We start from the raw sequence: 71,628 nt of genomic DNA, 5'->3' as shown, positions 1-71,628 counted from the left end.
AAGAAGCTTCTCTTGGTGTGGCCTTTCTTATTTGGGAAGAGCTTGGTCTTCTTGTCATGGCTCTTCTTCTTCCCAAGTTTCTTGTTCTTGTTCTTCTTTTCATCTTCATCATCATCGCTTGAATCATGGCGATGCTTGCTCTTGTTGTCCTTATTTCTCTTGTCCGACTTGGGGCAATCGGGAGAGATGTGACCTTTTTCTCCACAATTATAGCATGTTTTGTTCTTGACATCTTCCCTTGGTCGGAACATTCTTCTTTTAGGGTCAAAGTTGTAACCCTTCTTGTTTATCTTGTCACTCAAGCGTGTGAACTTTCTCATCATGAGAGCAAGTTCTCCATCTTCTTCATCATCGGATGAGCTTTCATGAGTGACCATAGTGTGCATCCATTTTTGATTGACCATGTCCATGCTCAAGTTACTTTAGCCTTAACCCCTCTTAATAGTGCGACCTCTACAAAACTATAAAACCTATACTAACCTAAGTGTCCTTCTCAACCTTACGACACTTAGGACTAGAAAGATCCTTAGTCTTGTTAAATATTTGAGTTGAAAACCGAGATCGCCTTTTTGAATAATCAAATTGAGGGGCCTCTTTAACGTATGAACAAATGAGCGATAATGTTTCATTAAGCTGCACAAACTCATTAGTCACAATAATGGTTATCATTAATCATCGAAACATACCTAGAGGGCCTAGATGCTTACAAGTATGCATGAACTATGGTTACTAAGTTCATGGTGAAATATGGAATACTCCAGAAATTAGATATTTGTATGGTTGGATAAGCATGAGAGAAATTCTAGAATTAAATATTTTATAAAGGAATGTGTAGAAGATGGATAGATGATAAAACCATATGAGCCATGGAGTCCTATAAATAGGGGTGATCCCCTCCCCTCTTGACATACCATGGCATAAGAGGTCTCAAGTAGGATATGACAAGGTTTTCATGTAGTGTAGTAGTGTCATGGTAGGGTAGCCAGGGTAGCCACATAAAGAGTGCAAGAGTCTTGTGTAGTACTAAGTTATTTATGAATAAAGAGTTGAGTTGCCATATAGAGTTGGTCTCTTGTATTAGTGTCTAAGTGAAAGTCTTCTTGGTGTAGTATGGCTATAGGGTCCACTGAGCCCGCTTTTTCAAAACCGCGTGCACACAAACTATAGCCCACCACAGCTAGCTATGCCACGCCTCGGCCACATCGAGTACACCACTTCCTTGACTCACCGCGCGCAATGTTCCAAGCTGCATCCGCGACGCAGCGATCAATCACCACTCGCCATGGACACCACCATTCACGTGCAATGCTCTCGTGCGGCCACTCACCCTGTTGCTAACCACGCTCAATCAATAGCAAAATCTCCACAATTATTCTAGTCCCTGAACCGTGAAAATTCTAATCCAAACGTGCAGCTAAGATCACACCCACTGCTTGGATGTCACAATTTGCCACTCGCCGCACACCCGTCAAGCGTGCAGTGCCCGCTCACTTGTTGCTGAATATGCCCAATTAACAGCGACACCTCCCAATTTTGGACTCCAAAACCGCGAGAGTCCAAACCCAAATGCATAGCGATGATCACATCCACCCCTTGGAGGCCGTGGTTTGCCACCCCTGCCCGCACACCCATGGCCAATGGCACTACCAAGACCTCGCGGATTTGACCCTAAATCCGCCCAAAACCTAGCGAAATCCCCATCAAATCCTAACCAGCGATGTAAAGTTACCACTGCGGCACTGCATGCAGACCACTTTGATCATCCAATGAGCACGACTTCAGGAGGGTTGTACCTCGGTCCGGTGGAGTGACGGCTCGTCGTCGTCCTCCCCTTGTCATCAGCGCAGTAGCCGTTGGAGAGGGTGTGGGTGCTACAACGAGGCTGTTATCGTCATAAATTAATAGGGTTAATTTATGGGCCGAAAGCAAGATGGGCTTAAAGCATAAGATCAAGAAGACTTGTAAATCGGCTCCTGCGTGAGCATCTGGGCCACGTGGGCCGTGTATCCTTAGATTTAGTTTAAGATTAGAGATAGAGTCCGATCGGGACAAGATTAGTTTAGATTGTTTCCCAAGTCTCCGGACTATAAATATGTATCCTTTGTTATTCGTAAAAGAGAGCGTCATCACGACTCGTAAACAACAACTCTCGGCGCATCGCCACCCCTAATCCTAGGGTTTTCATCCAAGTAAGCGCCATGCTGCCCTGATCGCTTCTTGCGATCAGGGCAGTATTGTTCTTGCTTTTACCTTGGTATTACTCGTACTGAAGCGTTTTTGATGGCGAGTAGTACTAGTTATCTTGATGTTCGTAGCATGTCTTTTAGTAGATTCATCATGCTTTCGTTGCTTATCATCTACGAATATCACGTTGTCTCTGTGCAGTCACGTTTCAATCTCATGCTAGTTCTTGTCGCATAGAATTAGTCGCACAGAGGCAACACCCTGCTTCTTTTATGTCTAGTAGATCTGATCTGTTCTGGTTTGCTCTTACCTTAAGAGTTTGCGTAATATCTGCTAGGTTAGGCCTTGCAAATGGATTGGATGATCCGGTGGCGTAGTAGATGCTTTATCTTAGCCTTGATAGGGATTGTTCCGGGAATCGGCTCTTGCTAGTTCTTAGGCCTCTGTTTTGGGTTACGGTTTAGTTGTCTGTTACGTTCATTAGGCCTAGTCACGTGTAGGATGTTCCGATCTAGCAGTGAAGCTTCTACCATCGTGGATTAGATTAGTTAGATTTAATTGAAGCAGCTTTACAGTCATTTGCTTTATTTACCATATCTGGATACAATCAGATCCCATCTGACACCAGGACTCGATCGGCTCTTCAAAGCCGATGCAAGAGTCGTCCCGGGGAGCCGACCACGGCTCGGACTTACGTTTACACGTGTCTTTGTATGCAGGAAACTGTTCGGAGCACGTCTACACCCTCCTGATCGGGTATAGGTCAGGTGGCATGCCCGGTTTTCCACAAAACCTCCGGGCGCGTGACGGAATTGCGGGCCGTCGACGAGGGAGCAGTGCCTGCCAGCGCCCCAGCAACCTCCCGGCTCTTCGTGTTGCCCGTCGCTGCTCGCCGGTGGGTTTCGACTGATAACAGAGGCGACCCGGCAAACTGAGCTCGAACGGGAGGAATGAGCCTGCGCAAAGCGAAACCATGTGGGGATTTTAAATGGGTTAATTGGATCTATGCGATTATAATTTTTTGAGTTTAGTCATCCGCCATTATAATTCGTCTATTTCAAACCGTGCCATTATAATTTTCCAATTCTACAAGATATACTATTACTTAACCTTTCGATGTGTTTATGAAAACTTATGGATCAAAATACCCTTATCTTCTTCCTTCTCTCATCACCTCTCCCCTTCCTGCCTCTCTCTCTCTCTCTCCATGGACACCTCGGCCGCCGGGCACCAGCCGCCCCACAACGCTCACGCTCCTCACCGAGGGAGACGTGCTAGCACCCTCCCCAGTCGCCAAGGTGGAGGTAGAGGTAGAGGTGGCGGCGTTGTGGTGCGAAGACGGGGATGTGAAGGTGTGGAGGGGCGCGCGGCGCACGGCCTGGATGCGGCAGCGGTTGGAGGCGAGCATGGCGTAGCTCTAGTGCGTGCGCCCGCGAGCCGTGAGGGTCGGCCACCTCGCGCACAACCCTGCCGCGAGGCGGGCCCGCCGCACCTGTAGTTGACGGCCTGGCACGCACGAGGCGGATGGCCTCGAGGAGCTTGGATGAGTAGATCTTGTGCTCGCATCACGTACGTGAAGCGTCCCCTCATAAGAGAAGACTTAAATGTGTTACAAACATCAGTCCCAGGAGGCAATCCATGTGCGCCCTCTTCCTTCAGTCGGCGGGAAAAATCCCATAGGAGTCCGCTGAAGGTGATGCCTGTAGATCACGCGTAGGCGTCGCAGGGCTTTATGGGCGGCTTTTCGATAGGTGTCCGGGAAGCGGAAACCAGTGGTGGAGATGAACCAAGGGTCCACATCTGGGTAGCGGGTGCTCTTTCCCACAAAGATCATCAGGTCGCATCGAAGAGTGCCCTTGGAGTCGTACTCCCGGTAGATAAATTCTGGTGGGTCCACAACTCCAATGCGTTCCAGGCTGAGTATCAGTAACTTGGGAAGGCCGGGCTCTGCGTGGCAGATTCCGCCAATCCATCCATTGTCAGCCATCTGGAACAGGGCAAGAACCAGTGGTGAGTGTTTGTGTGAAAGAAGGATTAAGGAAAGAAAAGTCCTAGTGAAAAAAGGATAGAAAAAGGGTTTTCGCTCCTAGGGTCATGTCCTACGGCCAACCTACGGCTCTGATACCACCTGAAGCGTCCCCTCATAAGAGAAGACTTAAATGTGTTACAAACATCAGTCCCAGGAGGCTGATGACACATTTTTTACATCAGATGGTTCATTACCGTACAACTCTACGCGGTAGTGAGCAGAGGAGCGCCACTATCGCGAGGATTACAATCCATACACACGCAACGATATTAAATATAAAACGAAAATCATCAGAGTCTTGCGCCATGCGGTATCTCCTGCGGGTGACCCAAATCCACAGGCAAGGCTGGGTGCAAGACGGTATCCCTACTCAACGTCGTTGGGTACAAAGTTTGGATCTTCTTCTGTAAAAATAAAGAATGGGGTGAGTACAAACGTACTCAGCAAGTCCAACTACACCCACGGAGGGGGTATAAACAGAGTATAATGCACAGGGTAAATCAAGAATAAGGCTAGGGTTCGATTTGCGGAAAGCAACATTTTATGCAGGGGTTCGTTTGAAAGAAAGCATTTTTAAAATCAGTTTTCTTATACCGAGTAACACCAAGGGTTGATTCTCACAGGATCCAAATTTTAAGACTGCTACCGAACTCCTCGTCCACCGTAGCACATGGCACAACTGCCGGACACATTTCCAAAACAACTCACGCCAAACCATCCCAACGTAAACACTAGTTGTGAGACCACACCGTAACTCGCCCAGTACCGTGGGCACGGACTATTCGAATAGGTTTTTAACTCTGCAGAGGTGTGCAACTTTACCCACAAGTGGGGTACTGCTTACATCTGGCTGCTTTCTAAGACATAGACTGTCCTCACAGACCAACACCAGTCTTTTCTGCACACTTTGTCCTCACTCGTGCGCACCCGGGAAGAACTTCTCGGTCGGTCACCCATCCCCAAATTTCTCCGGGCCAAGCACGCTTAACCTCGGAGTTCTTTGGAGACCGGCTTCTGGAAAAGAAGTTGCAACTTGTTGGTATGAGTATCATATTAATCCTATTAAGCCCTGGGCCGGGGTGTCACAGGTACCACAACATGATCACCTTAGTGTCGGTGCAGATCCCAGCAAAGCCATTACCCACCTTAGCTAGACCTGACTAGCCATCACGGGATGCACCAAGGGGTCATCGACCGTCCACCTAGGTTTAACCGGGGCATAAGTCACTCGGGGCTTATCCCTTCTCCTTAGTCACCCGTTGCTCTCAGCTCTCCTGATGGCTATCAGACTAACTAGTGGGATTTATGCTAAGCCGTTGCCCATACAACGGTCGAGTGGTTTGCACAAAAGTGGAGTTAGGTGAGATGTAACACCAACTCGGTCCTTAGGGGTGACAAGATGGATATCTCCCTTCCTTGCCCTGCCACACCGGCACGAGCACACCAAACGGCAAATCACACTAAAATGCCATCCATCCCGTCTAGTCTCATCTTTCGAAAATCCACTTTTATCCCTTCCCACACACACACCTTTTCTTTATAAAACAAGTTGAATAAAGTAGCAGGTCCTAAGTGTTCTACTATCGATTAACGTCCAAGCAAAATCAGACATTAATCTAGGTGGTCAAGGAATGGTTATCACAAATCAAGGGGTGGCTATCCAACCGTGTTTTCATGCAAGCAAAACATATGCAATTTTGTAAAACAGGCCAATAGGTTGTGTTTATAAAAACTAGGACAAAAACATGCATCAAAGGATGGTATTGAACTTGCCGTCTTCAAAGCCTTTGGGGAGATCCTGGTCGAAGCACTGTCCTTCGGGTTCGGGGTCGCGGAGCTGGTCCTCGTTCACGGGCTCGCAGTACTGCTCGTCAACAGGCTCCCCTTCGTTCACACCGTGGTCTACGACACGTACAAACAAACACACAATCAAGAAAAAGAAATAAAAGTTTTATCGTTGAGCTCGAATCGGAAATGATTAAGGTACGGAGTTCGGAGTAATGTTTTCGGGCGGTTTCCTAATGGCATGGACAAAATTATGTTATGAGAGGCGTGGTAAAGTTTTGGGTAGATCCGAGGTCGTTTGGCGCATGGAATGATAGGTCAATAGGGTATTTAGGGTCTAAATAGGGGTCTAGGGACCTGTCTGTAATTATATTTGAGAGGGCAGGGGCTTGGTTTGTATTTTAGAAACTATTTGGGTTATTCTAAAAATGGTTAGGGGTTTATTTATAAATAAGTTTATACAGTGGGGGGTTTGTTTGCAAATATAATAAATGTTGGGGCTTTATTTGTAAAAAGGCCACCAGGTGGAAGGTTTCTTAATTAAATTGAAATAAGAGGAGGGGTTTTGGACAAAATGCCCCGCCCCCTTCCTCTACCCCCCGATGGGGCAAAACAGGGGAGGACCCCAGGGCGCCGGCGGCCCTGGGGGCATGGCGGCGCCCGAGAATAGGGGGGAAAGGGGCAGGGCGACGCCGGGATTCGATTCCCCCCCTCAATTTCAGAGGGGGCCCGCGGGAAGGAGCGCAGTGGCCATGGCCGTGGTGGGTCGATGGCGGCCGTGGGCGGCGCGGTAGAGGCGGCTAGAGGCGGTGTCGGTCCCGTGCGCGCGTGTTGGCACCAGGCGAACGGCGAGTGGCACGGCGGTGATGGCGGCCGCGTGCGAGCGTGGCGTGGGCGACCGTGGCGTGGCGTGGCATGCTCTACCAGGGAGGGGAGGCCGAGGTGGAACGCGCGGGCGTGCGCGGGTGGAAGCAGGGAGGGGCGGGGTGCGCGCGGCAGAGGCAAAGAGAAAGAGAGAGAGAGGGAAGGGGAGAGAAAAAGAAAAGAAGAAAAAGAAAAGAAAATAAAATGGAAAATGGGAAAAGGGAAAAAAAGAAAAGGGGAGAGGACAAAGGGAAAAGGGGGAGACGCGTCAACGCCGACCGCGGCGATCGGTCGTGCGTGACCGACCGGCGGTCGAGTGGCGCGGGATGGGACAGCGGCGAGGAAAAGAGAAGTACGGTCAGCGGAAAAAGGGTGGCACGATGAATGAAGTCGGGTGGCGGAAAACTCTAGGGAGGAATTAGGGTTTGAGCTCAACGATGAAAAATAAATTTTGAAAATAACTTAGCGCGTGATTTAATTAGTAAATTTTTCCGGGATGTCACAAACCTACCCCACTTAATATGAATCTCATCCTCGAGATTCGGCCGGCTCCTAAACAGATGGGGGAACTCCTTCTTCAGAGCGTCTTCGCGTTCCCATGTAGCTTCCTCCAGTCCGTGTCTGCTCCACTGGACTCTACAAATCCGTACCTCGGAGTTTCTTGTCCTCCTTGTGACAGTGTCCAGAATCTTGACCGGTATCTCCTGGTATCGCAGGTCTGGCTGCAAATCTATTGCTTCTATTGGCACGTGTTCTGCCTCGGGTACTCTTAAACACCTTCTCAACTGCGAGACATGAAATACTGGGTGTATGTCCGACATTTCTTCTGGTAGCTCCAGGCGGTATGCTACTGCTCCGACTTTCTTCAGAACTCGGTACGGTCCAATGTACCGAGGGGCCAGCTTTCCTTGCACTTGAAATCTCCGAGTTCCCCAGATGGGTGAAACCTTGAGATAAACGAAATCTCCTGGGTTGAAACTTATTTCCCGTCTTCTTTTGTCCGCGTAGATCTTCTGCCTAGACTGGGCGGCCTTCAACTTCTCGCGGATTTCTGCTACTCTTTCCTCGGCTTCCTTTATGAGTGCAGGCCCGACTAGGGCACGTTCTCCAACTTCGGACCACATCAGCGGTGTTCTGCACTTCCTTCCGTAGAGAGCTTCGAACGGTGACATGCCCAAGCTTGCTTGGTACCCGTTGTTGTATGAGAACTCGGCACAGGGTAAACTCTGCTCCCAATCCTTGCCATAGGTAAGGACACAGGCCCTCAACATATCCTCCATAATCTGATTCACCCTTTCCGTCTGGCCATCCGTTTGCGAGTGATAAGCGGAGCTGAAATCCAACTTGGTGCCCATGGCTTTATGCAAACTTTTCCAGAACCTAGAGGTGAACTGGGTCCCTCTATCTGAAACAATTCTGCTAGGCACACCATGCAACTTCACTATGTTTTCCACATAGAGCTTGGCTAGCTTTTCTCCGCCGTAATTGGTCCGTACGGCGATGAAGTGAGCCGCTTTAGTGAGTCGGTCCACTATTACCCATATGGAGTCATGTCCTTTCTGGGTTCTGGGTAAACCCACTACAAAATCCATTCCTATTTCATCCCATTTCCAAACCGGGATGGGTAGGGGTTGTAACAGTCCTGCTGGCTTCTGATGTTCGGCCTTGATCCTTTGACAAGTATCACAACGGGCGACAAACCGTGCAATATCCGCCTTCATCCCATTCCACCAGTATTTTTGTTTTAAGTCCATATACATTTTGGTGGATCCTGGGTGAATGGAATATGCCGAGTTGTGAGCTTCATCCATGATTATTTGACTGAAGTCTCCTTTCTGGGGTACACAAATTCTATCTTTGTACCATAAGGTTCCCTTATTATCCACTCTAAAATCTGGTGCCTTATTTTCTCCAGTCTGCTTCCGGATTTCCATCAGTCCCTTGTCCGAACTTTGTGCCTTTCGAATTCTGTCTTCTTGTGTGGATTGGACGTTCAGCACTTGGCTGGAACCTCGAGGGACAATGTGCACATTTAATCGTGCCATTTCCTCTCGCAAATGATCATCCTTGGGTCCATAGGATTTCCGGCTTAGGGCATCGGCTACTACGTTTGCTTTCCCCGGGTGGTAATGGATTTCCAAGTTATAATCCTTGACCAATTCCAGCCATCTTCTCTGCCTTAGGTTCAGATCCGGCTGGGTGAAGATGTACTTCAGGCTCTTATGGTCAGTATAAATCTCACACTTATTTCCAATCAAATAATGCCTCCAAATTTTAAGAGCGTGCACTACGGCTGCAAGTTCTAAATCATGGGTTGGGTAGTTCTGCTCATGAGGCCTGAGCTGGCGGGAAGCATATGCTATGACTTTCCCGTCTTGCATCAGCACACAAACCAATCCTTGTCGGGATGCATCACAATAGATGACAAAATACCGATGAATATCCGGTAGGGTCAGTACTGGGGCGGTCGTCAGTCTTTGCTTCAATTCCTGGAAACTCTTTTCACACGACTCCGTCCAAGTGAATTTCTTCTCCTTCTTGAGTAGCTCTGTCATGGGTTGGGCTATCTTGGAAAATCCTTCAATGAATCTCCGATAATACCCAGCTAATCCGAGAAAACTTCTGATCTCACTGACGTTGGTCGGTTGCTGCCAGTTGGAGACTGCTTCGACTTTCTCGGGATCCACTGCTACTCCTTCTGCGGTCAGAATATGACCAAGGAAGGCTACTTTCTCCAGCCAGAACTCACACTTGCTGAATTTGGCGTATAGCCTATGCACTCTCAGTTTTTCCAAAACTACCCTCTGGTGCTGCTCGTGCTCCTGAATACTTTTCGAGTAAATAAGTATGTCATCGATGAAGACTACGACAAACTTATCTAACTCGTCCATAAACACCTTGTTCATGAGATTCATGATATAAGCAGGTGCATTTGTCAGTCCAAAAGACATCACTGTGAACTCAAACTGCCCGTAACGGGTGACAAAGGCTGTCTTCGGAATATCGCTCTCCCTAATCTTGAGCTGAAAATATCCGGACCTCAAATCGATCTTTGAGAAGTACTTGACCCCTTTTAACTGATCAAAAAGGTCATCGATCCTAGGAAGGGGGTACTTGTTCTTGATAGTGACTTCGTTTAGTGCCCGGTAATCTACACACAACCTCATACTTCCGTCCTTCTTCTTGACAAATAGAACCGGGGCTCCCCAAGGAGACAAACTTGGCCTGATGAAGCCAATTCGTTGTAGTTCTTCTAGCTGATTCTTTAGTTCTGTTAACTCAAAGGCTGCCATCCTATAGGGTCTCTTGGCTATAGGGGCGGTTCTAGGGATAAGGTCAATAACAAACTCTACATCCCTATCTGGTGGCATGCTGGGAAATTCTTCAGGAAAGACATCTGGGTATTCATTCACTACTGGGACTTCTTCCAAGGACTTGGCTTCCATGCTAAACACCATCGGGTTCGATCCAGTCTCCCGGGTATGACAGGTCACTTGGACTCCTTCCGGGTTCGTGAGGTGTACCACCTTGTCGGTACATCCTATGAGGCCATTGTGTCGACTTAACCAGTCCATTCCAAGGATCACGTCTATTCCCTTAGACTTTAGTACTACTAAGTCTGCTAAAAACTCTACCCCACTTAAATTGATCCTTACCCGTAGACAACCTAGTTGACACTTGATGTCACCTCCAGGCGTCCGGGTTAATAGGGGTGTTTTTAGTAGTACTGTAGGTATTTTGTGCTTTTCGACAAAACTCGAGGATATGAATGAGTGTGATGCTCCAGAATCAAATAATACTGTTTCAAGGGCTGAGCTGACTAGGTACTCACCGAGCACTACGCCCTGAGCTCCTTGAGCCTCCTATGCGTTGATATGGTTGACGCGGGCTCGTCGAAATGACTGCTGGGGCTGCCTCATCTGCTGACTGTTGTTGTTGGTGTTGCTGTTGTTGCGGATGGGCACTCGGTTGGCACCTGACAGGACTGGCCTTGGTCCATTCACTGTATTGGAGAAGGCTGACGTAGCTGGCTTGTTCTTGGCATAAGGGCAGTTGGCGATGAAGTGTCCCGTCTCTCGGCAGTTGAAGCAGGCCCTCACATTGTTGTTGTTGGTGGTGACCTGGCTTGCATTACTCTGCGGGGCCCTCATGGTGCTCTGGCTTCTGGGCTGGGTGTTAGGGGCCCGTGGTCCTGTCACTTGAGACTGAGTTCTGTACTGCATTGGGGCTTGGAACCTTGGTGCGTTGTAGCTGAAGCTTCTGGTCTTCTGGAAATGATCTTGCTGGCTAGACTTGCTCTCCAGGAACATGCGCTTGTTATCTTTCCTTTCATCAATTTTGGCCCTCTCTTTAAGGATAGCCTTGTTCATCAGGGTGTTGAAATCCGGGTAGATCTGTGGAGTAAGCAGGGTCCGGAGTTCTGGGTTTAATCCTTTCATAAACATATCCTGCTTCTTCTCATCGTCATTCACCTCTTCCGGGGCATATCGGGCTAACTCCATGAACTGATGGGTGTACTCCTCAACCGACATGCTTCCCTGCTACAGAACGCGGAAATCATCCGCCTTGCGCTTCATGGTGGCTGAGGGGATATGATATCAGTGAAATTCCTTCACAAATTCCCCACAAGTGATGGTGGAGGCATCTTTGGTAGCAGCGCAGTAATTCTCCCACCAGGCTAAGGCAAACCCGGTGAGTTGGTGGGCTGCTAGAAGAACCTTGTCCCGATCCTGGCACTCGAATGGCTTGAGCTTTCTCTGAATCACACGAAGCCTGTCGTCTGCATCCAGGGGGTTGCTGGATCCAGCAAAGGTGGGCGGCTTGGTCCTCAGAAAAGCTGTCAGCTTGTCATTCATGGTTTGTCCTCGTGGCTGCCTGTTGACAAGGGCATTGGCCAGTGTTTCTAGGATGAGGGTCTGATTGTGGATTATTTGTGCCAGGTCTCCGAGGGGTGGAGGTGGTGGCAGTGGCACTTCTCATTGATTCTCTCCTCGGTTTTGACTCACTTCCTGTTCATCCTGGGGAGGGTTCTGCCCATTCGGCTGCACTCCCATGTCAGCGACTGCAGGGTTCCGAATGCGGGAGGCCCTCGTAATGCTTCGGGAAGCCATCTTTACATTGAGTAGGGTTTTTGTGAGATTGGGATTAAGTGATGTTTAAGTTGTTAATTCATACTTTTGAAAAGGCAGAATCTATCTTCTGTCGATAAACACACAACCAACAAGCACACAAACATAGCAAACAACAAGCACAAACAACTTCATTACTGCAAGGGGGGTACAACACGGGGCAAGACTAAACAAGTACTACACGTCCGGGTACAGGTTCACACTAAGGGTACAACATAAGCCAGTAGGGCTGGGAGGTACAATATTAGGGTGACGTCGGGTATTTTACTCGCGGGGCGAGCCTCCTCCTGGGGCGGAGTTTGTGAGCAGTCCTTGCTCGCCGTCCTCTAAGTTTCCATTTGCCAAGGGTTGCGTAGCAGTTCCTCCTTCGTCGGCGGCAGTAGTCCCTTCAGGGTTGTCGGGTGGGGCTTGTGAGGCTATCACGAGTGGTCCCCATCCTATGACAGGTGTCCCGAGTAGAATTTGGTCTTCTCCAATTGCCGGGACTGGTGTTCCACTTCTGGTCCATTCTTGCATACGCCGGTCTCGGGCTTGCCTGAGGCTCTCCTGAGCAACTGCTTCACTGCTGACCGCGGCTGCGGCTCTTGCCTCGGCTTGGGCTGCTCGTACTTGTTGCAGTCTGTTGTCGGTCGAAACCCACCGGCGAGCAACGACAGGCAACACGAAGAGCCAGGAGGTCGCCGGGGTGCTGGTAAGCACTGCTCCCTCGTCGACGGCCCGCAATTCCGTCACGCGCCCGGAGAATGTATGGAAAGCTGGGCGTGCCACCTGACCTATACCCGATTAGGAGGGTGCGAATGTGCTCCAAATAGTTTCCTGCATAAAAAGACACGTGTAAATGTAAGTCCGAGCCGTGGTCGGCTCCCCGGGACGACTCTTACATCGGCTTTAAAGAGCCGATCGAGTCCCGGTGTCAGATGGGATCTATATTTATCCGGATATTGATGAATAAAGCGAATAACTGTAAAGCTGCTTCAATTAAAACTAATTGATCTAATCCACAACGGTAAAGGCTTCACTGCTAGATCGGAACATCCTACACGTGACTGGGCCTAATAAACGTAACAGATAACTAAACCATAACCAAAACAGAGGCCTAAGAACTAGCAAGAGCCGATTCCCGGATCAATTCCCTGTTAAGACTAAAGCAAAGCATCTAACACGCCACCGGATCATCCAACCCGTTTGCAAGGCCTAACCTAGTAGATATTACGCCAACTCTTAAGAACAAGAGCAACCCGTAATAGATCAGATCTACTAAACATAAAAGAAGCAGGGTGTTGCCTCTGTGCAACTAATTCTATGCGACAAGAACTAGCATAAGATCGAAACGTGACTGCACAAAGACAACATGATATTCGTAGATGATAAGCAACGAAGCACAACGGGTCTACTAAAAGCCATGCTACGAACATCGAGATAACTAGTATTACTTGCCATCAAAAACGCTTCAGTACAAGTAATACCAAGGTAAAAGCAAGAACAACGCTGCCCTGATCGCGAGAAGCGATCAGGGCAACATGGCACTTACTTGGATGAAACCCTAGGATTAGGGGTGGCGATGCGCCGAGAGTTGTTGTTTGCGAGACGTGATGACGCTCTCTTTTACGAATAACAAAGGGTACATATTTATAGTCCGGAGACTTGGGAAACAATCTAAACTAATTTTGTCCCGATCGGACTCTAATCTTAAACTAAATCTAAGATACATGGCCCATGTGGCCCAGATGCTCATGCAGGAGCCGATTTACAAGTCTTCTTAAATCTTCTGCTTTAAGCCCATCTTGCTTTCGGCCCATAAATTAATCCTGTTAATTTATGGCGATAGCAAGTCTCACCGCGAGCTCTGCTTGCTCGGCTCGATGGGTGTGTTCCCTCAGAATGTTGGCTTGCTCGTCAAAGAGCTGATCCAAGGCGGCTAGGTAGGTAGCCACTTGGTACAGAGGGTCTTCTTCATGGCGGCGCCGTTCCAGACTTCTCATGCGTGCTTCCCAAACTGGGGTTCTGATGGCCGGCGGAAAGAACCTCATTGGCGTGGGGGTTAGGTGTTCTTCGAAAATCCGGCACAGGTAGCGGAGCGTCTTTCTGATGGCCAAGGGATAGGTGTCTTGGTGCCTAAACCCTGTAGCGGTCACTCGCCACGGCTGGATGTCGGGGTAGCGATCACTCCTGGCGATGACCAGGATCACCCTGCAGCGGAGGGTACCACGGTGCTCGTACTCTCTGTTGTAGTACCTTGGGCGTTCTGTAACGCCAAGGCTCTCCAGGGCGTTGATCAAGAGGCTGGGGAAGCCAGGTGCAGCTTGGCAGTCGCCCTGGGTCCATCCTTCCTCAGCCATCTGAAAACAAAGATAGGGTGAATAAACTTGCACAATTATTTAGGATATAGACTTCATGGATACACAATTATTAGAGCAGAGGTTCTAGCTTAGGGGGCTACTCCTTTCATGGGGACTCTTCCTTAACCCTAAGAGGGCGCTTTTTCAGTGGAAGATATTGATCCATCGCGTCATCTTCGGTCTGAGTACCTTTATCCTAGTGGGTTTCTTCGGGTTCTTCTTCTTCTGTCTGAGTATCTACATCCCAATGGGTTTCCATGGGTTCTTTCTCTTCTTCTTCTTCCTCTATCCATCCACCTATTCCTCTGCGAGCCTCGTACTCTCGCATTCGGGCTTGGAGAGCGGCTAGGGAATTCTCGACGCGTGTGGCTCTTGCCTGTTGTTCTTCCAGTTCCGCCTCTCTTTCTTGCATTTGGACATGGAGAGCGGCTAGGGAATATTCGGCATGTACGGCTCTTGTCCGTTGTTCATCCAGCTCTTGGGTTGCCTTCTCTGCTCTGTGGACTTGTTTAGTTGTGCCGCTTGTTCGCGGTAGAGCTCATCCAGGCCGGTGAGATAGATGGATAGGTGAGAGACCGTGTCTTCTAGGTCTTCTTCTTCTCTTCCAAGTCCTCTTATTCGGGCAATCCATGTGCGCCCTCTTCCTTCAGTCGGCGGGAAAAATCCCATAGGAGTCCGCTGAAGGTGATGCCTGTAGATCATGCGTAGGCGTCGCAGGGCTTTATGGGCGGCTTTTCGATAGGTGCCCAGGAAGCGGAAACCAGTGGTGGAGATGAACCAAGGGTCCACATCTGGGTAGTGGGTGCTCTTTCCCACGAAGATCATCAGGTCGCATCGAAGAGTGCCCTTGGAGTCGTACTCCCAGTAGATAAATTCTGGTGGGTCCACAACTCCAATGCGTTCCAGGCTGAGTATCAGTAACTTGGGAAGGCCGGGCTCTGCGTGGCAGATTCCGCCAATCCATCCATTGTCAGCCATCTGGAACAGGGCAAGAACCAGTGGTGAGTGTTTGTGTGAAAGAAGGATTAAGGAAAGAAAAGTCCTAGTGAAAAAGGGACAGAAAAAGGGTTTTCGCTCCTAGGGTCATGTCCTACGGCCAACCTATGGCTCTGATACCACCTGAAGCGTCCCCTCATAAGAGAAGACTTAAGTGTGTTACAAACTTCAGTCCCATGAGGCTGATGACACATTTATTACATCAGATGGTTCAATACCGTACAACTCTACGCGGTCGTGAGCAGAGGAGCACCACTATCGCGAGGATTACAATCCATACACACAAAACGATATTAAATATAAAAAGAAAATCATCAGAGTCTTGCGCCATGCGGTATCTCCTGCGGGTGACCCAAATCCACAGGCAAGGCTGGGTGCAGGGCGGTATCCCTACTCAACGTCGTCGGGTACAAAGTCTAGATCTTCTTCTGTAAAAATAAAGAATGGGGTGAGTACAAACGTACTCAGCAAGTTCAACCACACCCACGGAGGGGGTATAAACAGAGTATAATGCACAGGGTAAATCAAGAATAAGGCTAGGGTTCGATTTGCAAAAAGCAACATTTTATGCAGGGGTTCGTTTGAAAGAAAGCATTTTTAAAATTAGTTTTCTTTTACCGAGTAACACCAAGGGTTGATTCTCACAGGATCCAAATTTTAAGACTGCTACCGGACTCCTCGTCCGCCGTAGCACATGACACAACTGCCGGACACATTTCCAAAACAACTCACGCCAAACCATCCCAAAGTAAACACTAGTTGTGAGACCACACCGTAACTCGCCCAGTACCGTGGGCACGGACTATTCGAATAGGTTTTTAACTCTACAGAGGTGTGCAACTTTACCCACAAGTGGGGTACCACAACATGATCACCTTAGTGTCGGTGCAGATCCCAGCAAAGCCATTACCCACCTTAGCTAGACCTGACTAGCCATCACGGGATGCACCAAGGGGTCATCGACCGTCCACCTAGGTTTAACCGGGGCATAAGTCACTCGGGGCTTATCCCTTCTCCTTAGTCACCCGTTGCTCTCAGCTCTCCTGATGGCTATCAGACTAACTAGTGGGATTTATGCTAAGCCGTTGCCCATACAACGGTCGAGTGGTTTGCACAAAAGTGGAGTTAGGTGAGATGTAACACCAACTCGGTCCTTAGGGGTGACAAGATGGATATCTCCCTTCCTTGCCCTGCCACACCGGCACGAGCACACCAAACGGCAAATCACACTAAAATGCCATCCATCTCGTCTAGTCTCATCTTTCGAAAATCCACTTTTATCCCTTCCCACACACACACCTTTTCTTTATAAAACAAGTTGAATAAAGTAGCAGGTCCTAAGTGTTCTACTATCGATTAACGTCCAAGCAAAATCAGACATTAATCTAGGTGGTCAAGGAATGGTTATCACAAATCAAGGGGTGGCTATCCAACCGTGTTTTCATGCAAGCAAAACATATGCAATTTTGTAAAACAGGCCAATAGGTTGTGTTTATAAAAACTAGGGCAAAAACATGCATCAAAGGATGGTATTGAACTTGCCGTCTTCAAAGCCTTTGGGGAGATCCTGGTCGAAGCACTGTCCTTCGGGTTCGGGGTCGCGGAGCTGGTCCTCGTTCACGGGCTCGCAGTACTGCTCGTCAACAGGCTCCCCTTCGTTCACACTGTGGTCTACGACACGTACAAACAAACACACAATCAAGAAAAAGAAATAAAAGTTTTATCGTTGAGCTCGAATCAGAAATGATTAAGGTACGGAGTTCGGAGTAATGTTTTCGGGCAGTTTCCTAATGGCATGGACAAAATTATGTTATGAGAGGCATGGTAAAGTTTTGGGTAGATCCGAGGTCGTTTGGCGCATGGAATGATAGGTCAATGGGGTATTTAGGGTCTAAATAGGGGTCTAGGGACCTGTCTGTAATTATATTTGAGAGGGCAGGGGCATGGTTTGTATTTTAGAAACTATTTGGGTTATTCTAAAAATGGTCAGGGGTTTATTTATAAATAAGTTTATACAGTGGGGGTTTGTTTGCAAATATAATAAAGGTTGGGGCTTTATTTGTAAAAAGGCCACCAGGTGGAAGGTTTCTTAATTAAATTGAAATAAGAGGAGGGGGTTTTGGACAAAATGCCCCCCTTCTTCTACCCCCCGACGGGGCAAAACAGGGGAGGACCCCAGGGCGCCGGCGGCCATGGGCTCGCTGCCCTAGGGGCATGGCGGCGGCCGGGAATAGGGGGAAAGGGGCAGGGCGACACCGGGATTCGATTCCCCCCCTCAATTTCAGAGGAGGGGGCCCGCGGGAAGGAGCACGGCGGCCATGGCCGTGGCGGGTCGGCGGCGGCCGTGGGCGGCGCGGTAGAGGCGGCCAGAGGCGGTGTCGGTGAGGGAAAAAAGGAAGGAGGAGGAGAAGGTCTATCTCCCCTACCTAGCGCGAGCTGGGGTTCAGTGGGGCGGCTTGGCCACGGTGACCGTTGGCGACGGCGGAGGTGCGCGTGAGGCGGCGGCGCTGGGGCTCGGGAGGAGGTGGGCAGTGGCTGTGGTGGCTTGTGGTGCGGAGGAGTGGTGTGGGGTCCTTTTATAGGTCGGGTAAGGCGGTGGAGGGGCGGAGTGTGGCAGTGGCTGGCCGGCAGGCGGTGCGGGGCGGAGTAATGGCGCTCCGGCCGCTTGCTCGTGTCGGGAAGCAGCGGCGCGGCCGGCAAGGGCGGGACAGGGTGATGCGACGGCACGGGCAGGCTGCGAGCGGCGCAGGCAGTGCTGCGCGTGCACAGGGCGGCGGCGGCGCTGTTGCTTGGCGACGCGCGGCGCGACGGGTGCACGTGGAGCAGGGGCTTGGCGAGCGCGGGCGGGCCCGGGAGCGGGGCGAGCGGGACCGGAGGCGACCGGTGTTGAGCCACAGCGGTGAGCGGCTCGGCGGGCGGTGCGCGTCGCGTGGCGCGTGCGCGCGTGTTGGCACCAGTCGAACGGCGGGCGTCGCGGCGAGCGGCACGGTGGTGATGGCGGCCGCGTGCGAGCGTGGCGTGGGCAACCGTGGTGTGGCATGGCGTGCTCTGCCAGGGAGGGGAGGCCGAGGTGGAACGCGCGCGCGTGCGCGGGTGGAAGCAGGGAGGGGCGGGGTGGCGCGTGGGGCAGGCGAGCGGGGGGAGGTCAGGCCAGTGCGCGTGCGGCAGAGGGAAAGAGAAAGAGAGAGAGGGAAGGGGAGAGAAAAAGAAAAGAAGAAAAAGAAAAGAAAAGAAAATGGAAAATGGGAAAAGGAAAAAAAGGAAAAATAAAAGGGGAGAGGAAAAAGGGAAAAGGGGGAGACGCGTCGGCGCCGACCGCGGCGATCGGTCGTGCGTGGGCGACCGGCGGTCGAGTGGCGCGGGATGGGACAGCGGCGAGGAAAAGAGAAGTACGGTCAGCAGAAAAAGGGTGGCACGATGAATGAAGCCGGGTGGCGGAAAACTCTGGGGAGGAATTAGGTTTTGAGCTCAACGATGAAAAAATAAATTTTGAAAATAACTTAGCGCGTGATTTAATTAGTAAATTTTTCCGGGATGTCACAGTACGCCACTTGGGTGGCCGCACCTCCGCCCTCGCCGCGGGCTCCGGCACTTCCATGTGCTTTCGCTTTCGCCCCCTCTCCATCACCTCCACCGTGGGTGTCGAGCTCAATGTGAACGCCAGTGCTAGTGCCTGCGTGTGACATTACTCGGTTGTAAATGAACATGATCAATCAAGGATGGCACGAACAAAGTGTGTGTGATCCAAGGAGCTGGTTTTGCGGTCGGCTGAGGATAGGGGGTGGGAGGAAGCTGGCGGTCGCGTTACCGTGGATGATGGGGACCGCACGGTTCATGTCCCACTTGAGCCTGCTACCTCCGGCTGCGTGGAGCTGCCAGATCTTGGCCTAGCTCTAGTGCTCGTCATCGTCATGATTCGGAACCTCGAGTGGGGGCAGCGGCTGCATATCTGGTCGCACCATGAAGGGAGAGAGCCTAGAAGGAGAGGAGGTGACAAGAGGAGGAAGATGGGTTATTTTGGTCCATACAGTTTTAGAAACACACCAAAATGGTATGTTTTGAAGAGCTAGAAAATTGTGACGGCACGGTTCGAAATAGACGAATTGTAATGGGAGATTAGTGAACTTGGAAAATTTAAATGGCCTTGACGGTGGGTGAGTACCACTATGTTTTGAACGGCTGGAAAATTGTGACGGCACGGTTCAAAATAGACGAATTGTAATGGGAGATCAGTGAACTTGAAAAATTGTAATGCATTGATAGTGGGTGAGTACCGCTAGCAGGAATTCGTAGGAACCCCCGTTTAGAGATTTAGCCTAGGGTGTAACACGCACTAGGATTACACTTGAAAAAGGAGGGTGGATGACATATGGATTTAGACAGGCTCAGGCGGCCCGGGTGCGTAACACTTTACGTCCTGTGTAAGATGGATTAGTGAGCTCCTCAGGATCTGATTGTGGTGATCGGACTCGATTTCCTTATACGTTGGGATCCTATCCTATTTATACTACTTACCCCCTAAGTGGATTTTCACTATCCTCCACATGAATGCGGCGCTTGATATTGTGTGTCGTCCATGGTGGCAGATCCCACGCCTGGGAGGGATGTAGGGCCAACCCTGTCCTTCCCCGGGATCACCCCGCAAGCGACCCCCGGGAGCCTTCTAAGGCTGGCTCCAACGGTGCCCCCCATCCCTCCCCCCACCCCATATTCGGGGAGCTATAGGGGGAAATCCGATCCAACATTTCCCCCTATAGCTCCCCCTATATACGGGGGAGTTGAAACTCCCCCTACATATAGAGTGAGTTTCAACTCCTCCTATATTTCTAATCACACCGTTTCTTCGTGATATTAATCCCGTTTGAGCTCATAACATGATGATAATACGTATTATGACAGTACAAATACTGTATGATTTTTTTAAATTCAAAAACGTTAAATAAATAGTTAGTTAATGAGTGATAGTATATAGGGGGAATAGATATGGGGGAATGGTTGGAGAGGAGTTATAGGGGGAGAAATCTTTTGGAAGAAAGTAGTAAAATATAGTAAATAGTATATTTGAGGGGAGTTGGATGGGGAGAATGGTTGGAGCAAGCCCCAGGATCTCGGGATCCCTCCTTGGCTCACCTCGGGGGTGGCAATGCCATCCCGTAGTAAAAACAGTGGGTTCAAGCGCCACTACCCTGGTCAGATGATACGACGCGTCCCACCCATTACTTCGCCTATAAGCACGTCTTCCCCGTAATGATGATGTCCTTATGGGATGGCGAACCGGTCTTGGGTTTGGCACTATAGCAGTATGACGCGGTAAGTGGTCGCTGCCGTTGTGTCGGTGGCACGGTAAAAATCTTTGCCGACCGGTGCCTTCGCCCCAAAAGGAGCTTGCTCTCCAGGCCATGCCTGCGTCCCCCTGCCGCGCGGCCCCACTGGAGTCCACCTTTGTTGGGCTGCATTGCTCCTTTTGGGTCCAATAGGCTCATTTTCTCTAGGCTCCATGTGCCCGCAGCGCTGATAGATGTACTCCCTCCGTCTTGGACCTCGAACGTAGGGTATTTTGGAATTTTTAGGACAGATTATGATTGTGTAAAAAACACTCATATTTCTAATTATTATGCATTGGGACTCTATCTGAGTCACTAAGTATGTGCTAATTAAAGTAGCATGTCCTTTTCTCATATACCTCGCCAACATGCACCGCCTCTACATGGTTGCATGCACGTCTTTCTATTAGGAAAAAACTCGAAAACAATGCACAATTAAGATAGTTGAGTCCACTTTCAACCTAGAATGTTTTATATTTGAGGATAAATTTTGTATCCTAGAATGCCTTACATTTGAGAAGGAATGGAGTAGATCCAATAAACCCATTTTAAATCTTCCTTCGGCTGGCAGATTGGACCCAGTAAGTGACCCGACGTGTCAGTTTGCATTCCTCCGTTCCGGTGGCGTGGCGGTGGGTGCGGGCCGGCCGGGCTCTGCCCTGCGATTGTCACCGTGCGCCCGAGCACCCAGCTCAAACGTCACTGACTAGTGGGGTCGATACCCTCGTGGTCCCACCAGACAACGAGTGTTTTTCGATGGGACTTGTCTAGTTACTTCACTTTTTGTCCAGGTGGGCTCGACTGGGCTGTGAGCCCATAAGGGCACTCCCAATTGATCATTTCTATTGTATTAATAGGCTGTTATATTAATGCTTTGCTGATGTGTCAAGAGATTAATTGAAGGGAGAGAAGAAAAAACAAAGAAACCGTTTCCTGGTGGAGAAACGGAGTCCACACGCGGAATGAGATGCTAGAAAACAAGGAAAATCGAATTGGGGAGACCTGGGTCGTGTCTTCCTTTCTCACCCCGGATCGATTGCTCCGCCCCAGATCCTCTCCTCGCGCGCTCGCTCTGTTGTTTGTGCACATACAATTCAAAAATGAGAGAGAAGAAGATGGTGTATGATTGATCGATCTTTTACATAGACACTAGGATAAAATTTTGCATTGGAAAGGATGGTTTCTTGCTACACTATCCTATGCTGTAGAAACTGCCGCTAGTTTCTTGCGTTGGGACTGCCCTAACCCTACTCGGCGGCTACTTGGCGGAGCGGCGGCGGCGAGACTGCTGCGGGCCTGCGTCCATCGCAGGATGCTCCTTCCTGCGCCGCTCTCACCCGCCTCCCGCCCGCTCATTGGCTGTCGAGGAATGGCGTGACGGCCACCAGATGAGACGGGGAGGTTGGTGGCCAGCAGGCGGCGGCGGTGGTCGTCCGTCCAGGCTTGCCCATCACCCAATTTCGACGCCGACATATGAGCCCTGCGGCCTGCAGCCCGCTGGGTCACCTTCACTCCGGTGCCCGATGCCGCCGCCGCGGGTCCTTCCTCTTGCGGCCTGTCACCATTGCCACTGCTGGGCGTGTCGTCGCGCGCTCGCTGCTGGGCGGAGAGCTTCGCGTTCGCCCGCGCGGCTACCACCCCCATGCCGCCCAGGCCCCCACCCACCCACACAATCGAAGAGATTAGAGATCGGCTACAAGCTGCGTCCACCGCCCCATCCCCTCGATGACGACCACTGAAGCAATTGATGAGGTATCAGCAAGCTCCGGGTGTACGCAAGGAAGTGCAGTCCTTGTCCCACGATGCTCGCAATGTGTTCGACGGAATGGCAGGTAAGCATGGCAGTGAGTCAAGCCTTTGTTAGATTCAAAGTTTCTGAGTCTCTACACAAGATCTTTTCTAGGCATATGAATCGAGTACGGGTTTACATTCTGAGTAGGAAACAAGGGTTCATCTAGGATCTATAACAGAGAAAGAGAAAGAGTAGGGCGGAGGCGACCACGGGGACAACTTTGCACAGGGATGGCGGTGCTTCGGTGAAGACGGCCACGGTGTGGTGCAGGAGCGATGGTGGCGGAGCTTCCCGTCGGCCTCGTGCTCACCCTAGATTGGTAGGGATGTGAGAGAGGGTTGTGGCGGCAGTGAACCTTGTGTTTTGTGCCCCGGCCCCTCTCCCGTTCTATATAGCATGGTCGACAAGGGCCCACCAGTCATTTGGGCTGGAAGCCCCCGATCAATGCGTCTTCAAGGGGGTCCGGCCTGATCTTTGGATTGGGCCCGTGGATATTAACTCCAACATTCTCCCCCTTGATCTCTCATTGTTCTTATTCTTGTTCTGTATATGAATTTGGTCCATCCCATCACAGATCAGTGTATAGGGCGTGCCTCGTCATGACAGTTATTACTGTCAGATTAACAGCCACAATCACCTTTCTGATCTGAGACAGAGTCTTATTTTAGGGCCCTCTTTGTCCAGGAATCATAGGGTTTCTCTTAAACCCATGCTGGCTAAGTGTTCTCTGAACACTTTGGGTGGTAGTCCTTTTGTAAGCGGATCTGCTAACATCTTACTTGTTCTAACATGTTCTAGACAAATCGTTTGATCCTGGACCTGCTCCTTAACAACATAAAACTTATTGTCGATGTGTTTGGCAGCACCACTCGACTTGTTATGAGCACAAAATGTTGCTGGCTCGTTGCCGCAGTATAATTTCAGTAGTTTTTCTACACTGTCGACCACTTTCTATCTGGGTACTAATTTCTTAAGCCATGTGACATGCCCTGAGGCCTCATAACATGCTACCAATTCAGCATACGTTGTGGACGATGCTGTGACTGACTGCTTGGAGCTTTTCCACGATATTGCTCCCTTTTGTAAGAGTGAAGATATATCCAGATGATTTTCTATCATCCGCATCTCCTGCAAAGTCTGATTCTGAATATCCTTCTATTTCTAAAAATTCTAATTTTCTATATGTCAGCATGAGGCCTGTTGTGCCCTTCACATAACGTAAAGCTTTCTTTACCATTTTTCAATGCTCTACGCCTGGATCACTCTGGTATCTACCAAGTATCCCAATAACAAAACTCTAGTCAGGGCGTGTGCACACTTATGCATACTGTAAGCTTCCGACAGCTGAAGCATAAGGCACAGCCTTCATTTGTTCGAGCTCGTACTTGTTCTTGGGATACTAATGTTTCCCGAAACTGTCACCCTTGACTATTGGAGCAGGTGTGGGTTTGCTCATATGCATACCATATTTTTTTAATATCTTTTCTAGGTTTGCCTTCTATGATAATGTTAACACCCCATTTCTTCTGTCTCGGTGAATCTCAATTCCTAAAATGAATGAAGCTTCACCGAGATCTTTCATATCAAACTTCGAGGACAAGAATTTCTTTGTTTCCAGTAGTAGATCGACATCACTGCTATCTAGCAGAATGTCATCCACATACAAGATGAGGAAAATGAATTTTCCGTTCTTGAACTTTGCATAAATGACATTGTCCTCTTCATTTTCTTTAAATCCAAACTTTTTTATTGTTTCATCAATTTTCAAATACCACTGCCTTGAGGTTTGCTTCAAGCCATAAATCGATTTCTTCAGGCGGCACCCTAATTTTTTTTTGCCTTCCATGACAAAACCTTTCGGCTGTGCCATGTAGAAATTTTCATATAAATCCCCATTCAGAAATGTCATCTTCACATCCATCTGATGTAATTCTAGATCATGATGTGCCACTAAGGCCCTGATTATTCTGAAAGAATCTTTACAAGAGACCGGGGAAAATGTCTCATTGTAATCTATCCCTTCTCCTTGCGTAAAGCCTTTCACCACAAGTTGTGGTTTAAATCTTTGTACGTTCCCTTTGGAGTCACATTTCGTCTTGTAGACCCATTTGCAGTCTACTATTTTGGCTCCTTTAGGAATTTTTTGTAAGTCCCAAACTTTATTGGCACTCATAGATTTCATTTCATCTTCCATGGCTGCAATCCACTTGGATGAATTCACGCTTCTCATAGCTTCTTCAAAAGAGGTGGGATCATCCTCCATTTGAATTTCTTCGCTATTATAGACTTCACAGTCATCAGAAATAGCTGATTTTCTAATTTTTTGTGGCCTACTCGGGGCCACTGCAACTGGCATTTCTTGAACAGGAGGCTGCTGCTGCTCCCCCTCATCCATGGCAATGGGTTCTATTGGATCTTGAGGAACAAGTTCCTCATTTCCATTTGCTGCCATGTCAGGAGAACCGACAACGGGCGTTGGCACTGCAGTTTCCTGCGCTATCGGTGCCACAACAGCATGCGACGAGAAATAATGCTCTTGAGTCATCGGAGTGGGAACAAATACCCGCTTCCCTTAAAGATCAATTTTTCTAGTTACCATGCTCCCCCTGATCATCTGATCTTTTAAGAAGGCAGCGTGTCATTTTTCTATAAACTTAGTGTGTCTGTCGGGACAGTAGAAGCGATATCCCTTAGACTTTTTTGGATAGCCAATAAAATGGCAACTGACTATCTTGGGATCTGATTTTTCAGTGTTTGGATTAAATACCTTAACCTCAACTGGATAGCCCCACACGCGAAAATGATTAAGCAAGGGTTCTCTTTCTGTCCATAATTCATACTTCTGCCTATATCCATCAGGGTACAGTTTCTTCTTTCTACTACTCCGTTTTGCTGAGGCTCGCCGGGTGTCGAATACTGGGCAACTATGCCATTTTCATAAGTAATCTCACAAAAGGTCCAAGAACTTGGCCATAAGGGGTGTGCCGACCGTAGAAAGGGTCCACATATATCTGTGTGGATTATTTCTAAAATTCCCGCACTACGTTTGGCATCTTTCTTTGTTTTCTTAGCAAATTTTCTTTTAATGCAATCGATACATTTTTCTAATTCTGAAGATTCTAATGGCAGAAGAATTGATGCTTTCACTAAGCGCTCTATTCTCCCCCTCGAAATATGGGCTAAATGTCAGTACCATAATTTCGACGAGATTGCATCAATTCGTTTGCGTTTCTTAGTAACATTCTCTTATGAGGAGGCATTCTTATCATATTCCTTCTTATTTGTACTAGGTGGGAAAAGTTTCTTATTGTTCTGATAGTTCTTGTTTTTCTACTGAACATGGAAGACAAGCTCACCTCCATTGGTGGCATTGAGTCTATCCTCTTTTTAACTGCACATGGTAAACAGTTTCTCAACATTCCTATTTTCTGGCTGAGTGTTCTAATTGACATGAAAAGTCGAAAAGTCCCTGGGAATAGACTTGAACACCAGTTGAACAATGAAGGGATCTGGAAGAGGCATGTTCATTGTCTTAGTCCACCGCCAGCATATTTCATGGTTATATGCTGCTCAGCCAAAGTAGCAACATAAGCTTGGAAGAATCAGTCAACTGACTCTTCACCATTGCTAGATACTCAGTAGCGGTGGCTCATTCTGGAATTGCCATTCTTATACCATCTGAAAGGGAACCTCAGATGACCATCAGGCACTTGCGATTTGAAATATTCCAACGTGCCTGCTGAATTTCCTATTTGGTCCAAGCAATGTAATGGGCTTTCTGTTGAATAGCCCATGCATCGTCTGCTTCGTTCTCATCCCTTACGGGATTTTCTGGCTCTTCTGGAGCTGGCATTATGATGACTAAATCTATATTAGTCATCGCCAGAGCAATTTGTAACTTCTAAAAACCATTTCCCATAGTTCTGGATTCCCAAAATTTGAGTACAAATTCAAGATAACAATAATGACATATTTAAATTTAACTTTGGTCAAAATTCAAACATACAATATTCTATTCATTAATTCTAAATCACCTTCGGGCAGAGATAGAAAAATTGCATAAAATTTCTAGACAAGATTATAATATTGTAACATCAACTTTGGTCAGAAATTACAATATCATAATTCACAAAAATTCTGTGTTCAAGTCAAAATTCTATATTCAAAATTCAAATATACAATATTCTGTGCATTAAGTCTAAATCACATTTTGGCAGAGATAAAAAAATGCATAAAATTTTCTGGTCAAAATTATGATATTGTAATATCAACTTTGGTCAGAAATTATAATATCATAATTCTCAAAATTATGTATTCAAGTCAAAGTTCTATATCCCTTGTATTAATTATCCCGTTGGTTCAAATTAACAAAGAGGGAAATTCACAATTCTTCGCAACGGAAACATGTAAAGTTCTAAATGTTCATAAATATTTCTGTAATTTTGTGCTCCTTAAATAATACACTTTGGTGTATTTATTTATAGACAACAAATTCTAAACAAAAACATTCAAAATTCGTATTCAAAAATTCTTTCTAGAAATGAAAAGGAAATATTCATTTCTTCACTTTTCATTGAGCCCAAAACCACTTACGGCCCGCGGCCCATAGTTCAAAAAAGCTTCTGAAAAAAAACAAAAGGAAAAAGGAATTCTTAGTTTTCTTCGCAGCCCACAGAGAAAATCGGCCCAAAAACCAGGCTGCACAGCCGCCCTCCGCGCCCAGGCCGCAGCCTAGGCCTGGGCCAGGAATCTTGCCCATGCGCGGCTCCCTCATGGGCCGTTTTTGGCCCGTCGGCCTGCCGGCCGCCCCTGACCGTCGGATCGAATCCGACGGCTGGGCGCCGATCGCGGCGGCACAAAAGCCGGCGGGGCGCCAGGATCCCCGAAACCCTAACAGGATTCCACTCTACCCTCCCCCTTTCCTTTCCGGGTCCGGCGGTGCCACCACCGCCAGCGACTCTCGCCGGCGCGCAGCCGGGTCTGGACGGCGGGCGGCTTTCTTCCATCTTTCTTGCTCCTCCTGTCCTCCCCCTCTTCTGGATCTAGCCCGAGCGGAAGGCGGCGTCGCCGGCGGTGGCCGGCGCGGGGAAGGTGGCGGCGCTGTTGAGGCTGCCTCGCCGACGTGCGCGCTCGCCTGAGGGTGAGCGTGCGGCCGTCGATGTGGCCGCGGGCGGCACCACCGGTTCTGCACGGCCGTGCCCCCACGCGCGCATGTGTAACAGCGAGTGGCGGCGGCAGAGAGAAGTAGGCCCCCCGGTGTTCTTTTCTTGATTCGATTCGGGAGTTCTTAGGGTTTGGGTTTGGGGTTTTTCTAGGGTTAGGGTTCTTAATCGATCCGAGATCGATTTTGGACTCTTCGTTCTCTAGTTCTTCGAATCGTGATCGATTCTTTCTTCATTTCTTTGATTCTTTCATAAACCGAACCCGATCTATGCACTAGATCGGCGTGACACCAATGTTAGATTCAAAGTTTCTGAGTCTCTGCACAAGATCTTTTCTAGGCATATGAATCGAGTCCGGGTTTACATTCTGAGTAGGAAACAAGGGTTCATCTAGGATCTATAACAGAGAAAGAGGAAGAGTAGGGCGGAGGCGACCTCGGGGACAACTTTGCACAGGGACGGCGGTGCTTCGGTGAAGACGGCCGTGGCGTGGTGCAGGAGCGACGGTGGTGGAGCTTCTCGTCGGCCTCGCGCTCACCCTAGATCGGTAGGGATGTGAGAGAGGGTTGTGGCGGCGGTGAACCATGTGTTTCATGCCCCGGCCCCTCTCCCATTCTATATAGTGCGAGCGACGGGGGCCCACCAGTCATTTGGGCTTGACGCCCCCGATCAAGGCGTGTTCAAGGTGTCCGGCCCGATCTTTGGATCGGGCCCGTGGAGATCAACTCCAACAGCCTTCAGTCCTCACTCGTGGATTCATATGTTCACTGGTTTGCATAATCTTGATGAAGTGTTGGAGGATGCCAGCGGCAACGCCACACATGATCCTGAGGCCCTTTGCTCACCATACCCCCTTTGTATAGGATGAAAGAAATGCATGAGCTAGTTGAGTGCATGGTGTTAGATTTTAGGATCACCAGAGAGTAGATCAGTGGAGTTCTCTACTCTTTACTTTGAATAAACAGTGGTATTCTTGAGTTGCACGGGAGAAAGAGAGAGAGGGAGAGAGTGTATACCATCGATGTTGGATGAGGAGCCGGCTGTGACGACGGTCGTGGAGGCGGCGGCACGGTTCGACGTCGAGAATGGCGTGGCGCAGGGGCGAAGTCCAGCATGCTCGATGGCGGTGGTGCGTCGCCGGCGGAGCTTCCCGTCGCCACAGCACCCCCTTGCGATCGGTCTAGTGTTTGGACGGTGGGGAACAGTGACGGCGGCAAACCTCGTGTAGAGTGCCGTAGTCCCCACCTCCTCTATATATGACACTGCGCGACGGGGGCCCACCAGCCGTCTATTGGGCTAGGCGTCCCCGATCAGGACGCGAGTCAAGAGCCCAGTTGCCGTTGGGCCAACTGGTGGAGATCAATACCAACATTCTCCCCCTTGATCTCACCTTACACTTTTAAAACTTTAAAACTTGACGTAACCCTTTTTACTTTCTCTTTAGTTGCTTTGCTATTGTCCTCATCTCATTGCAGATCAGTACGTAGAGCGTGCCTCATCATGACGATTATTAGTTACCGTCAGACTTAACAGCCACAATGTACCTTTCTGTATTGAAACAAGATCATAACCTTTCTTTGGGCCCTTTAGTAATCCAGAAATCATAGGCCTCCCATAAAACCCATGTCGACTTGGGCAGTAGGCCTTTTGGTAAGCGGATCCGCAAGCACTTGCTTGATACTTTGGTGCTCCATGATTTCATATGATTCTGGATTTTCTCCTTTGCAACATATAAGCCATTGTCAATGTGTTTGGCAGCACACTTGACATGTTGCCATAGGAGTAAAAACATTCGAATGGTATACTGCTGTTGTCTACCATTATCAATTCCGGGTAAAGGTTTTATCAACCATTTTGCCTGTCCTGTAGCCTCATATCATGCTAAACTTTGGGTACACGACCCACGGTATCACAACTATTTTGCTTAGGAGCTTTTCCACAATAAAACTCCAAGTGCGAGTGTTAGCTACTACTGTGGGCTTCACTAAACAACTTGCCAAAACTTAATTCCTTTTGCTCACAACCTTTTGAGAGCACATGTTCCTTTCTTACTTAGCATGAGACTGACAATATTTTGCAAAATTGTAAAAATATTCTATAACTCCATTCCAGTGATCTATTGCTGGACTGGACTTCTGCCAAAATGTCCCGGATACTTGCGCTATGTCAGGGTAAATTCTTTTGAGCACTAATTATGCTTCCAATAGCTGAAGCACATGGAACCTTTTCTTTTGATCGATCATATAACGGTTCCTGAAATCCTAAAAATTCCAAAACTATTACCCTTGACAATAGGACAGGCGTAGGCTTTACTCGCATGCATACCACATTTCTTTAGAACTCTTTTCTAAGTATGCTCTCTGCGATAGTCCTAATACCCCTTGTTCTTTTATCCCAGTGAATTCCCATTTCTAGAGCGCATGGTTCTTTACCGAGATTATTCTTATCAAAACTAGAGGTCATAATAACCTTCTTTGAACTTTGCGGGAAAAGAATTTCCCATCTTTGAACTTTACTTAAAACCCAAAACTTTCCTTTGTTCTCACAAAACTTTTGATACATTGTTCTGTGATCTGATTTCATCAGATGGTATCACAATGTTCTTTTCTTTTCACAATAAAACCATTTAGTTATGTCATGAATATACCCTTTTTTTGTGCAAATCTCCGTCGGGAGATATTGCTCTAACATCTATCTGATGCAATTTAAAAGCAGTATGCCATTAATTGCATTATGATTCTAAAAGAATCCTTTTATGAGACTGAATAAAATGTCTCATTATAACTTATTCTTTTCTTTGCACAAAACTTTTTGCCATAAGTCGTGCTTAACAACTTTTTATGTTCCCTCCGGAGTCACGTTTCAATCTTGTAGACCCATTATAGCCTACTGTTTTGGCTCCATTAGAAACTTATTCCATGTTCCAAAATAAATTTGGAACTTTTAGGTCTCATTATATCTTCCATTGCTTCTCGCCACGTCGATGAATGAGACAACTCAATTTATGACATTCATACAACGTGAAAACATATGTTGAGACAATTTCAGTGCTTGAATTATAGGAGTGAACATACAGTCCCACTTCTCTTCAAGTCTTAGTTCTTGACATACTTTACTCCCCCAGATTATCCCATCTATTGCAAAGATGGAATATCTTCAAACTTTTGTTTGGGTTTGTTCTTTACAAGCCTCGGTTCAGTTTTTACAAGCCTCGTAAGGTGTTTCAAGCACCACCTTTTCTTTTTCGGTTGATTTGAGGCTTAACTATATTTTCTCTCTATTTGGAGCTGAAGACTCCAGAAATTTCACTTACTTTATTGTTGGGGTATTAATATTATGACCGTTGTACTCCCTTTTCGGTCGGTCATATTCACTTTAATAGATCATCTTTGCTTTTAAAAAATGCATCGCATTTAACTTTGCGGGGAAATTCTCTCTAAACTTTAAATTTTAATCTTTCTTGTCTTTCTAATCTTTCTCCCCCTCGAAATATGGCATAAACTTTGCTGCCATAATTTCGAAACTATTTTTAACACTTGTGAACGAGGAGCATTTCATTACTAGAACTTTATTCATATGACCAAGTCATACAAAATAATGGGAGTACTATTTCCTCGTTTCTTTTCTAGAGCTCCTCAGAATTCTTGATTTGTTGCACTTTCAAGAACTCATCAAGTTCTTCATTTTGCTATACTTTTGCAAGTCATTCTTGCAATATTGGTTAGCATACAACTTTCTTTTGTCCTTCGATTCTTTTCAAGTCACTATCCAACATGCCATTATAGTAGTGCATGGGAATTGTTGGAATAACTTTAAAAGCTCCCCTAGATTTCTTCACTTTTGTGTGATACTCATGTCGCACGTGAGTCATCACAAAAACTTTCCCTGTCATGCAGGATATGAATGGCACAAGTGCCAAAACTTTTCCGACTTGCGGTAATAAACTTTAAATGCATTGGTAACACATGTTTAATTCAACGTTGGTCAAATTGAACATGCGTCAAACTCATTTCAACCATTATCTTTACTATTGTTGAAGGACGAGATAACACTTTATAGTGACAAAATTTTAGTCACAATGACTAAAACATGCGCATATACTTTTTTTTTATTAAATCTTCCCGTTGGTTCCAATTTAATCAGAAAATCTAACAACAGTAAAACTTTAGTGAGAGAAACCAAAAACTTCTCGAAAACAGTTGCATCTCTTTCCATATCAACTAAAAGTCAGAATGGAACAAGCACTTCTCTTTCTTAACCTCAACTCTACAGCTGAGTAACCTCAAAACTTTATCTGTGACGTTGATCGGAATCAACTTTTGTCTGTTAATTTCTCTCTACTTGGGAAGAATTGTATGTCTTAATTTAACGTTGGTCAAAATTAAAACATACAATTTTCCTTTACTTTCAATTCTATATCACCGTTGGGCAGAAATAGAACACATGACAAGAATAAAAATTATAATATTGCCATCATCAACTTTGGTCAGAAAATGACAACATCATAATAAACTTTAAATTTCATTTCTTTTAAGAGCAAACTAATGCTCAACTTGACACTTACAAAGTTACAATGGTAAAATGGTGCCAAAACAACCTTTCTTTGACTTTCAACAGCGGAAGCTTTTCTCAACCTTAAAATTACAGGCTCTTTTTTTTTACAGGGAAAAACTCATCTGAGTTTATCTTTCTTTATTGCAGCGGAGAACTTTTCTTTATTTCATAAGCTTTTCTTTGACTTTCTCTATTCTCTGAAAAATTGATCACTTCGATGCAATTCAGAGATTCAATATTGAACTTAAACTCATAATGAAATTATAATATTATTATAATCAACGTTGGTCAGAAAATAACAATATCATAATTAACTTTAAACTAATATCTTTCTCCTCCTCTATTTAAATTGTCCTATTGGTTCTAATTTAAATAGAGGTTGAGACTTTTACTTTGCAGCGGAAACTTGACAAAAACGCTTATTCAGAAGCATCTTTATACTCATATATTCTCTAAGCAATTTATCTCGTTGGTTCAAAATTGAATAGAGATAAAACTGTACAAAATTCAACAAAGAAAGGCTTCTGAAAATAGCAGACTTATTTCAATTTCTATACTGTTCATGCGGCCCATGCACAAAATAGGCCCGCTATTGGCTCGGCCGCCTAGGCCCGCTCAGCACCCGCCTGGGCTGGCGGCCCAGCTGCAGCGCATCGCACGCGCCCAGCTAGGCGCGGCCCGCTCCACTGGGTGCTCCCGACCGCTCCTGGCCGTCCGTTGCCGATCGACGGCCGCCCGTCATCCTCGCAGGAACAAAAAACCCGCCGGCCGGCTTCTTCCCCTGAACCCTAATTCCATTCTTGCCTCCCTCCTTCTCAGGGCCGACCAGCGGCGCCGCCGGCGGCGCTCCTGCCGCCGCGCCGTTCGGTCCGGGCAGAGGCGCCATGGCCGTGCTGTGGCCGCGCGGCCCCGAGCCCAGTCTTTCTCTCCTCCCCTTCTTTCTCTTGCTTTTGCGCCAAACCGCGGCGGCCATGGAAGCCGGAGGGTCGCGGCGCCGCCGCTGCCCCGCCCCCTTTTTCCTCCGGCACCGGTGAGGAGCGGCACAGCCGGCACATGGCCGCGGTCCTCCCCTTCTCTTCTCTTTTCTCTGTGCAACACGCAACGGCTGCTAGCCATGGCGGCCGGAGGAAGGCCGCGGCGCCCCTGCCGGTCCCCTCGCCGGCGTGCGCGCTCGCCTGTGCGCGGTCGCGCCGCCGTCGAGCGGCCTCGCGGTGGTGCTCGAGAGCACGTGCACGCGCGCGGCGTCAGTCGGAGGCGGCGGAGCGCCGGCAAGCCGGTGAGCTGCGGCCCGATCCGTTCATCTCGCGCGGCGTCGTGGACAGCCGGCGGTGGTGCGCGCAGGTAGGAAGCCCGCCGCCTCTCTTTCTTGCTAGGGTTAGAGATTCGAGATTTCTTTTGACTTTTTCGATCCGAGATCGATGTACTTTCTCTGATTCTTTCGATTCGCAGACGAATCCGTCTTTCCCACACTCGATCTATTCGCTAAACCTTGCTCTTGATACCATTGTTAGATTTTAGGATCACCAGAGAGTAGATCAGTGGAGTTCTCTACTCTTTACTTTGAATAAACAGTGGTATTCTTGAGTTGCACGGGAGAAAGAGAGAGAGAGGGAGAGAGTGTATACCATCGATGTTGGATGAGGAGCCGGCTGTGACGACGGTCGTGGAGGCGGCGGCACGGTTCGACGTCGAGAATGGCGTGGCGCAGGGGCGAAGTCCAGCATGCTCGATGGCGATGGTGCGTCGCCGGCAGAGCTTCCCGTCGCCACAGCGCCCCCTTGCGATCGGTCTAGGGTTTGGACGGTGGGGAACAGTGACGGCGGCAAACCTCGTGTAGAGTGCCGTAGTCCCCACCTCCTCTATATATGGCACTGCGCGACGGGGGCCCACCAGCCGTCTATTGGGCTGGGCGTCCCCGATCAGGACGCGAGTCAAGAGCCCAGTTGCCGTTGGGCCAACTGGTGGAGATCAATACCAACACATGGATGTGCGGGAAGGGTTTTGACAGCCAAGCTATGCCCTGCGCCAACTAAATTCTTCCAGTGTCCCTAATGTGTTTGAAATGCAGCAGCATGAGAAGACTATCTATGTCCAGATTGTGGTTATGCCACTAGAACTAGCTAGCATTGACAGAAAGGATGCTCTAGTCTTTATTTGTTCTGGCAATGAGCAGGAGTTTATCAGGTGGTGGGACATTGTTTAGGCCGCCTCTGTGGGTATCCAATGGGGATGAAGCACAGAATTTCTTCTACTGGAAATGTGTTACAAGAAAAACCTTCAGCCCTACAAATTGTTATGGATCAACTGTTATATTACATAGCTGTACTGTGGGATCAGGGTGCTAAGGATGTTGACAAGCTGAGATCAAAGTTAGTGGACCTATGTAATCTGCAGTGGATATTGTAATATGCTTGAGCAGGCAAGGTGCTTAATCGTCAAGGTGGGCTTTAGATGCAGTAAATGGTGCTATCCTTTTAGTGCTTGATTCATCTCTAGATTCGCATGAAGTCATGTACCCAGAAGAGTGAAACTGTTGAATTAGCGATAAATCTTTTTGTGCTTGGCACTCTGAGAAAATCTTAGGTGCAACTTTGAGATTAGTAATTGTGAAGAAATGTATGAATTTTGGATTGTCGAGAATTTCATCAAAGAGAAGCTAAATGTGGTTACTGCCAAAAATTACATTGCTGGTGAACAAATTGTGCTAACAGTTTTGGCACTATGGCTGAGGGAACTATTAGGAAATGTATAGAACCTGACATATATAGCTGATTGTAGTTGCTATGTATAGCTGATTGATTTGTACCAGGATAGTTTCCTTGTAACACAAGCCACATTGGCTATATATATGAAAGCTCACCCCCCTGATTGGGTGTGGTGTTCCTCCCATTCTACCTTTCTACATGGTATCAAGAGTCCGGGCTCTTCCTGGCTCCTCTCCCTTCCGCTAAACCTCCGTCGCCGCCACCAGGCCGCGACCCAACCACCATCACGCCGAGTCCTTGCCTCGGCGCCTACCCACGCCGCCGCCTCCTCTGGCTGCCGCGTCTCCTCTCTGCTGCCGTCTTCTCTACAAGGCCGCAGCACCTTCTTCTTTTCTGATTCCATCTGCTATTGACGGCCGCCGCCATGACGTCCGCCAATTCCGGATCAACCATCCTCTCCTCTGGCTCCTCTCCAGGGACACAGGGCGACTCCGTCGGCCCTCTGTTCGTCCACCCCTTCGCCTCTGTCAACGTGAAGCATCACGTGCCGATGACGCTGGAACTCCAGGGCGGCAATTTCGCCCGGTGGTCGGCGAGCTTCCTTGCCATGTGCGGCAAGTTCGGCGTCATCTCCCACATCGACGGCACTGCTCCACCCTCCCCAGCCGATTCCTCCTGGCAGCAGGCGGATTGCTGTGTCCGGAGTTGGATCTTCGGCTCCGTTGCTGAGGCCGTCCTCGACATGGCCACGACCGGCACCACCCAGACCGCTCGTCAGCTCTGGGTCGCCATCGACGGTCTCTTCCAGGCGAACAAGGCGCAGAGGGCCATCTTCCTGAGCCACGAGTTCCACTCGATGACTCAAGGGGATTCCTCCATCGACGACTACTGCCTCCGCGTCAAGACCACCGCCAACAAGCTCCGCGACGTCGGCCATCCCATCGACGAGCCGCAACTCGTCCTCAATCTCCTCCGCGGGTTGAACGAAGAGTTTGCCGGCACCGCCGACCACATCGCCGCCACCAGCCTCACCCTCACCTACGCGCGCGACCAACTCTCCCTCAAGGAGCTGCGCCTCGCGAATGGGAAGAAGGTCACCGCCGCCACGGCGCTCATCGCCGGCTCTGCTTCCTCCTGCGGCGGCGCTGGCTGCCGCGGTCAGCAGCAGGCGCCGCAGCAGCAGCCCCGCGGCGACGGCCAGAGGCGCAACTCCGGCAAGAAGGGCGGGCGCAAGAACGGCGGTGGATCTGGCGGAGGATACGGCGCGCACGGCGGCGGCTTCGGCGCTTCGCAGCGCCCATCGCCTGCTGGGCCCTGGTTCTGTATGAACCCGGGCGGCCAGTACTGGGCCGGCGCTGGTGGGCCGCCTGCTGGGCAGCCGTGGCGCCCTTCGCCAGGCCTGCTGGGTTCTGGGCCGCCACAGGCCCCCGCGGCCTTCGCTCCACTTGCCCCGCAGCAGGCCCACACGGCGTTTGCTCCTCTCCAGTACTCGCCAGGCCCGTTCGCTGCTCCTCCGGCCCAAGCTGCGACGTGGGATCAAGCTGGGCTGATTGCAGCCCTCCAGCAGATGTCAGTCCAGGGGTCCTCCCCCTGGGTGATGGATTCCGGCGCCTCCTCCCACATGACGTCCTCGGATGGTATACTCCTCAAACGTCTGCCCACTTCCATCTCTTCAATTTTAGTAGGCAATGGTACTAGTATCCCAGTCACGTCTCACGGTCACTCCGTTCTCGCCACCACAGCGTCCACTTTTGCACTCAATAACGTTCTTGTCGTTCCCTCGATTGTTCAGAATTTACTTTCTGTTCGTCAGTTTACCCGCGACAACCACTGTTCCATTGAGTTTGACGCTTTCGGGTTTTCTGTTAAGGACATCCCGACGGGGCGCGTGATTCTTCGCTGCAATAGCGACGGGGATCTATACACCTTGCAGCCCTCCACCACGTCTGCACTTGTCGCCGCCTCCAGCACCTTGTGGCACCAGCGCCTCGGCCATCCCGCTCCAGCAGCAGTAGCTAGATTGAATAAAAACAATTTATTATCTTGTAATAATTCAGGCCGTTCGCTTTGCCACTCCTGTCAGCTTGGCAAACACGCTCGCCTGCCATTTACTTCATCTACTTCGCATACTGCTGCACCCTTTGAGCTTGTTCATTGTGATGTTTGGACGTCACCAGTTTCTAGTATTTCTGGCTATTCCTATTACTTGGTGATTTTGGACGATTTTTCTCATTTCTGCTGGACATTCCCCCTCAGACGCAAGTCTGACGTCCACCAGACCATAGTTGATTTCGCCGCTTATGTTCGCACTCAGTTTGGTCTGCCCGTTAAGTGCTTTCAGGCCGACAATGGCACAGAGTTTGTCAACACTGCCACGTCCACTTTCCTGGCGGCCCATGGCACCCTGCTGCGTCTCTCGTGTCCGTACACCTCCGCACAGAACGGCAAGGCTGAGCGTGTTCTTCGCACGCTCAATAACTCCGTGCGCACTCTCCTGCTTCATGCGTCCATGCCAGCATCCTACTGGGCTGAGGCACTTGCAGTCGCCTGCTATTTGCTTAATAGGCGCCCCTCGTCCTCAATTCACAGCGAGATCCCCTACACACGCCTCTACAGCGCACCGCCTAGCTATGATCACCTGCGAGTTTTTGGGTGCCTGTGCTATCCCAATCTCCAGGCGACCTCCGCACACAAGCTAGCCCCGCGCTCCGCAGCCTGTGTGTTCCTCGGGTATCCTACAGCTCATAAGGGGTACCGCTATCTCGACTTGTCCACCAGGCGCATCATCATCTCGCGTCATGTTGTCTTCAACGAGTCACACTTCCCTTTTGCAGATGTCTCCCCTGTTGCACCCCCATCGTCCCTTGATTTTTTGGCCGACGATACTGTGGATACTATGCCTTGCTATACTAACTGTGCAGCTCGTCCCTCGGCGCCCGCGGTCGCTCCGTTCTCCTCGAACGTTGAGCAGCCGCCTCCCTCCTCCGAGCTTGCAGGTCCGGGCGGGCGTGGTCCAGTGCCCCCGTCAGGACCTGCACTTCCGGGCGGGTCTGGCCCTGTGCTTCCAACCAGACCCCCCCCCCCAGCGCCCCCAGCACCGCCGCTGCTGGTCTACTCTCGCCGACCGCGCACACCAGCACCTCCGCCTGTGCCTGCTGCCCCGGAATCCTCTGGACCTGTGACCCGTACACAGTCTGGTGTTATTCCGCGCGTGCAGTACAAGGGGTTGGCCGCCATCGTCCCGTCCCCGCTCCCGGCAAACTACCGCAGCGGGCTCGCCGATCCGAATTGGCGAGCTGCCATGGCTGATGAGTTTCAGGCCCTGATTGACAACGGCACCTGGCATCTCGTTCCCCGACCACCTGGTGCCAACGTCGTCTCCGGGAAGTGGATCTTCAAGCATAAGTACCATTCCGACGGTACTCTTGCTCGGCACAAGGCGCGCTGGGTCGTCCGCGGCTTCTCCCAGCAGCACGGCATCGACTACGACGAGACATTCAGCCCGGTGGTCAAACCGGCAACCATCCGGGCTGTTCTCAGCATCGCCGCTTCTCGTGCCTGGCCCATCCACCAGCTCGACGTGAAGAACGCCTTTCTTCACGGCCACCTCGACGAGACGGTCTACTGCCAGCAGCCGCCTGGATTCGTCGACCCCGCCGCTCCTGATCACGTCTGCCACCTGCATAAGTCCTTGTACGGGCTCAAGCAGGCGCCGCGAGCGTGGTACCAGCGGTTCGCCTCCTTCATTCGACAGCTCGGCTTCGTCGCCTCGGCCTCCGACACTTCCCTCTTTATGCTCAAAGAGGGCGCGAGCATCGCCTACTTGCTGCTCTACGTCGATGACATCATCCTCACCGCTTCGTCCTCGACGCTTCTTCAGCAGATCATGGCCAAACTCACCTCTGAGTTCGCCATGACCGACCTCGGCGACCTGCACCACTTCCTCGGCATCTCCGTCACGCGCTCGTCTGACGGCTTGTTCCTGTCCCAGCGACAGTATGCCATGGATCTTCTCCAGCGTGCCGGCATGACTGAGTGTCACTCTACGGCAACCCCTGTTGACACTCAGGCCAAGCTCTCAGTCTCGGATGGTGCCCCGCTGTCTGCCTCTGACAGCTCTGACTACAGGAGTCTCGTGGGTGCTCTTTAGTACCTCACCTTGACTCGGCCTGACCTGGCGTACGCTGTCCAGCAAGTGTGCCTCTTCATGCACGACCCTCGCGAGCCTCATCTCGCTTTGGTCAAGCGCATCCTGCGCTACGTGAAGGGCACGCTCTCCTACGGCCTCCACATCGGCACCGGCCCCGTCGACAGTCTGACTGCCTACTCCGACGCCGATTGGGCTGGCTGTCCAGACTCCCGCCGCTCGACTTCAGGTTTCTGCGTGTTCCTCGGCGACAACCTGATTTCGTGGTCTTCGAAGCGTCAGACCACGGTGTCCAGGTCCAGCGCCGAGGCCGAGTACCGTGCGGTCGCCCATGCCGTCGCTGAGTGCTGCTGGATCCGCCAGTTGCTTCAGGAGCTCCATGTTCCCCTCGCTTCCGCCACCGTTGTCTATTGTGACAACGTGAGTGCCGTCTACATGACGGCCAACCCTGTCCACCACCGGCGCACGAAGCACATCGAGATCGACATTCACTTCGTCCGCGAGAAGGTGGCGCTTGGACAGGTCCGGGTTCTTCATGTTCCCTCCGCTCATCAGTTCGCTGACATCATGACCAAGGGCCTCCCTGTACAGCTCTTCACAGAGTTTCGGTCCAGTCTTTGCGTCCGTACTCCTCCCGTTGCGACTGCGGGCGGGTATTAGGAAATGTATAGAACCTGACATATATAGCTGATTGTAGTTGCTATGTATAGCTGATTGATTTGTACCAGGATAGTTTCCTTGTAACACAAGCCACATTGGCTATATATATGAAAGCTCACCCCCCTGATTGGGTGTGGTGTTCCTCCCATTCTACCTTTCTACAGGAACATGCCCATATATCCTGTCATTACAATGGTTGGGATCAAGGAGTTGAGACCAATGGTGTGAGGCAAAAAAGTAACGAGTTACTTTTGTCAAGCAATCATATGGTCGATGCCCTGACCACCCTACAGATGAACAAGCTGAATTTGTTAGGGCATGTCCCAAGTTTTGAACAATGGACAACCTAAGAGCTTTCAGCATCATGCAACCAATGTTCCCAGATGCTCTATACTTTCATTGGTCTTATCTGTGGTCCACTCGACCATTTTTTTTGTCAGAAATTCTATTGGAGAATCTAGCTTATTGAAGCTAAGGTGGACAATGTATCTTGGAAAAATTGCTAGTTCTACTTAATTCAGGTGAACTCCACAGCTCTTTGTTACAGTTAGATTTCTGATATGTGCCTATTGTTAATCTGTTCCAGTGCATTGTTGGTTTCATGGAGCTATAGCTCTAAAATGTGGCTGACCTGTGCTGCATGTTGATTGTTAATGGCCTATCACACCCCATGAAAGGAAGTTGCAACATTCCCCGTTTTGGTAGAGGCAATATTATGGTTTCGACTGCTGATGATTTTAGTTGAATATAATTCCCATGAGGTCCTAATAAGCAATGGTACTGAAATGATTTTCCTGGTTATGGATGTTAATGCAACGGGTCAAGACAATGGAGGCCATGCTAGAGCTAGAAGAGCTGCAGAACCTTGAGCATATGTTATATTTACTTATGAGAAGGAAATAGAACATGTTTGGCAAGGAGCAATCAAATGAGTCACAGCAGTATGGACATTTTGGTCAGCAAGGAAAACTTGTTGCTCAAAATTCATTATTCTTGTAACTTAAGTGGAAATTTAAACAAGAGAACTGGTATCTGTAGCCTTTAGTGAAATTTGGTCCGCAGATAAGTCTTTCAAGCTTTTACTGTGCTCGTGATGGGAATTGATTATTGTCCTGCTTAAAATGCCATCTTGTTCATAAGAATTCCTTGGCAGAATTCTAGCAGATCCAGAAGGCTATAATCCTATACATTTTGAGCTCTCTGGACTTATGTTTAGTGGGTTCCAGGCTCCCTTTTGTATGATGCCCAAGGTTGGATTCCAGTGTGAAAAATGGTACCATTCCTCTGTTTCGCTTGCTGATTGGTGTTGTAGCACAACCATGTGAGCTTTATTGACTGCAAATTAAGAATATAGTTGTACTCTTGCCTTGGATTGTTGGATAGGTCAATATATTTCCATAGCAGCAACTACTCTAGTTATAACTTGTACATGAATGACCCTAACCTGCAGTTTGGCGGCTTTGTAAATATCTTGAGTTTCTGGGATCTGTTGTATGATTTTGTTTATCACTCATCACGAACTCAATACCATACCATGATAATTGAAGGTTTGTACAAAAAACCATGATCAGAAATCAGTGCAAACACCGGCTCCACAAGAGCATAATAGTTGTCTTTCTGATGCAGAACAGGACCTGAAGAGGCAGTGATAGGAAGGTTTTAGCAGATTTATATGTCAAAAAAAAAGGTTCCTTAAGTGACTACTATTAACTAGAATTTAATTTGAAAAACAACTATATCTAAATACAATTTTCAACATCTTCCAAAGATATGCTACCGAATAGCTTACACTGCAGGAGTAGCACAATGAGTGAAATGGTTAAAAGTTACTTCACCAAAAATTTCTTTTGTTTTAGCAAGGAGTTTACCACAAATTTCTTGGCTGCACAGATGATTATCACTACTATCAAATGATAATCCAACACATGTTCTCTAATCGTCAGTAACTAGTCTGTAACAGAGGGCGACATTAGCTTATCAGAATATTGAAGCAAACCCTTAATTGGCAATTTTAAATCAATGACATACTGAGGGCCAATGGTGGTCACCTTTGGATGATGAATGATTGAGAACATCGTGTGAATTTGATGTGTCTCTTAGCTCGTGATGTGCAGGTGTAGGATGCGGCATGACGGTCGACGGCGAGCGGTGAAGGTCAGGCGAAAGATTCATGCTGATGGACCGTGGTGAAGGATGGACGCGAGTAGGCTTGGTGGAGCGAAAGGTTCATGCCGAGGGACCAAGATGGTGAAGGGTGAATGCGAGTAGGCCTGGACCGAGGGACCCGAGGTGGCCGAGCGAAGTCATGGGCGGTCCACATGGTGCGCGGAAGGGCAAGAGTACATGGTGATAAAGACGGCGTTGGCCAAGTCGGCGAGGACGATGGCGAGTCAAGTAGGCGGTCCTTGCGGCGGGCGCGCGCGAAGGACTCGAAGGCGTCAAGGCTCGGCGGGAGGCCGGACACGCGTCGATATTGGCAGTTTGATCAGTTTGACCTCAAAACCGGGGACTCAGTCACGTCGTGTGGCAGCGTGCGAGAGGGTTTGACTGGTTTGGCCTCAAAACCGGGGGAGATAGGTTTGACTGGTTTGGGCCTCAAAACCGGGGGTGGACTTGGCGCGGTCAAGGTCCGGGCGGAGGGCACATGGCGCCATAGCGAAGCTTGCGTCGAGATGAACCGAAGTCGTGAAGGCGGCGTGTCTGTCTGTGGCTCCTACAAAAAGATGGACGAAATTGCCCCTACGTGGGCATGTATTGTAATTAATTAAGTAGGGGTATTTCAGACTTTCCAGTGGAGGGATTAGAGGATAAGAAGAGAGGGATGAGCAGCTCTCCAACTCGGCCGTTCATTTGGAGTGCCCCTCCTCCTCTCTTGTTCCTCTCTTTTCTTCCTCCCCTTCTCCATCTAGGGTTAGGGATTGATATGGATTTTTGAGAGGTTTGGAGCTATGAATTCTTACGGAAAGGAGGCCCTTCCCTCCTCGTGCCCTCCGGGCTTTTGATTTGAGTTTATTCGTTGTTCTACATCTTGTTTTCCTGCTAGATTTTATTCTTGTTTCCGCCCCTTCGCGGCTTCTGTAGTTGGCGCAGAAATTTAGGTCTTGGCATGCGTGAGTTTCAAGCAAGGAGGCAGGTAGGTGCCTTTGGGGTGCGTGTGCAGGGAGACCAGCGCTAGCACATCAGGAAGAGCAGCGCTGGTGGTGCAAGGCGGGCTGGGCTTTGGTGCTCGGCTTGGCTTTGGACTTCACAGGCGACGCAACAGAGCAGAGCAGCCTACAGGCTTGGCCTGCACGCGGCCGTTGGAGAGGGCGGCGGTCTCCGACCAGCAGCTGCAAGCGGCGCAGATCCTGCCGCAGAGCGCCTGCCGGCCTTGGTAGGCTGCAGCGGCCTGCAGAGGGCGCAGGTGCGGCCGGGAGAACGGCACAGGCATGGGGAGCGTCCAACTCAGGTGAGAGCGACACAAGGTGAGCATCTGAACTTCTTGATTACTTGTTCTTGTGCAGGGAAGTGGATCGAGTGAGCACGAGTAAAATCCCGACACAGATTGAGTTCGTTCTTCATCAATCACCCTCCGCCCGTAAGCTGTTCGATGAAATCTCTCGCTTGATTTTCAGCAGCTAGTTTTATCTTTAGTTTGTTGTCACTAATGCTCAGAGGTGTTTTGCATGCTTAGTGGACTAATGTTGATTAATATGCTGCGTTCTTAGTTAAGTGAAGTTTTTGCTAGCTTTTGCTTTGTGTCAAGCTTTCGACTTTGCTTAATATCGGCTTCCGCTTTGTGTCGTGTTTGGCTCGAGTGATTCGCCTTTCACTTGCTTTCGCTTTGCGTCGAGCTTTTCCTAACCGTTTCTACGGTGAACTCGTCACGTGTTGGCGTGTGTCACCTCGGCAGTTAGAAGAGAGGTGCATCGGGTTGAATTCGAAACATAGGCCTTGTTCTCTTGGAGAATTTTTAAAGGCTCTCATTCACCCCCTTCTGGTCACCTGTCCGGTCCTTCAATTGGTATCAGAGCGGGTTGGGATCTCTCCTTGCCTTAACCGGTGTCTGTGATCCACGAGGCGACCACGGAGAAGGTGGTTTTGCTTGCGGATTCGGTTTTTCACGATTTGAGCTCATTTTCACTAACGTTAACCGGTGCTTTGAGTTATGGCACCAAGCTCCTCTTCTTGTGTGTCTTTTTCCACAGATTTCGATCGAAGTATGATTGCAACCGGCGATGATCGCAAGTCGACTAACAAGCAAAATGATCGAGAAGCTCTAAAACAAAAGCATCGCAAGCTAGCTAAGATCAAGGAGCGTGCCTACGCTACCTCTCTCGATGACATTGTCTTCGACAATGACGATGATGCTCTTTGGCCGAACAAGGATGAGGATGATCTTGATGTGATGGATCGACTCGAGCTCAAAGTGAAGGATGGGCTTTCAATCATTGATCTCGTACCCGAGCTTGAGAAGGTGAGCAAAGATAAACTCATCAATGATATGCTGCATCTTGTGTCTCGAGTTTGTGCCTGTGATAACAAAAATTGCTAAACTTGAAAATTCTTGTGATGCTTTGCTTGATGAAAATGAGAAATTGAATATGAACATGTCTAGTGATAAGTGCATGATTTCTAGGCTTGGTAGTGTGAATGCGCCTATCTCTTACAAGTCTAGTGATGCTTTGCCTTGTGATTCTTGTGACAGCTTGCTTGCTAAGAATGATGATTTAAATGCTTCTCTTGCTTGCTTGAAATCTGAAAATGACATGTTAAAATCTAATGCCTCTATGCCATGCAATTCATGTGTTGCTTTACATAGTGATCTTGATAAGGCTAGAGATGAAGTTGTTTTGTTGAAGTCAAATGCTTCTTTACCATGTGCTTTATGTGAGTCCTTGAAGGCTGAAATTAAAGAATTAAAATTGACTCACACCACTTGTGTAGAACAACTTGAGCATTCTAGGGCTGAAATTATTGAGATAAAATCTTTGCCTAGTGCTATGTGCTCTTTGAAGGAAAATGGTGATGCTTGCCTAGCTTCTATTGATAATCATGATGCTTTGCATGGTATCTCTAAAATTGATGCATCTCCTATCATTTGCACTACATGCATTGATTTGAAAAGTAAAGTTGAGGCTTTGAAGCGAATACTCGATGATATGAGCATCAAGTTGGTTGAGCACAATGATATGAGTGCTCGCTTTGAGATAGAAGTTGATCTCTTGCGTACCACATATGCTAAGTGCATTGAGGAGCAAGTGGAAAGCTTTAGAAATGCTCCGTGTGGTACTTGTGATCGTCTCAAGTCTGAGAATGAGTTTTTGAGCAAGAGATACAAGAGTCTTTGTGCTAAGTCCTTTGATTCTCGCGATTCTTGTAACTCCGATGATGGTGTTTCCAAACTTGCTTCTTCCCAACCGGAGTTGGCTTCAGTTGAGCGTGAGTCTTTGGATTTCAGTACTTCTGCTTGTGCTTCGGATAGCTCTTTCATAGCTATTCCTAAGCCTGTTGCTTCTTCCGGTGTTGCCCAAAGTGATTCAGATGGCAAGGGTGCTTCTCACTTCTTTGGAGCTCATATTTCTAAACCTAAGTTCCATTGCACCTTTTGCAAGAAAGATGGGCACAGCGTTGAGTTTTGCTTTCGCCGTGTCAAACACGAGCGACGTGTGCGTGTCAAAGCTTCTAGAATGTCATGTAGCCTTCCCCATGGCACATGTGATTCTAAATTGGGCACCAAGTATAGAGTTGATGCTTCTGGTTCTAAGTCCCAAGGGACTTCTCACTTTAGAGAGAATGGTGATTCATCCTCTCGGACCGTGTCTCGATGTAGGCCTTTGTACCATTGCCCCTTTTGTGAGAAAGATGGGCACCAAGTGAACTTTTGCTATCGCCGTGCAAGACGCATGTGGCGAGTTCGTGCTTCTAGGCCTTTGGTTGTTCATAGCCCATCTGATGGCATGAGCACTCGTGTGCCTAGTAAGAAACCACGTTTCATTGATGGGTTCTTTGACTCCTTTTCTAGTGGGTTTTGTCGTGTACGTGGACATGCTTCTAATGCTTCTCGTATCGGTCCATGACACGCTTCTCGTGATGCTTGTGTTGGTTCTTCTTCTAGACCCTCGGGAGACCATTGCTTTTTTGCTACTGGAAGCACTCGTTTTTCTTCTCGAGTTGCTCTTTCGAGGTGTGCTTCCAAGGGTGTTTCAAGTTCTTCTCATTTGAACCAGCATCTGCAACATGCTAACCCACATGACAAGTTGAGTGCACCTTTTACACGTGTTGCCAAGTCTTTGGTTCCCAAGTCCCTGCTTGCTATCCCTTTAGGATCCAAGACTCGGGCTTGTTTGTCCTCTGATGTGTAGGTACGAGGACGCGGGGTGGAGGACATGAGATTCGATGAAACTTGATCTTTGCCTGGAGATGATCAAGACTTGATGGTTCTCCACGCCTTTTGCATATGACCCTTGAGAGGTCTTGTACACTATGCTTTGTGAGTTTTACCCATGTACATTATTTTGCATTTGTATCATATTGTATATATACCCTGGTAGGCTAGCCACTTTTCTTGTTAGCATGCGTATTTCTCTCATATATCTTATCATGCTAGCATTGTGGTATATATGTGGATTAGTCCTTTTTTGTTTTCTTGTTAGTGTGTGATCCTCATGAACCTCGTGGCATGATTTCTTATATGCTTCATTTTGTAAAAATGACATGTGGTTCATTTGGTATCATTTTTGTGGCTCTTTTTGTATAGACTCCTTTGTAGCTAGTTGACATGTTTGCAAGTCCATGCTTTTATTCATTCAATTGGAATCATGTTGCAATGCTTTGATCCCTCACATTTGATATCTCCATTGCATTGTTTAACATGAATTGAGCTTTAACCTGCTTTGGGCTTGTCATGTCTTCAAGTTGCATTTTGCTTTTTCTTTGAGCTCACCCTCTCTTGTAATTAGTTTTGGAGACTTTTATTTGGTTTTTGTGTCCCTTCTTTTTCTAGCTTTGTTTTGCTAGATGTCTTTGGTTGAAGGGGAGTTTGGGCTAAGGACTTTTGTTGGATTTGATATCCATTTTCAATCTTTTTAATTGGTATCCATTTTGGTCCTTCAATTGGTACCTTTTTCATGGTACTCAGTTGGGTCCTTGGGTGATGCTTTTCTATATTTGCTGCGAGGATCAGTCCAACTCCTCTTGAGCCCTCTTGATTTGAGCTGAGCCCGCCTCTTCTTGTTTTTCATTGGCAATTGTATCATTTTGTATATTTGGCCTTTGTCTTTGGTTTTTGTATACTCTTGTGACATATTGTTGCATTGTTCTTCATTTGTATCATAATGCATTAGTATCATTCTGAGCTTCTCCTATGTGCCTTCAGTATTCATCTATGCTCCTGTGAACTAATGCTTGTGATCATGGTGTCGGTGCAATGCGTTGCTTATGCTCTTGATGGTATGAGATAAAAATCTTGTGAGCTAAGCTTTTAAATTGGATTTGAATCATAATTGTCAATCACCCATGAGTAGCTTCTTGCTAAGTTTTGCTCTTGCTTAGGTTGCTAGTCCTATGATAGCTTGTGTTTGGATGCCTGATTCTTTACACATGGCATATCATTGTGCATGTTTTGTTTTTCTAGAGGTAGTTTTGATGTTGAGCTACACTTGTGCCAAGGGGCACCTCATAAACCTTGGTTTCCTTCTTGTTCTATCTGAAAATGGTCAAAATATGAGTTTGCAAAAGAACTGCTTGTTACATGCTGTTTCAATTGCTTTTGTTGCAAAACTCTTTATCAGGTTGCTCTGCTGTTACATGTGCTTGCCATAGAAGTAGGCACATGGTTTCAGTGAGTTGAGAAATAAGTAGGAATGCTTTTGCATGTGTTAGCAATGATCTTATGTTGAGAATTTGTCATCCTTGTATGAGCTCTTATAAACTAGTTGATCTATGTCGGAGTGATCATTTAGCTAGTTGTTTGCTCATGTGGTGATATCTAAATTTTAAATTTGCTTAATACTCACTTGTATGCTTTTGCCTCCTGAGTATATCATAATATCCTCATGATGGCTCTGAATGCTTGCTTTTGACCCGCTTCTCATGTTTTAGTTCACTTGTAGCATATTTCAATGCTTTTGGTCCATCTGAGAAGCTTTGTAGGTTGCACCCTTTCATTCATGCTCTCATGTGTTTCATGACATATCACATTGGGAGGGTTTTGCATTTGACGGGGAGCATCCTTTCTTTTGCTCTCGTAGCATGCTTTCAGGGAGAGTGCATGTGTTCAGGGGGAGCGTGTGAGCTTCTTGTGCTCTTTTGCTTAGCTGCATATGCTTAGGGGAGCTTGTGAGTTCTATGCTCTTTTGAGATCATTGGTTCTCGTCTCGGTTGTGGTGAGCCATTGCCCATGTCTTTGGGAACCGAGACTTCTCCAAGTCGATTTGGCCTTTGTAATGTATCTCATGCAAGTGACTTTGATATTGGCTTTTATGTGGCTTTTATTCACTTATATACGAGTTTTACTTGGATCTGGATCACTTGGATGATATTTTTGACTTTTGCCTCAAACCATTTTTTGTGCTTTAATGTTGTCAACACACTCATCAAGGGGGAGATTGTGAAAATCAAGTTGATATGAACCTTGATTTGATAGTGATTAGCGTTTGACAAATTGATGAAATGGTTTTGATGGCATTTTGGGAGTTCTGAGCTCTATGAGATTTTGTGTGTCTCTTTTGCTCTCGTGTGTGAGATTGTGAGCTTTGTGAGATTTTGTGTCTCCTTTGCTCGTGTGCCAATTGTGTTGAGCTTTACCTCTTCTTGAGGGATCGGCTTTTGGTTCGAGTTATCGATTTGCACATGATCGGTGTTGAGCCCTTTCTGCCTTTTCTTGAGGGATCATGTGCTTTGTCTCAGTTGTGTCGAGCTTTTACCCTTGTCTTTGGGAGCTGAGACATTTCATTTCGAGAGATCTTGTGTTTGTCTTTTCACATGGTTTTTGGATCTCTTGAATGAGCTTCTTTTTCTTCTTCTTCTGTTAATCTTTTCATATGATGAAATTGTGCTGGGTGTTGTCAATGCACTCATCAAGGGGGAGATTGAGGACCAATGGTGGCCACCCTTGGATGATAAGTGATTGACAACAGCGTGTGGATTTGATGTGTCTCTTGGCTCGTGATGTGCAGGTGTAGGATGCGGCATGATGGTCGATGACGAGCGGTGAAGGTCAGGCGAAAGATTCATGCTGATGGACCGTGGTGAATGATGGTCGCGAGTAGGCTCGGTGGAGCGAAAGGTTCATGCCGAGGGACCAAGACGGTGAAGGGTGAATGCGAATAGGCCTGGACCGAGGGACCCGTGGTGGCCGGGCGAAGTCATGGGCGGTCCACATGGTGCGCAGAAGGGCAAGAGTACATGGTGATAAAGACGGCGTCGGCCAAGTTGGCGAGGACGATAGCGAGTCAAGTAGGCGGTCCGTGCGGCGGACGCGCGCGAAGGACTCAAAGGCGTCAAGGCTCGGCGGGAGGCCGGACACGCGTCGACATTGGCGGTTTGATAGGTTTGGCCTCAAAACCGGGGAGTCAGTCACGTCGTGTGGCGGCGTGCGAGAGAGTTTGACCGGTTTGGCCTCAACACCGGTGGAGACAGGTTTGACCGGTTTAGGTCTCAAAACCGGGGGCGGATTTGGCGCGGTCAAGGTCCGGGCGGAGGGCACATGGTGCCATAGCGAAGCTTGTGTCGAGACGAAGCGAAGTCATGAAGGCGGTGTGTCTGTCCGTGGCTCCTACAAAAAGATGGACGAAATTGCTCCTGCGTGGGCATGTATTGTAATTAATTAAGTAGGGGTATTTCAGACTTTCTAGTGGAGGAATTAGAGGATAAGAAGAGGGGGATGGGCAGCTCTCCAACTCGGCCGTTCATTTGGAGTGTCCCTCCTCCTCTCTTGTTCCTCTCTTTTCTCCCTCCCCTTCTCCATCTAGGGTTAGGGATTGAGATGGATTTTTGAGAGGTTTGGAGCTATGAATTCGAAGGGAAAGGAGGCCCTTCCCTTCTCGTGCCCTCCAGTCTTTTGATTTGAGTTGATTCGTTGTTCTACATCTTGTTTTCCTGCTGGATTTTATTCTTGTTTCCGCCCCTTTGCGGCTTCTGTAATTGGTGCAGAAATTTTGGTCTTGGCGTGCGTGAGTTTCAAGCAAGGAGGCAGGTAGGTGCCTTTGGGGTGCGTGTGCAGGGAGACCAGCGCTAGCACATCAGGAGGAGCAGTGCTGGTGGTGCAAGGCGGGCTGGGCTTTGGCGCTCGGCTTGGCTTTGGACTTCACAGGCGATGCAACAGAGCAGAGTGGCCTACAGGCTTTGCCTGCACACGGCCGTTGGAGAGTGCGGCGGTCTCCGACCAGCAGCTGCAAGCGGCGCAGATCCTGCCGCAGAGCGCCTGCCGGCCTTGGTAGGCTGCAGCGGTCTGCAGAGGGCGCAGGTGCGGCCGGGAGAACGGCGCAGCCACGGGGAGCGTCCAGCTCAGGTGAGAGCGACACAAGGTGAGCATCTGAACTTCTTGATTACTTGTTCTTGTGCAGGGAAGTGGATCGAGTGAGCACGAGTAAAATCCCGGCACAGATTGAGTTCGTTTTTCATCAATCACCCTCCGCCCGTAAGCTGTTCGATGAAATGTCTCGCTTGATTTTCCGCAGCTAGTTTTATCTTTAGTTTGTTGTCACTAATGCTCAGAGGTGTTTTGCATGCTTAGTGGACTAATGTTGATTAATATGCTGCGTGCTTAGTTAAGTGAAGTTTTTGCTAGCTTTTGCTTTGTGTCAAGCTTTCGACTTTGCTTAATATCGGCTTCCGCTTTGTGTCGTGTTTGGCTCGAGTGATTCGTCTTTCACTTGCTTTCGCTTTGCGTCGAGCTTTTCCTAACCGTTTCTACGGTGAACTCGTCACGTGTTGGTGTGTGTCACCTCGGCAGTTAGAAGAGAGGTGCATCGGGTTGAATTCGAGACATATGCCTTTTCTCTTGGAGAATTTTTAAAGGCTCTCATTCACCCCCTTCTGGTCGCCTGTCCGGTCCTTCACATACACTTTAAACACAAAACAACATTTCAATTTACTAGAAACATCATGGCTTTCACTCAACTTAAGTCTAATAGCACAAGTTGCAGATGAAAACATATATATTTCCATCAATAAGATCTGATGAGTTTCCTTACAACTAAGGGCACCATTTTTCAGAAGATTTATGTGATGCCTGAATATTGCCACTAGAGCTGCTGGCATTAGATGTTCTAGCAACAGTCATAACTAATGGTCCCTTTCCTTTTCCACAACTGATGTGGAACCTCAATTGTTGGATTATTTCCCATTAGTAATACGTGAAGCAAATGACAGAATATAATAATACATATGGTGATGAGCATATGGGCTCTTGGGTCCCAATGTAACTATTAAGGGTCCGAAATTCAACATGTTCCACCCCCACATGCATGTTAACGTACGTGTTGGGGGTCAAGTCTGCTTTCGACATGGGACTTCTTGATGCATTGGTGTATCGACACATCCGTCCAGGTGTAGTACACTGTACAAGGGTTCTGTTTAGATGGACTAAAATAAAAAGACTAAAAATTAGTCCGATGTGTAGTAATAGGCTATATGAACTAATCATGGACTAATCAAGATTAGTAGATTCTAACCATAGTCACCGAAGTTCCCGAGGCGATGGATCAAGGAATAAGGAACGGGAAACGGGAATGACACTTAGGATGTACTTTACATTGCGGGAACGAAAACGATCCCACATTCCCACCTTCCTGTCCCGAAACAGTGAGTGTTCCCGAATAGTGGAACGCAGCCCAGTGACTATGATGATTCTAACTTCCAATTAGCTATTATATCCGTATAATTAGTTCAACAATTAGTCCATATCTATATCTATACTTACTACTAAAGCGAGTAATGTTTCCACCTAAATTTTTGGTTTGATCCGTATTATGTCATTGACAGGTGGGCCTTAGTTTATCCTGTCCGAAATCTCAATCGGATTCCGAACAATCAATACCTAGCACAACCACAACACGGACTTTATACGTAGTGAATGGCTACAAAGTTGGTGAAATTACTTTTTTGATGATATTATATAAATCTATTATATTACTCATAGCAACGCAAAAGCACTATGCTGATTTATTATAATTAGTCCACGCTAAATTTATAGACTAGAAATTAGTCGTGGGATCCAAACAGGATCAAATGTGTTTTGGAGTCTGAGTAGGACTCAGACCTGTCAGATAGATACCTTCTCCGGCCCAAAAGGACTAAAGGAGAAAAGCAACCGGCCATCGAGTCGAAGGAAACGATTAGGGCGGCCCTCGCGCGGCGCGAAGCTTAGCTTGTTTCACCGCTCCATCCCCGCCGCCGCCGTCGTTCCCGTTCTCCCCTGGCCGGATCGTTGATGACGTGCGGCGCGGTCGACGGCGCGTCGCCGTTGCTGGACCCGGAAGAGGGATGCTGCATGCGCCATGGATGTGCCCGCCGGGAGGGACCCCATCAAGATGGCGGCGGAGAGGGCCGCCAAGTTCATCTTCCGGGTACGTATTGCATGCGCCTGCCTGCCAGTTGATCCTTTTCGGTGATGGACAATCACCGTGCGTAGCTTTTTTATCATGAAATAAATCCGGCCGAAACACTGGAGTTTAATTGGTGTTCGATCGAGGAAACCTTTTGCCTTACCATGGTTGTATACATGTTCAATCGACCTGTGCAAAAGATGCTACGTCGCGGTCAAATCGACACAAAAAAGAATCCAGGGTTATATACAATTATTGCCCACAAAAGGGCTGATGATTTAGATCAGTTTCACTGCATGTATGAGGATTAGAAGAGTGGAGAGTTTTGGATCACATAGGGCTGTTAAAAGTTTGTTCCATCCGAGAATAACCAGAAGGTCAGAGTGGCAAATGAATTTGCAATATATATAAAGATGTATAAACTTCGGCATTGTCATTCAATTTTCTGGCTTGACTGATGGCAACCTGGACCGGATTAGAGTTTACGCTAGTGGTGGGTTCTATATATAGAATTGAACTGTTGTTTAATTTTTTTTATATGGTAAATGCAAACATAGGCGTAGAAATCATCTTTATTAACTGGTACCCCATTAACTGTCACGGCAACAGCCTAATATCTTCCTTTTATTAAAGAGAAATATCCTGTCCTTCCGTTTGGTCGAGGCCGGATTTTCCTTAATCTAAAAAATATATCCTGTCCTTCGGTTGCTTCTGCATGTTCTAGCAGAGGAAAAAAGGGTAAAAAGTATCTCTGCTATATACTACTCTAAAAAGAACAACCCAGCCTGATTTTGTGAAGTGAAAAGGTGCTAACCATGTGACCCCAATGCTAAATCTACAAGCAACCGTGAACTCACGGTCGACTCGACCGACTCCCAGCGCCATATGTGGACCCGAGTGCTCCTTCCCCTTTCTTTTTTTTCCCAACCACTCCCTGCTCCTTCTCCTCCTCATTTTTCCCCCCGCGTCCGCCGCCTGAGTCCGGCCGCCCCCGCCGCGGCCTCCCTCCCCCTCCTTTCTTCCCCGCCGTCCGCCGCCTGAGTCTGGCCGCCCCCGCCGTGGCCTCCCTCCCCCTCCGCGCACCGCAGATCCTGCCTCCCTCCGACGGTCGACGACCGGCAGATCCGCGCTGGATCCGCGGCAGTGCGGTGCGCCCGGGCGGGGCTACGGCGGCTCCGCGGGCCGGCGGGGAGGCGGTGCGGCGGCTCCGCGGCGGATCGGCGCGCCCGGGCGGGGCCGCGGCAGCGGAGCGTGGGAGCGGTGCCGCGGACCGGCCGGGAGGCGGTGCGGCGGCTCGCGACGGGGTAAGTGATTTGTTTTTTGCAAAAAAATTTCACCTCATTTTTTTTGGATTTTCGATGAAATTTTTTTACCCTAGCCTTTTATCTTTTATTTTGGATGAAAAATTTTTATCCGAGGGTTTTTTTCTGAATGTAAAAGTTTTATCATTATTTCTTTAAGTTTGTTTCTTAAAATTTTTTTCTTCCAAAATTTTTTTCCCTGAAAATTTTCTCGCCTCCTGATTTTTTTCTTGAAAAAATTTTTAGAGAAATTTTTATCACAAAATGACAAAAAAAGTTACCAAAAAAAACGGTCGGAAAATCGACCGTACGGACCAAAACTTACGGTCGCCCGGAAACTAGCGAACCCCCCCATGTGACACATGTAACTCTTCTAGTGTTTTTCTTCAAATAATTCTGCAGATTTTTCCAGGTAGTTAACCATCTAAACGGCAGTCTCAAACCATTAGATATTTAGATTGAATCGGCAACCTGGTCCCATCCTTGTCAACATTCTTTTCTTCTGTTTCGTTTCTGTCTGAGTAGTCCTTCCTTTGGTCTTTTCTGTGGTTTATAGACTTATTACAGTCATGTGCTGACTGAAAATTTTCTTCATTGCAGGGAGTTCTGATCTTACTGTGGCTGTATTTATTTGATTCAATGAAAAGATATGCGATCAACTACACAGCGGAGATACATGGTTTACCACGTTCGCTGCGATTGTTGTTTCTATACCTATAGCTGAAATCTTTTGCATCTTGGACCAGACCTTGGTAGCCCCCATTCTTCCTGCTGTTGGATCACCAACGCCGTGCAGAGACTGTGGCTGTGCTTGCAACACCGCTGCAAATGGCAAGGTCCCTAACGAGGAGGCGGACGCATTATTCCTCGACCTCGAGAATGGACCCATGGATTACACTACAGCGCCACCGCAGCCAGACATCATGACGAAGATTGCCACCATGGTTGGAATGACGGAGGCTGAAAAAGTGGCACTGGATATGGACGCCGCAAGGATCACTAAATGCATTTTCCGGGTATGTAGATCAACCCTATCCTAACATGCTTAACTCTCTACCTGTTTACACAGGAAAATTAACCAGTGGAAGCTTTTCTTTCTGAACCAAGAATAACTCAAGAATGTACAGTAGAAATTCTTGTAATTCCTTTAGATGGCTTACCAAAGTTTTCTTTCTGAACCAACAGGGTCCTGTTATATGACTAGTTTTTCAGAGTAGTAACAGAGTCATATATTGGTTATAACAATATCAGAGTTAATGCTAACATTGCTTCTAAATACAGATGAATAGTCAAAAAATGTAGCCAAACACGAGGAAACATATGCCCTTTGATTATACTATTTAAATGATATATAACTTCTTTTGCTTCTGTAAAGGCAAAATGCTTACCAAAGTTTTTTTGGTTTGCAGGGGTTGTTGGTCTTACTGTGGGTGTATTTGGTCGATTTACTGAGAAGATATGTGACCACCCACGAAATAGGAGAAGTATTTTTTTACTATGTGTCCTTTGGGTATTCTTGCAGTGTGTGTGTCTGCGTTCTTTTGCTTTTTGATGGAGAGCTTCAGTGAATATATCCTTTCACTGAAAGCTTCATATTGAGCTTCCTTGTAATTAAATCAGCAAAGCCAAGATCCATTTGGCTATGTTTTGGTATCAAATGAAAAGTAGCAGTGTGCGAGACCCACATGTCAATCACTAGTGACCAAGGAGCCAATGAGCATGCATAGGTTGATGGGCGATGATCGACGAACTTAGAAGAGTGAAATGGGCCTGCGTTTTGCGACTTTGGGCCGACACGGGCGGCGACTATGTTGTGTTGTGGCGCTTTTTTCTTTTTTATATTTAAAAAAAAATCAAAATTTCAAAAATATATGTCCGTTTTGAAATATTTCAAAAATACCCCCCGGTTGCCCTATGGGGGGCGACAGGACCCTAATGTAATTTTTTTTGGAATTTGCAAAGAGGTCCCTGGCCCGGGGGAGGGGGCCGGGCGACAGGGGTCTGTTGCCCCCCAGGGGCGATAGGGTTCTCCCCCCTATATAAGCCCTGGCCGCCATTCCCTTCTCATCCATGTCAACCTGCACTGCACCTGAATTTTTATCCCCTCACCCATGTCAACCTGGCATCGTCAGACAGAAGATTAGCACCAGCTGTCAGCTGTTCTGTGCAGATCAGATCATTCGCTCCAGTTTTCAATTCCGGAGTCAACCGCGCCAACCATGCCGATTCGTGCCCCAACGAAGTTGGAAAGGCTGAACAATTCCTGCTTCTTATCTTCTGAATCTCAAGCTGCGGACCATAGATGTTCGCCTGCGTGGGGCATGCGCAATCTTCTAAACTGAACCAAGTCGTTTTCATCCTCGGTGCTTGCATTGTTTTTGTAATCCGCAAGTCAGAAGGTAGGGAGGTTCAGACTTTTGTTCATGGCTGGATGTTTCTTCAGAGCATGTACTATTTAACCATATCAGAAGAGTCAGAGCATGCATGCATGCACCATTGCTCCCTCCGTATTTGGTGGAGGCGTCATTCGTATGGTTATAATGCGGGTTTGTTTATCAAGTTCTTCCAACGAAATCGGGCGAATGGAATACAAAATTTAAACAGGAATGATTGCTGCATAAATAATATTTGGAGTGATACAGTTCGCTTGCCTTACTGTCAAGCTTGTCAAGTCATGTAAGGAAAGTTGATGAGAACATTGTAGAACTGTACTACTAGTATAATGTTCAGGTCTTGAGGGTTCTGGTAGGTTTAGGCACTGAAGTCAAAACCTCTGAAAAAGCCAGTGTTGTTAGGACGACAGAATTTTTTTTTTTTTTGAAAGCAGGAGAACAGAAAATTAAGCAGCATTCTCCAAAGTTCAAGAGCACTTCCCCACACTCCTATCTGCACGATAAAAAAGTAATTGTGTTCTGTACTTACAAATCAAACCTTCCCCTTAACGTTCAGACTGAACAAACAGCACGATCTTCTGAAAAAAAAAAGAATTGCTCGAACAAAAACAAGCAAACCGAACAAGCCGAGCTCTTGAAACCTTTCGACCTGCAACACTGTTCATTGCTGTTTGAAAAATTCTTCCCTCAGTTTCTCACTGAAAAATATAGTAGTCTCGCCAAGATGTTTGGAGGCAGCAACCGGTAGCTGCAACTGGCACTTCAGAGCCAATACTGCAAGTATCAAAGGACGCTTATATTTTCCCTGAATCAACTCACTGAACCACTTTCAGGACTGGTATGGTCAAGATTTATTTTCAGATTAACTACTTTGCTTGGTGGTGTGAGTTGATCAATAAACTACCTAGTTCTGGAGACCTGGACCACAAAACTAATGTGGAGTAATAATACACACGACACGGCATGGATCATCGAGAAGTACATTAGCAGTATTGCACAACTTGCCGGCCTTGGCAAGCTCCAGGGGATAGATGTCTTTGTCTCTGAGTTACCGAGTAGCTGAAAGGCACGGCAAGGAAGGATATGCTTCAGGTTAATAAGCTTCTGCAGCTTAGTTAACAAGGCACATGCTTGCCTTCATCTCAAGCTAGTACTGATTTCAAGCGGTGTTGTGTGAACAGAGGAATTTATATGGGTATTGTGTGCAGTGTTGGAGGATCAGATGGGTACTGTAGCATCTACGGCAAATGAAGCTTGGCAGATGAAAATATAGTTTACTTGGTGATCCGGTAACTATAACTGTTACCTTGGTTGTAATAGCTGTCTTTCTTGAATATAATACGTTCTGTTAAGCATTCAGAAAGGTGGTCATTACGTATAACAAAGGTATTAAGATTTGTCACCTAATAATGATCACAATATACTCAGCATCACAAAGTTTAGGCTTAGAAAAATTATAGTCAAGTTTCTATTTTAAAAAAGGCATAAATTATTTGCCAAAAAAAAGGAAACAAAGAGGTTTGTACCATTATGAACAAGAAATTAATTTGGACACTTGGTGAAAAATGGTATGCTTAAACTTCATCATTTTGAGCCCAACTCAAATTCCTGCAATGGCATTTGATCTGCACTAAATGGTACAATTAAGCACCTAATTAAAACAACAAGCATTACCAATAATCATCCGCAACTTAAATTAAACCGAAGGTCTCTTTAGCAATTAGTGTGTTGTTATAGATGAGTTGAACTTTCAGTGGATCCATCATTTTACTTTGTGCAAATCTAGAGCTGACGCATGAACATGAATGGACTGAAAATAAAGAAAATTCAATGAAGAAATAACAAGAATGAACAGCCAAATGGAGGATTAGTGATGAGCACTGGTAGGACCCACGTAGCTATCAGTGAAATGACGTGCTCACAAGTCACAAAGATATGTGGTTGTGTATGTGCATCTAGCAAGTGAAAGTGCCAGCGGATGAAGAAAAATATCCAAGTCAACATGAAATTAGTACTGATTAAGTACGGCTACCCAGATCCTGGACAAAAACCATTAGACATGCATGGCCAGATGGCTCTACCCCCATGCTTTGAGTGGGTTAGATGAGATAAATTCATATGAAATCAGATTGTTCAAACCATGAAACTTCTTCTCCGGCAACCATAATCACAAAAACTTGAACTACTTGCCATATAGGATAAATAGAAAAGGCATAGATTTCATAGCCGCCAGATAGCCGGGGACTGTTTTTATAATGCGGGAGTTTTCAGTTTCATTGAAAACTGTTCAATCCCATGGGAATCAGAGAACAAATCCTCATTTCAAATAGAAACTAATTTATACTTTGTCATGAACATGTTACTTCAATACACACCCAATTCATCATTAACACACTCCAATTTCTAGCGGACGGTGCTAATTGTTTTTCCCTCTTCAACAAAACCTAGCTTGGCTAAATGCATACCTGTTGCGAGAAACGCGGCTATGATCATGGGATCTTATTCCTTGTAACACAGACTTCCAATCTCACAAGTCATAGATGAACCAGGTCGTTAACCATGGTAATAGAAATGAAGTGGAAAAAATCTGGTGTCGTCACAGCAGCAACAATATTTCTTTACCATGCATACTGTAAGGACAGGAATTCCATTTGTACCAAATGGCAGGGGCAAATAACTAAATTAATCTGCACTGTCAAACACAATTGATTAACCGAAGAAAGTCAACTGGATCGCCGAGGTCGGCATTGCACGGGTTGAAAGCTTCAAACATTATTGATCGCTACCACTCATTTATATTGGCTTCCAATAGCATTGCTAGGCTAATGATCAACCTCATCAGTGCCTTTGTTAGTTGTGATGACAGATTTATTGATATATAAATATTACTATACAGATTCAGTATATCCTTATTATATGCTAGTTGTACGGGTTTGTTAGGCCCCGATTTCATTGTTTGCCATACTATTTTGATCGAATCATCATAGTAATCATCCATATGTGTTTCATTTGATTCAATCAGGCATGTTCCTCCAAACATATACTGCAAGTGAAGATTTCTAATTTCTTTTTTTTTCAAAAACAAAAAACTAACATGCAAGCCGGAATTAATTTACAAATTATTTGAAAAACGAACTCTAATGTATGCTTGACACAGTTAATTTCATATGCATTGATCACCGAAATCAGCTCTTTCGGTTACCACCACGATGCATGTCAGCATGTGTTGTGTGGTGTGGCGACCTGGAGTCCCTGAATGCGCTTTGCCTCAGTTCCAATCTGAAGAAAGTTAAAACAAGATGTATAAGCAAAATTCAGAAAAAAAACTCTGATGAAAAAAAAGGGGTCCATCATCAGAATCGGGTAGGCACGGGCGCGGCGACTCTTGTTGGCGTGTGGTTGAGATGATTTACAAGGAACACCGCAAGTGTCAGTGTGTGTCAGCTGCATCATCGCCAGGATAACGGTAAAGTAAACGTAAGAACACAGGCCGGCTAACAAGACGAGTGGCCTGGTTGCTTGCAGCTGCCAAAAAGACAGTGATCCCAACACGGCCAAGGGATGATGGGAGAGAGGGAGGCGCCGTGTCTGCAGCTACGCGTTGGCGGGTAGGAGGACTTGGAAGCCAAACCTGTCTGCTGGATCATCGGCAGCAAGGTCAACTCCTCCCATGGCAGCCTAGCTGAGAGAGCTACCTCTCCATGAGGCCGGGGCGGCAGCGATAAGATTAGGGCTAGATTATTCTGCGGTGGTTGCGATCGCAGCTGACGTCACATGGGGTATGCAAGACGTGCCGCCCCCTGAAACCCAGCACCACCCTTGTTTGGGTGCCAAAGTCGCAAGCACCACCGGTTTCTATAGGCAACTACCCTAACAATACATCTTTCCTGAAACGAGGAATGAACTATAAAACAATTGGAAACCAATGAGGCGCCGCTCGGAAGTTGGTCCTACTATGTACGAAATTCCTCCGTCCCAAACAGACCCTAAATTTTGTACCATGGATCTTCTTGACACAAGTACATAAGATCACATGCTTTTCGGTGAGTCGGTTGGTGTGTACTACAAGCTGGGAAAATGGACTAGGTAGTAGCAGCACAAATAAACAAACTAGGTTGGTTCGATGAACGAGTTAACCGTCATACACACCTCATGCTAGGCATATATATAGGATTTGTTTGGCACGGCTCCAAAATTGGCTCCAGCTAGAGCTCTGCCAAACGGTTCATATTGGAGTAGCTGTAGACAAGGAGCCACACCTGGAGCCCCTTCCGCCTTCCACTGGAGAGGTCAAGCGGCTCCGTGAGTAGACACCAATACTAGAAATTGTTTTGCCAAATATTTTTCAAAACTGCTCCAGCTTTGCCAGAGAAACCGCTCCACCAAAAGAGCCAGACTGTAGTTGTTTTTGGAGGAGCGAAGCCCCGCCAAACAGGTCTATAGCTGAGTGTTCTTTGTCTGCCCCCCCCCCCCCCACCCCCCAATTGACCCTATGAACATTCTTTATTCCTGCTAGCCCGAAATCTCCATCGGCACAAATTAAAATTAAAAAAAAAGCATCAGCAAGAACCAAAGTAAACACCGGCCATAATGATGCCTTTGTTGCCATGCAAACCATTTCAAACTCCCAAGTCACTCCCCTGATTGATTGGTGGAGCTTTCCCCCCAATAAACAAACATTTGACACCTAACTTGTTCAGCTATAAAAGGGTCAGGGAGTCCCAACTCCCAAGCACCATCCAACTTCCACATCATCTCTTCTCCTAGTTCTTCTTCTTCTTCGCCCGCTTCTCCAAGTCTTGCCATTGTCGATCCTCGTTTGATCCATAGCCAGCCAACTCTCTGAAGGATCGGAGGTAGCAGCTTATTATTAGGTGTCAGTTTGCAGCGATGGCGATCCCGGTGATTGACTTCTCCAAGCTGGAGGGTCCCGAGAGGGCCGAGACCATGGTGGCCATTGCCGCCGGGTTTGAGGACGTGGGGTTCTTCCAGCTGGTGAACACCGGCATCCCTGATGAGCTCCTGGAGCGGGTGAAGAAGGTGTGCAGCGACTGCTACAAGGTGCGGGAGCAGGGCTTCAAGGACTCCAACCCTGCGGTGAAGGCCCTGGCGGACCTTGTGGAGAAGGAAGGCGAGGGCCTCGCGCCGAGGAAGATCGAGAACATGGACTGGGAGGACGTCTTCACCCTTCAGGACGACCTGCCATGGCCTTCCAACCCTCCTGCCTTCAGGTGAGTGCTGCCATGACGACTCTTTGTCTTGCTGAATTTCTTTGAATGCCTGCTTGAACTTTTCCTGATGACGCAGGGAGACGATGATGGAGTACCGGAAGGAGCTGAGGAAACTTGCGGAGAAGCTGCTGGGCGTGATGGAGGAGCTGCTGGGGCTGGAGGAGGGGCACATCAGGAAGGCCTTCACCAACGACGGCGACTTGGAGCCCTTCTACGGCACCAAGGTCAGCCACTACCCGCCGTGCCCGCGGCCGGACCTCATCGACGGCCTCCGCGCGCACACCGACGCCGGCGGCCTCATCCTGCTGTTCCAGGACGACCGCGTCGGCGGCCTCCAGGCGCAGCTCCCCAACGACCGCTGGGTCGACGTGCAGCCCCTCGAGAACGCCATCGTCATCAACACCGGCGACCAGATCGAGGTCATCACTATTATTCTCCCTTTATTAATTTACTACTACCGCACTAGTGCCGTTGATTAGATCGTACTTGATTACTGCCTAAGTGCTTGCTTAATGGCTAATGCTTCATTCGTGCCCACGACACGAGAGCCTGCTGATCGATCCTTAAAAATATCATCAGTCAAACCTCAAACCGAATCATCCCAAGATTTTGTGCCCTTCTTAGCTTGACAGGATCCTCCCTTCAATTCCTTAAGAAACTGAAACTGCTGTTCTCTGTTTGATTCTTGGCATGCATCTCATCACAAGCTCCACTGCAGGTTCTGAGCAACGGGCGGTATAAGAGCGCGGGGCACCGCATCCTGGCGACCCGGGACGGCAACCGCCGTTCCGTCGCCTCCTTCTACAACCCGGCGCGCCTGGCGAGCATCGCTCCGGCGACCCCTGCCACCGGCGAGGGCGCCGCCGACTACCCGGCCTTCGTGTTCGGCGACTACATGGAGGTGTACGTCAAGCAGAAGTTCGGGCCCAAGGAGCCCAGGTTCGCGGCCATGGCGACGGCGACCAAGTGAGCAGCAGCTGCTGAGACGCGTGCACACAGCAGGCATGATCTGAACCTGCTGGGAGCTTAATTGCTCTGGATTAAGCTATTAATTTTTGACGCGCGTGCAGAACGGACGTGTCAGACAACAGATATGTGTGGTAGTGTGCCCTGCAGCGAGCAGTCACAAGAATATAGTAATAGCTATTGTGACAGATAAGCTTGCTTGTGGTGAGCTGTGGTCAACGATTTGTAGCTTAAAATGGCATCTGTGAGGTCTCTTTTCCTTTTTATTTTTTTTACACTTTTCCTTTCAATTTGGGTCCTCAGATTGCTAATGTGGTCAAAGTGGTTTGTAATTGTAAATTACTGAGAAAATATATGTTAAATAAAGTTTCAGTTAGTTTGCTCATACATATATATGTATTGCCTGATGCACTACACATTTTTGTGAACTTGTTTAGAGCATCATATGGCTAGAAAAGTAGGAAAATTTTGGAATTGCTATATTTTTCTGTGGATATCATCATCATTCCCCGATGTTACTGTTACCACTTTATACCTCTAACTTGCTAACTTTGCTCCCTATCCAAATTTTTCCATAAAAGGCCACCTTTTAATGGCGGTGTAATTAATAGATCATGGTCCTTATGTACTTTGACAATCTAACTCAGCCATTAGTTATTTTCCCTCACAAACTTATAAGATTTTAGCCCCACCCTTTTTTCTTAGCCTGATCCTTTGATGTTGTAAGTTCAAATTTATCAAGTAACCATACTGCCATACAGATACAGGTGGCGCTACCATCTATCATAATAAAAAAAATCAACTAAACAAGTTTTCTAAAGGGAAATGTGAAACTAGACATATAAATGTTTAGGGGTGGTTGTTGACAATCAATGCACTTATGTGATTAATGGAGTCATTCCGCTTTGTGTTAGCTATCATTATCTTTCTTACTCCTACGTTGGTATGAAAGTCTCGTAAGGCAAGAGGAAGTACCATCTTGGTAACATCTTTCTATATGTCTCGTTTATTTGTTTCCAACGTGTTTTTGATGTCTTCGAGTCAGTTTATATACTTAAATGTAAGTAACGTTATATTTAGTGTATTTGATTTAAAGTTAACCATTCAGATATGCTCTTATTCTTCCATCAGTAGCGGAGTTAGAATTTTTGTACGATTATGCCAAATTAAATGTTCATATACAAACCGATAAAATCCATTTATTAGTTTGGTAAATTTTCATAAAAATTACCCAACAACTCGGTACACAACAACCAAAATGGCACAAAAAGTCTTAAATTGCAATCCAGATAGTTTAAAACAGCGTACTAATAGTTTGGAATAGAAACAATAAAAGCTTAAATAACAAATTCTACAACCAAATCGCATAATGCATAAGTAATCGACCAATACATCACTAATTTTGGGAATATTAATAAAGTTAGGATTAGGGATTTGGGGGACACTGCTGGAGAAAGGCACATCAGTGCCGGTCACAGGACGGCTTAGTGCCGGTCCCTGTGGCCGGCACTAAATGGCCGGCACTAACGTGACAGACGTTAGTGCCGGCTACTCTGACCGGCACTAACGTGCGTATGTTAGTGCCGATCCGTAATACCAGCCGGCACTAACGTGCCCGAACCCGCCTGAGTCCTGACAGCAAGGTTAGTGCCGGCTGGTATAACTAGCCGGCACTAAATGTTTTTTCTTCTTTATGTTTCTTTTCTTTTCGTTTTTATACGTATGGCTATGCGTATTTCTACCGTATGTGACTACATAGTCGTACTATTTGCATTGCACAGTATTATTAGAACAACATATTACACTAATATTATATATATATATATTTGTCATGTATGGAACACTTAGGAGTTCAAAAGTACATGAGATATTACAAATTATTGCGCACATCAACTATAATAACGTATCAGCTTCCTCGTCGTCGGATCTTCTTGGGCGACGCTTAGACGGAGATCGCCATTAAATTCGCCCTTAGGATTTATGACTTCATCGAGTAGAAATCCGCATATAGCTTCTTGAATTGCCCTGATCCGAGCGATTTCAATGAGTTCTTCTTTCATCCGCCAACGCTGTCACATTTTTCGATAAAAACATGAGAATAAAAAATAATAAATTAAAATAATGAGCAGATGTGATTGTGCTCACGTACATTGAATGCCTCCACTGTCATTTGCCCTTTTTCACTTGCAAAAGAGTTGATCCACTCGCATACGTAGTATCCACATAAGTTGTTTCCTTGGCCCTGTCTCCAACACTATGGACAAATGTGAGTTACGATATAGAATTTTTCTGATGTTTATTGCGAATGACATTAGTAGTGAGAGTATATTCATACCGGAAAATCAGTCACCCAATGAAGAGGCTCGATTTCACCTATGGGCAAGCCTATGTGTTTGTGGAGGTAGCGACTCCATGCAGTATTTACCACCTCGATGATATCTTGGTACTTTGATTTATCTTGCCTTAACGAGTCGTACACCAAGACCTTGTGCTCCTCAATCCGAATACAAAGCAATATCCAATGAAAGCTGTGCATATACATACGCATAACCAATTAATGTTGATTATAATAGTTATTAAACAGTATTATTAATACGAAGGGATTGAAAAAAAGGCTAACAAAGAACGACTCACTGATGGTTGTATGGCAAGAGAATGAAGGGACACATGCTATTCTTACGCAACCCCCTGTATATAACATTGACTATGTCTCCAGGATTTAGCGCTAGCGATTTCTCGTGTATAATATCGGGGTCGAAGAACCCGACGTTGTGGAAGTTCTTCTTTCGGCAAATTTGAATTTTTGACCTACGGGACACAAGAAAAACGGGGATCAGTCAACACACAAGGCTAAAATAATGAAACGAGAAACAATACTTACATGCACCATACACTGACGAGGGACTTGTGAAGGGCATCTTGATGGTATAAATCGTAGAGTGATGCAAACTCGATATATACATCATCTGCCCCCCGCCAGAAATGCTCATCTTTAATCCAAACCGGGAACATCTCTAATTTACTAGCTTTAGATTGCACGGCATACCATTTGTGTAACTCGGCCATTCTCGTTGGTAGGAATGGTAGCAACTCTGGCCATATCAAAGGTTCACCAAGTACAAACTTTTTCCTGCCGCGGGCATTCTGTAGGGCCTCCCCAAGCAATTGAGCCCTTGTTAGATCAGTTTGCAATATCATCCCAGCCATGGTCAACGGATCTCTTGATTCATCGGGACAGTCTTCATGTGGCACTATCAACGGAGGGATCGATTGTTTGGACTGCTCTCCAAGCTGGGGAATGGTCTTTGCATTAATCAGCCGATTCTTGGGGTTGCTGTAGCACTTTCTGATCTGCCGATCATAATCCGACTCTCTTTCTTTCTCCTTGGTGGGATCTTTAATGAAGTGTTTAACAAAGTGTGCCTTTGCAACCGGATCTATTTCTGGCTTCTTGTTCGCAGCCTCCCTCAGTAGCTTGCGCTTCAGCAAGAAGGTTTGAAATGATTCTTCTGCCTCTTCCTCTTCTGGAGCCTTCTTTTTCTTCTTTCTTTGCTGCTTTTGAGATGGCTGGACCGAAGGTACAGTGTAAGCCTTTTGTCGCTGACTCTGATTCTGTTGTGCGGCTGGTGATGATGCCGGAATTGGCTCGCTTTGTGCGGCTGGTGATGGCGAATCCATGCTGGGGTCCCGTGCAGGCGGTGGAGAAGGTGGGCCAACACTAGGATTCCTGTCAGCTGGCGTTGGTGATCTTTGCCTTGAGCACCGAGCGGAATCTGTGTCTGCTTGCACCAATCTTATGTCGCACTTTGGCCACGCGATCCATGTGTGTACGACATGTTGTAGTTCTGTTTCTTCAGGACTTATAGGGATCGGGAGGTCCATGTCTTCCCAGCGTTCTTCAGTAATTCGGCCAACAAAGACTCTGGCGAATCCTTCAGGAATCGGCTGACAATGTATTGTCCCGCCCTCTTCTTGGACTTCCGCATAACCCTCAGCACAAACTTTGAGCTTTTTCCCATAAAGAACCAGAAGCTCACATTGGGTCCTAACGGTGATGTCGTCAATGGGGTCCCTCGGCCTGTCGGCACCCAAATTAGGGTGCTCCGTGGAAGCAACACTGCTACGACGCTGAGAAGGGGGGCTGATCTCCACATTGGCAGCTGGTTGGTCCGAGCGTTGCCCAACTGCTGCCTCAAGTGACATTATCCGGTTTTCTAGGCTATGGATCTTCTCAGCCACTACTGCCTTGCTTCTGCATCGGCTTCGGTAGGTTTCGAGATCTCCGGAAAAGCCATATTTCCATGGAACTACGCCCACGCCTCGGGTCCGTCCAGTGTGTTCCTCATTCCCAAGAGTGTAAGTCAGCTCGTCATTCTCTCTGTTGGGCTGGAAGGTTCCTTCTTCGGTACGCCTCATTGCGTCCTCGAGTCTTTGGGCAGCCTCTCTTAGTACGTCGCTAGTCACAAACATTCCAGTGTCGGGGTCTAGTGTGCCTCCATGAGCATAGAAGTAATACCTTGCTCGTTTGGGCCAACTCAAGGTTTGCGGTACGATTCCTTTTACAATTAAATCATTTTCCATCTTTTCCCATTTCGGAATGGCAACCTTATAACCTCCGGGCCCAAGTCTATGGAAGTTTTTGTTTTTGCTAGCATTCATTTTGCCTTGAATCGAGGCTGCCATGCTGTCAGCACTGTGCTTGTAATTCACGAATTCATTCCACCACTCTCGTTGCTTCTTCCAGACTTTATCAAAATCTGGTGTGAGGCCCTTGTTGACAAAGTTTGCCACCAATTTTTTCTTGAACGAGGCGAACTGAATTGCCATCTTCTTAAATGCCCATCCCTTTATTTTGTCAGCTTTGCCAGGGGGAAAGTTGAAGTGCAACGACACCTCTTTCCATAATAAATCTTTCTCTGAATCTGGCACGATATCTTCAGGTCGATCAGAGACTTTATTTCTCTTCCAAAGCTTATACTTTATGGGGACGGATTCCCTAACAAGATATCCCAATTGATTTACAAATGTCGTCTTAATTTGACCAGGGGCTAGTGGCTCGCCGGTTGCTTCGTTGATCTCCGTGATGGTCGTACATCCTACCATCTTCCTCTTGGAGCCACGTTTCCGTTTAGGCTTTGTCGATCCTGATGCCTGAAAGAATCGCAAATTTATCAAGCGGGTTGCTAGCAACTAGTGGACGTCGCGGCAGGTATGCGTAACCTTCATAACCCGCAAGCAAGGGTTCCAGATTGAAAATTATCATGATATTAGGTAACTTATTGACTGAAACATTCATAAGAATTTTTAGCTGGAGCACGACTCCTTACACAATGACTGAAATCATCAACAAAGCTAGCAACATAACACAAATAGTTCGCAGCTGGGCCGCATGTGTCACAAACAATATCTTGCTCCTAACATATATATTGACAAAACATTTATCCTGATGCCTGAAAGAATCACTAAACTTTTATACCTCGGCTTCCTCGACATTTCCTTCTTCCTCCCCACTAATATCTTGCTCCTCGTCGCCATGATAATGCAAGTTTAAAAATTGGCTGCCATCGTTCTCGTCCTCATCAAACTCTGGAGCTTCGTACGCAGTACTATAACGAATGAGGTCGTGCATTAACTCGTCTTGGTTGTCCGTAGGATCCATTTCCAGTAACTGAAACAATAAAAAACAGCAAGTAAATAATATAATGAATCAAAGGTTATCCTGTTTCTTCCTTTTGATTCCTATTTTAGTAAACTAAGCATAAAGCAAGTAAATAATATAATGAATAGTCGTGTTGTATTATAGAAGAGATAAGAGAGAAAACACTCAGATAGTTAGATTCAATTCAGTCAAGCAGTATTTGTATATTTGCACATCTTAATTTTCAAGGTTCAGGTCATGAATTTTTCCTCTTGTTTTTTTGTCCTTTAGGTTTGCAAATGTGAAAGCATCTTATTCCATACCGTACAAAGCTACCAACAGATCTGAGCTTCATTTCAAGTTTAAATTAAAATAACAACTAGAAATAGGTATGTTTTTTCGACAGACGTCGCACACCATGTAATCAACTAATAATAGTTTAGGTGATTTTGAATAACTAGTGCCTGCAAGCCAGTGCTAGCGTGGAGCATATATAGCAGCCAGGCCACGTTTGTCAATTGGTCGGACTCAACTAGTACTAGTACTCTTTGATACCTGTGATAAATATTATTTTGCACATAGCTGTAAGCCATAAACTAAAATGACAGAGTCTGTAATTTCGGAGAAAAAAATATCACAAGGCCTCCTGCACAATTAAACTACCATTCTTTAATGTTATAGTGTGGCTTATGTGCAAGATATTGTTTGCTGACCAGAAAAAAAATCATCTAAAACATTTCTCAGTCCTTCAGTAAAACACTGACCATAGTTTCCACAATCAGTGAGTGTACTTCAATAACAAATTTCCATACTGCTATGACTTGCAAGCATTGAGTGCAAGATATTGTCAAGGAGCTACTATAGAGTACTACATAAACACAGAACCTCTAATCAAAGCCCATGGCTGCCTAAAACATTGGTAATGTGGTCTCCCTGTGCCAATTGATGGGCACCACACCAACAAATTTCCATACTGCTATGACTTGCAAGCACCGCTGCTAAAGAAGTTTCTCTACACAAATCAATGAGTAGGCGTCATCATGACATTGTGCTAAGAAAATATCAGCTTATGCTCATACATTTAGCAATTGTTGACAATATGTTTGCAAACTGGTTTTGGACCGAACCATTCCCAGGTTGAAGTCTGAGTGAGCTGATATGCACCATAGTTTCCACAATCAGTGAGTGTACTTCAATAACAAAGACAGCATTCCGGTACACAGCAGTAAGGTAGATACTTTGAACTATTGGAAAGAGAGAAGTACAGCTCTGCATACCTCTGCTAGAAGATGCTAAATTGAACATATGGATTTAATTTCACACAAGTTTCAGTTAAAACTACACGTGTGATCATGCAAGTATAAATATGTGAATTGACTATTTTCCCTAAATATTTAGTGGACACAATAGTTATGCTCCCCAACCACAAACCCGGTAAGAAGAAAGGATCAGTACCAGGGCAAAAATTTAACTTGTGTTAGCGTTAATTGTTCAGTGCTTTGGGATCGAAAGGATCAGAATTTAGGATCGGACTATTATTCAGATGAGGAGGGGACCTTGGCCGGGACGTCGACGGGGACGAGGAGGGGCGGCAGCGCGGACTGGACGAGGTCGAGGAGGCGCGTGGCCGCAGGGCCTGGACGACGACGAGGTGCGCGGCGGCGCGGGGGCAGCTGGGCTGCCGGGCACGGTGACGACGAGGCCGGGGTGCCGGCGCGGAGGGGGGGGCGCGAGGACGACCTCGCGGAGCCGGGGCGGCGGGGGCAGGCGACGGGTCGGGGAGGCCGCCGGGGACGAGGTGCCGGGACGCGAGGAACCAGGGCGGCGCAGGCGCGCAAGGACGAGGACGACGGCACGCGAGGTCGGGGAAGCGGCCGGGGCGGCGGCGAGGACGAGCCGAGGGCGGCGCTCCACGTCGATCTGAAGAAATAACTAAGTGTGGGTGCCGGACCTCTGTTTTGGGGGCAGAGCAGCACGTTAGTGCCGGCTGACATTTCCAGCCGGCACTAACCTGACCCCGTGACGCCAGATGGTGTAGTTTAGTGCCGGCTGGAATTATCAGCCGGCACTAACGTGCTGCAGTTAGTGCCGGCTAACTTTACCAGCCGGCACTAACATGTTTCAATCTGCCGCCAAACCAAAATTGCCCGCGCCGATTCCATTTTACCCTAATTTTTTAATATTTACAATAATATAACAAAAACCTATTCATAATAGGCTTAATAATTACAATAATATAACAAAAATTGATATCTTTAATTTTTTTAGCATATTGTTAATTATATCTACACACTAATAATAGTAATCGAAGTAATTTAACGAATATGCAACCATTATCAATTATGTGTAGCTTATAGGTTTATATGTGAATATGTTTCTTTAATTCGTAATAAATCGAAAAAATTTCATTTTGATCCATGCAAAAATATTCAAAAAGCTTTTCAATAGTACCCTATACAATGATTTAATCAATTCACATATTACTTGATTATTTGTTTGTAATTTAATGTTTCAATTTTTCTAGTAATGCAAAATTAGGTAGCGTAAAAAATATTTCTACCATGCAAAAATATAATATTATATGAACATGATATTATGTCATAATTGGACAAATAGTATCGAGAATTGAGATAAATACGATGCGGTGCGTTACATTACATCACTGATTCAGAGAATTCAATTAATATATAACTTATATAAAACTACTACTCATTATCATTATCTACTGGTACATTGATAATCTTCTTTTTGACGAAAGTGCCTTGAGCATGATCACGGCATAAATAAGGTGTGTCCTCTTTGGATAAGAGGATGCTAGGGTCAATGTCAACTGAGAATGGAGGAAGGTCATCAATCTGGTCATAATCTTCCGAATTGTCCGAAATATCATCAACTCCAACAACTTTTCTTTTTCCTGGAAGAACTATGTGCCGTTTCGGCTCATTTCCAGCCTTGTCTGCTTCAGGCGTCTTATCCGACTTCTTCTTCAGTTTGCTCGACATGTCCTTGACATAGAATACTTGTGTCACATCTTTGGCTAGAACAAATGGTTCATCTTTATATCCAATCTTTTTAAAATCGACTGTGGTCATCCCATATCGGTCCTTCGTTACGCTTCCTCCAGCCACCCATTCGCAACGAAACAGAGGGACAACTATGGGTCCATATTCAAGTTCCCATATCTCCTCTATGACACCATAGTAGTTGTTCTTTTCTCCATTACTGTTTACTATACACATACGGACACCACTGTTTTGGTTGGTGCTTTTTTTGTCTTGAGCTCTCGTGTAAAATGTATACCCATTGATTTCGTAACCTTGGTATTGCTGGACGGTGATTGATGGTCCCCTAGCCAGCCATTGAAGTTCCTGATCAACTGTGTTGTTGCCCAATAATTTTCGTCTGAACCAGCCGTCAAAATTTTTTATATGTTGGCGTGTAATCCAAGCAAGATCCTTCTATGGATTTTCGGACCGTATAATATTCATGTGCTCGTCAATATATGGAGCCACCTTAGATGAATTCTGAAGAACCGTGAAGTTCGCTTGGCTGAATTCACTACAAGGGATGTTCACATTACATTTCTTTCCTAGTGTGCCTTTTCCCTTTAGTCGCCCCTTATGGTGTGACACGGGGAGCCCAATCGGATTGAGATCAGGAAGATAGTCAACGCAAAACTCAATGACCTCCTCTGTTCCATATCCCTTAGCAATGCATCCTTCTGGACGAGAACGTTTACGCACGTACTTCTTCAATACTGCCATGAACCTCTCGAAAGGGAACATATTGTGTAGAAAAACAGGACCCAGGATAGTTATTTCTGTCACAATATGAACTAGAAGGTGTGTCATAATGTTGAAGAAGGAAGGTGGGAAGACCATCTCGAAGCTGACAAGACA

General features: G+C 47.2%; 2 protein-coding genes across 10 annotated transcripts; both read left to right on the top strand.

Moving 5' to 3' along the window:
* The first annotated feature begins 42,303 nt into the window (after nucleotides 1-42,303).
* Nucleotides 42,304-55,193, top strand: LOC120685695. Of its 9 annotated transcripts, XM_039967753.1 has the most exons (5): nucleotides 42,304-45,908; nucleotides 46,015-46,123; nucleotides 48,829-52,221; nucleotides 54,102-54,517; nucleotides 54,911-55,193. In XM_039967753.1, exon 1 carries the CDS (start codon nucleotides 44,149-44,151, stop codon nucleotides 45,727-45,729), a length of 1,581 nt encoding a protein of 526 aa, XP_039823687.1. In that variant the 5' UTR covers nucleotides 42,304-44,148; the 3' UTR covers nucleotides 45,730-45,908; nucleotides 46,015-46,123; nucleotides 48,829-52,221; nucleotides 54,102-54,517; nucleotides 54,911-55,193. The 9 variants fall into 9 exon arrangements, 8 of the variants coding, with proteins under 8 accessions (XP_039823687.1, XP_039823684.1, XP_039823682.1 ...); XM_039967750.1 differs by having other exon boundaries at nucleotides 42,304-46,123; XM_039967748.1 differs by having other exon boundaries at nucleotides 42,304-46,142.
* Nucleotides 55,194-60,648: 5,455 nt separating this feature from the next.
* On the top strand, nucleotides 60,649-62,480 carry LOC120685694 (1-aminocyclopropane-1-carboxylate oxidase-like). Its single transcript, XM_039967744.1, has 3 exons — nucleotides 60,649-61,125; nucleotides 61,202-61,544; nucleotides 61,844-62,480. The coding sequence occupies exons 1-3, from the start codon at nucleotides 60,785-60,787 to the stop codon at nucleotides 62,093-62,095; spliced, it is 936 nt and encodes a 311-aa protein (XP_039823678.1). The 5' UTR covers nucleotides 60,649-60,784; the 3' UTR covers nucleotides 62,096-62,480.
* The last annotated feature ends 9,148 nt before the right edge of the window (nucleotides 62,481-71,628 follow it).

The sequence above is a fragment of the Panicum virgatum genome, chromosome 8N (genome assembly GCF_016808335.1).
Source record: "Panicum virgatum strain AP13 chromosome 8N, P.virgatum_v5, whole genome shotgun sequence".
Taxonomy (NCBI): domain Eukaryota; kingdom Viridiplantae; phylum Streptophyta; class Magnoliopsida; order Poales; family Poaceae; genus Panicum; species Panicum virgatum.
Note: the sequence above shows the minus strand (reverse complement) of the source record. Positions and strands in the feature narration are given on the sequence as shown.

What these genes read in the sequence shown, in the direction of transcription:
- LOC120685695 (XM_039967753.1), top strand. Translation starts at nt 44,149, where the DNA reads ATGATATGCTGCATCTTGTGTCTCGAGTTTGTGCCTGTGATAACAAAA.
- LOC120685694 (XM_039967744.1), top strand. Translation starts at nt 60,785, where the DNA reads ATGGCGATCCCGGTGATTGACTTCTCCAAGCTGGAGGGTCCCGAGAGG. An exon ending in TCCAACCCTCCTGCCTTCAG is followed by an intron (nt 61,126 to 61,201) that starts GTGAGTGCTGCC and finishes CTGATGACGCAG; the next exon opens with GGAGACGATGATGGAGTACC. An exon ending in ACACCGGCGACCAGATCGAG is followed by an intron (nt 61,545 to 61,843) that starts GTCATCACTATT and finishes GCTCCACTGCAG; the next exon opens with GTTCTGAGCAACGGGCGGTA.